The following is a 72089-nucleotide window of genomic DNA, read 5'->3' as shown; positions in this document are numbered from 1 at the left end:
GAGGTCTGATTAACATCAACATGGAAATAAATGTATGTTTTTGCATGTGTTTTACTTCATGTCCAGGAAACACACCAAACCAAAACAATTTGTAGTTCACTAAGCGCTTTTCCACCGTTAACGGCAGAGTTTTATTGTTCAAAATGACATTAATGCGCTGTTCATTGTAATAAACAAAAGCCAAATCTTCGAAACCAACTCCAAACCAACCAAAGCTATTATTGCAGTTGGTTTCGGTGGTGTAAAGTGTCCAAGTTAACTTCATGTCATTAAGTCAAGAGACAGCACAGCCTGATATTTACAGGGAAAAGGGGGTGGGAACAAAGTTTCACCATGTTTTTTTCTCAATCGAATGATGGGGGCTTGGCTGTAGATACTTTTTCATGTTTTCCATTCTCTTTTAAGGAAAACACGCCATAGCTAGTATTTGAACCCACGCCCCTCTGTTTCAAGGGCGAGAGTACAACCACTAGACCACGACGCACCGACGATCATACCCTTGCAGTATTTTTAAAAATACGGCTGTAATATAATGGCAATGATATAATAATGTTTTGCCAGGATTTTTGTAAATGTTAACATGTTGGCACGACACGCGAGTGAGTCAAGGAAATGTGTTGCAAATACCCCTCATGACAAAGAACAACCCATAAATTTTTGACAAAAAGTGACGAATAAATAAACACTTTGGACACAAAACTGCTAATCCAGCTCATCAATTTTTGTCAAATGCCTTTAGCTGTTCTTTGTCATTTGATGGGCATTTTCGATACATTTACTGTGTTTGTGAAACCAAGGTACACCGTGGAATGAAAACTCATACTGCTGCTGATATGGAAGGAAGAATATTCCCTTCCCTTCAGACAAACATTTCATATCTTACCAATTTCGGTAGTAGGAAAACAGGTAGACATGTTAGTAGGAGCTTCATTAGACATGTTCATTGTCAAGTTTGTTCGGTCCACACATTCGGCGTAAACATGTTCGGAAGAGTCTTTGAATTTACAGCATGACAATCCAGCAGTAACTTGTACTCTGTTGAGTATCTCGGTTGTGTTGTAATCTGGTTTAAAATATGAAACAAAATATATTCCAAATGATTAAAGACTTTGGGTTGATGCTAAGATCTGTGCAAAAAACTTAAAACAACAAAAGAAAAAAAGACACGGCGTAGGCGTGTACTTCCGTCCACCGACAGGAGGGATCAACTCTATGGAATGAGTTCATGACTAATGACATGAGGGGGAAAAATAAATGTTTCAAGTTCCTTTATGTGTCTACACGTATGGTGTCCACGCGGCAGATATTTTTAAGACCGAAAATACTTCATTTACATCCCAAATCTCGGTTGTAAAATTATCGTTTTACACCCTGTAGAATACATACCCTTGCAGTATTTTTAAAAGGATGGCTATAATATAATGTCTTGCCAGGATTTTTGTGAATTTTAACATGTTTGCATGACACACGACTGATTCAAGGAAATGTTTTGCAAATGCCCCTCATAACAAAGGACAACCAATAAATCTTTGACAAAAAGTGACGAATAAAAACACACTTTAGACACAAACGACATTGCAATATGTCGTCTACAACGACACTTAAAACAACACTGCTGATCCAATTCACGAATTTTCATCAAATGCCTCTAAGCTGTATTTTCTTTTCATTTGATGGGCATTTTCAATACATTTACTGATTTTGTGAATCGGAGGTACACCGTGGAACAAAATATCCACTGCTAGTGCTGGAATGAAGCATATTCCCTTCCCTTCAGACGAACATTTCACATCTTACCACTTCCGGTAGAAGGAAAACAGGTAGACATGGTAGTAGGAGCCTCATCAGACTCGTTTGTCCGGTTTGTTCTGTCCACACATTCGGCGTAAACATGTTCGGAAGAGTCTTTGAATTTACAACATGACAATCCAGCAGTAACTTTTACTCTGTTGAGTATCTCGGTTGTGTTGTAAACTGGTTTAAAAGATGAAACAAAATATATTCCAAATGATTTAAGACTTTGGGTTGATGCTAAGATCTGTTAAAACACACACCAAAAAACAAAGAAAAAAAAACACGGCATTGGCGTGTAGTTCAGTCCAACGACAAGAGGGATCTCAACCCTATGGAATGAGTTCATGACTAATGACATAAGGAAAAAAAAGTTTGTTTTATTTGGAAACACATAGGCACTGGTGGATCCAGGGGGGCGGGAGGGGGGGGAGAAGGGGCACAGTTGGCCCGTACCCCCCCTTGAGAAGCGAAATTAAAATGCCGTTAAAACAGAAGTCTGTGCCCTCCTTCCTTTCAAAGTGAAGGCTTTTTATGTTTTTGCTTGTACATTTTTCCTCGGAAAAATGTGTCCCCCTTTTCGAAAATCCTGGATCCCTGATTATAGAGTAACTTGCTTTTGAAATATCTTCCTATTTAAGTAATTGGGGTTTATGCGACTAAAATTGTTTTCCCTGTTAAACATGCAGGAAATATTCCAAAGTGATAAAAGGACAATTTTGAAAACAAATTGTTGCTTCCTCTTGTCAGCATGTGCATTACAATGCACCACATGGTTAACGGTTTTGAAAGGGTGGGGGGGGGGGGGCGGGGTAAACTTGACTGAACCGGAAAGCTGCCGTCCTTTATATGAGACAATGGTAACTTCATATAACAAAATACAAAAGAAATAGTGAGGGATGTTCCAGTTCCGTCATGTGCATACCCACCGGGATGTGCATGTAACTGTTTTGTGAAATAAAGCGACACGTTAAAATGTCAAAACTTTCTTATTTTACATTCGACTTTGATGAAACTTTCAGTGTTATGCTTGTTGGATTTTTCACTTTTTATTCAACTCACCTTTTTGTTGGGGTGGACTCGTCCTTTAATAGTGAAATCAGTGTAAAAGCTCTAGATTTAGTGTAAACCATTAATTGTACGGTGGAAAGTCGCGCAGCAAGATGTAAGGAATTTGCCGCATTACCATTTTGACAGTAAATTCCTGGGAACTTGCTGTAAGTCTTTTTAATACACCGTATTCTTCAAGTAGGTCAGGTGTCCAATGCTCACTTTTCGAGGTATTACAAAACCGCAATTAACAAAATAAAAGTTATCTTATCAGCATACATGTTCATGTAGTAATGGTCAATAGGTGAGAGGCCAAGAGGGGATGAGTGAGGTTATGGGGATATCCGTCGTTCGCTCGCCTTAAGGCCGTTTTTTTTTTAAATCAATATCCTGTGATCAGAATTCGGGGAATGAAACAATGTACTCAAACATTTGAACAATGAAACATATATATTTAAACTAATAACCTGAGAAGTGTCCACGTGCCCCACAAATTTGGCAAGGATTGCGGCTACAAGCGAAGCTGCATCGTTGTTCATCCACCATTAGGTCTTCTGGCAAATTGTTGCCGCAAAAGCAGGCTCGGATTTCAATGGCTGCGTACCTGTACATACTGCAGTGATAAGCACAGTCGTCTACAGTTTCCTCAATACTGTCGTCGTCATCAAGCAACCCTTGCCAGTGCGGTCCGACAGGGTAACACCCCACATAGCCAGTTCCTGATGCGGAATGATAGAAAGATACAAGAAAGCATAAAAATAACATGGCAAACATGGGAGCTAGTGAGCATTTAGATGGGGTTCCACGACATTTGCTCCGGCGACAATTGCTCCGCTGTAAATTCCGAACACTAATTGAATGTCCAATTTCAACCTAAAGGCATGGTCATCATACCGCCTGAGCGTTGTTGGAGCGGTCGTGGAGCGGAGAGAGAAAAAAAACATCACCGCTCGCTACCGTTCACCATTCTCGATTTCGATTTTTTTTTCGATTTATGTTTTCGATTTTCCCCCCCAATTTTGTGAGCGAAATTCGGCCCTCTCTCCCTACCGCTCCACGACTGCTCCAACAATGCTCGGACGGTGTGACCATGCAAGGCCGGGTCACTCCGCCCGAGCGTTGTTGGAGCGGTCGTAGAGCGGAGAGAAAAAATATCATCACTGCTCGCTACCGTTCACCATTTTCGATTTCGATTGCTTTTTTTTTGTTTTCGATTTTCGTTTTCGATTTTTCCCCCAATTTTTTGAGCGAAATTCGACCCTCTCCCTACCGCTCCACGACCGCTCCAACAACGCTCGGGCGGTGTGACCAGGCAACCCGCGTGCCAATTTTCGGCGCGATCGCGCGGTCGACGGCCGAGATCTTCAGGGGGCTTGGGAGCCCCCCCCCCCCCGGCAATATGAACTCCCCAAACACCCCGGCCTAGAAAGGGTTAAGACTTAAAACATTCTTCTTGGCCAAAGGAAATAATACAAGGAAAGTCCTTGTTATTATTCTCTATGAAAATTGTCAAAATCAGCCGTCAGATCTGTCAGAATTATTCCTGTCATTAAATCACTGTAATCTTTAACATAATGATTATTACTATCATTATTATCATCATTAGTCATGATTACAACACGTTACCAATAAATAATGCTATTTTTCATCATTGCTGTTTTCTTTGTCACATACATGAATATTATGATGATAATTCTTGATGATGGTAATAATCACAATTTATAGCACTGCTTGTACACTTACTACTGCTGAATGGAAGTAGTGCCATTGAATATACAGAACAATTACTAATCACATAGTAACATTTATAATTACTTATATAAAATCAAATGAAAGTACAAAAAACAAAATGCCTTGAAATTTCAAGGCTGAAAATTCTCAAGGCCAAGGCCCTCTCAAGGCCAGGGCTATGAAAAAGTAGGCCTTAAGGCGCCTTAAGGCCAAGGCCGAGCATCAAGGCACTACAACACTGCCCTAGGCTATAGCACTAACCCTACATCTTAGGCGAAATTAAACCCGGAGCGATTGTCGCAGCCCTAGATCTGAAATAAAGACCATACATGTCAGCTGATTTGGTGAATGCGAGTCACATGCCATTCAGAGGAATCAGTTGTAGCTTGACAACACATGACAGCCTTGCAATAGACGAATATTGCACGCCCGAGTGTTAGAGAGAGAAGTGCACACATGTAATTATGGTCGTATCTATATTCCCGCCCCAAACTCGAAATAGACGGACATCCCAAAAAGAGAGAAAAAACAAACAAAATCTATATGTACATAGTTTTGTTTATAACGTAAATTCATTTCGGTTACAATGTTTGTTTCGATATAATTTTGTTGATTTTTTATCGGTTTTAATCAGCTGGGTTCAATTCATTTATTTAATACTTTATTAAAACAACAAAGCATGAAGACACAATGCATTAATGCAAATTAAACTATGCTACAAAGTTATATGATAAAATACAAGCAAACGATCATGAAAAAAGAGTGAAGAAAGATGTGCTATTACTGTACAGAAATGGAAGTATAGGGAGTGACAGGAAGTCTGAGTGTTATGTAAAAGCCAGTTCCAAGGATATATTTATGTACATGAAATAAATTTTCACAGATTAAAAAAATAAAACGTTGGTACACACTTACATATAATCATCAACACCTATTTACAGAATACGTATTTACGACTCACTCACCAATACAGGCAAACCCGTCATTTCCTATTCACACACACCCTCATACCAAACATTTTATTGAGTATGAATAATTTTACCTCTGATTAGCTTTGAAGTAACCACAATTTATTTTTTCGTTTGAAACTGTATAATGATGGCTTAGTTTTGTTTGTAACTGTGTAGCATTCCTAATTTTGAGACCCCCTATAAATATATTAATTTTACACATTATCTGAATTTAATACCGGTTTTATATCCATAAAAAAAACGTATTCAATTGAAAATATTGCAATAGAGTACTTTGTTGATTTATATTCATATTAACACAAATTAATGGAAAGTACACCGTGATAATTAACAAATCAGGCATTCTCATTATTTTAATGTCACTAAAGAGAGGCATAGTATAGGCAAGACATTGGCTATGTGCCACACTTGGTATTATTTTATTTCGCAACAGTAAATTATATTTGAATTCTACATACTGGAACATGCCCATATGATGCTAAAATAATATAAATGTCGTAACATCTAAGTATTATATAAGATCATTAAGGTTCACTTAGGGACAATTTAATTCTATGAAATCCACCAGCGCGTTTATATATTTGGTTGGAGATTATTATTAACTGAGACACCTAGAAAAAACAATCATGTCATTATTTCTCTATAATCAAAGAAATTGATGATTTATGTATGAATTAGAAGAATGGCAGTAGATGTGGAGTGTCCAATTTGAAAACCAAATTGTTTGGGAGTAACAATATCCAGAGTTAGATTCATGTAATAGACGCATGCACTAAACATCCTATTCTAAATATTTTGAAGCAAAAAAACAGGAAAAAATATGGATTGGCCTTTAGTTTAATGAATTACTTTTGGATCTCCTCTTACAAAATGGAATGACTTTAGTAATTTATAGTTTATATGGAACTGTGCTAGTATTTTAAGGCAAATTAATAATATCACATAAGGGGTAAATAATATATGAATAACAGTCTTCATCAATGCACCGTCGAAACAGGTATCTTTTCATTTTCAAACTTCAAACAACACCAATAACTTCTTTTGGTTTTCATGGAGAAAAATACAAACTTGATATATTATCAATACATATTGCATAAGGTCACAATTTTTTTTGTAAAGCAGGAAGGTATTTTTTGCTTATATTTACAAAGAGCGTATTAAAAGTATTGCAAATGGCACATTTCCCGTTATCTGTTACATGTACATCATTGCAACGAACACCATTATCCAGCACTTATGTTAATGGTTTTTTTATGTGTTTTTCATTTCAGCAGCAGCATCTTGAATTACACTTTTAAAATGTGCTTTCATTTCTTTTCTGATTTCATTTGAAACATTATTTCTAACCTTCTTGTGCTTTTCATATTTCTCTCAGGTATTGTATTTTAAATATTTTCTTTACAAATTGAAAAGGGTATTTTAATCCTCTCATTCCCTAGGATTAGCCAAACCTTTGTACACAATATAGCCGTTTACAAATTACTGCTTCCCCTTTACAAGTAATATCAAATTCATAATCAATAATGGAAATATAAAAAGTAATTTTTCTTACTTTTGTCCTTGTACTGTTAATTTTAAGTAATTATATTTCATGTATGTCATATTACAATGGCAGATTAACAGAGTTAACTTCCTTGTAATTCAGTAGATTCATTTTAAGTAGTATACTAGTACAATTACTGTTAATATTATTACTACTATTACTACAACTACTACTTCTACTACTACTACTACTACTACTACTACTACTACTACTACTACTACTACTACTAATACTACTACTACTACTACTACTACTACTACTACTACTACTACTGCTGCTGCTGCTGCTGCTACTACTACTACTGATATTACCACTTATAATACTATACTACTAGTACTACTACTACTAACAGTAATAATAATGACTACCATGACTACTACTACTGGTATTATCACTTATGATACTACTACTACTTCTACTACTACCACCATTGCATATACTACTACTACTACTATTGTTACTACTACTACTACTTCTACTACTACCACCACTACATATACTACTACTACTACTACTATTGTTACTACTACTACTACTACTACTACTACTACTACTACTACTACTACTACTAATGATAATAATGCTACTTTTAATGGGAATGATTATGCAGATCAATCTCACACCTCTCACACTTGTGGAATGACCCCCCCCCCCCTCCCCAATCTAGCTGTCTACGGCTCTAATCATCCTGGTCATAATTTATTGTCCCCCCTTTTGAAGTTAATAGTAATAATGCTGATAATAATAACAATAATAATGGTATTTCTGAAACATTTTAGTATAGCGCTAATTTGCATCGTTTATTTGCAACCAACCTTAATGTCTATTCCATAAAACGCTGAAATCTGTTAAAAGTCAAATATGATTACATTTTTATTGCAGGGTACATTTTACATCTATCGAGATAATTTTTATAGAATATACTCACCATGTTCACTGTCGGCTCGAACTGAAGCCATTTGCAGAAATGCAGTCATCAAAACAAACCTTAAAACAATCACGGTCACAAAGCGAGGGATTATGTGGTTCGCCATGATGAATGTTAGGATGATTTCTGCTTGATAATTAGCACAGCTTGACGTTTCTCGTTACCGCATAAGAGCTCAGTGTATACAAATGAATTCGCATTGATTCAATACGAAGTATTGCTTTGATACAACACTTCAATGTATGCTGACCACTTCCTTGTTTTCATGTTTTTTTCTTAAAGTGCCTTGATTTCTTGGCAGATGAAAACCTGGAAGGATATGGGAAATATATTGCAAACTGAAAGTATTTCTATAGCAACCAGGGATGGCATCACATGGGAAAGATCAGGGGTGATTTTCTAGGCGATGTAAAAAGAAAGAAAAAAAATACAGGAAAATGGGACAATTGATTAAAGAGGTGGATCAAAGAAGAACCTGAACGAAATAATGTATACAGGTTTGATTTTTTTTGTTTTCTTCCGCATTCATACATAGCAAACAATTATGATCAACTACCAAATTAGGGAAGGAATCTAAAGGATTTTCATAAGCAGATTGCTTGAAAGAAAAAAGAAAAAGGAAAATGCCAGATTAAAATTAATTTAATTAATAATGCATTTATACATCAGAAGGGTATAATATCTGTATAATTTGAAAAATAAAGACAATGATGATAAGGATGGGATGATGGTGACAATGGTGAATGTGAAGGTCATGGAGGTGGTGATGGTGGAGATGATGATTTGCTTGGTCGAATAACCGAAATAGCCTTGTATTTATAGAGGTAATGTCACAGCCACATTAATGAAATCGATCAAAATGTTTACGTTATGTCCAACAGCATACCGTCGATCGGTTCGGAGTATCTCTAACTAGTGTGGCTGTTGCATTTAAGAGGACGATGCATTCGGGCTGTCATTCCCATGCAGCCCCCCAAACTTACCACATCGCTGCCACTGCCTTAACATTAAGGCCTGTTATTATTTATATTGGTAAGCCAACCCTTTCAAAACTAAAATAACCAGGTTTTAAACAATCATACAATGACGAAATTGAAACAAAAGGCCATATCAAATCTGAGCATGCAAACAGAGCTATTTTTAAAAACAACAAGTCGTTGATTTTCACTCACAACAGTTAAAGTAAAATCTTTGCATCTCATTAGATGAAAGTTTATTTGACATTGAAAGTCACCGACAAGACGCTTTGTGAAACGTGGCGGGGTGGGGAACTCTTGGTTGTACTTTATATACGAACTTACACCAATTAGCTTCAGCCAAAACATTTTTTTTTAAATTACAATATGCAATAATGTTTAAACATAATTCCTTTCTAAAGAGCAATATGTTTATTCAATAGAAGTTTGGAGGCAGGTTGCCAATATTTAATTTTCGACATATATATGTGTATATATATATATATATATATATATATATATATACACACACACACACACATATATATATATACACAACAAAAAAGTAAGTCCACCCTTAAACAAACATTAATGATTTCTCAACCAATGCGAGTTTTTAGTAAATTTTTACATGAGCGTGTTGGTAATTTTATAAGCTACCCTCTGAGTAAATGTTATGAACTTATTTTGCTTCATGCTTCAGTGAGCACCGTGAGAAGGCAAAAATGTCACTTTTCAAAAGTCACAAGCCAAAAATCATGACTTTGATTCCATTTTACTGGAAATAATTCCACATTCTTATGATGAAAAATAGTCAGAAGGCTTGTAAAAGGTACTTTCTAAAATACGATACAACATTTTCCGCTAAGTTTCACGGTTGAATAAACACAAGTCCAAATTTGCAATAATTGGCCTTTTTACACATTTATATCAGTAAGAATGAAAGAATATGATGACAGTTATTTTGGGAAGAGTATCTTCAACAATATTCATCGTTTCACGGTTCAATGAACATTTAATGAAAAAAAAAATACGATTTTCAAGTATAATAAGCAAGTATTGTTTCATTTTGTGAACTAAATTGATCTTTTTCTCAACTTTTTATGTTCACTACCATTTAACATTCTTCAATGATTCAAATGCGCTTAATTAAACATTCACGCTTGAATGAACATGTGGAATGTGATGCTCTATTTTTTACGTTATTGGAAAAAATTCAATCCGTATCTATAGATATCTGTTGAAAACCTCCTTGCATAGTTCATTTGATTTGATTTTTATGAAAATCCCGATGTTTAATGCATCAGTGAGCACACAATATTCGAAAATTATGCAAATGAGAAGAAAGTTCAAAGCCTAGGTCCCACTCTGTGCCGTGTTGAATGGCTATTTTGGTGTGCGCGCCTTTTGGATTGTGTTACTCTGAAGCCATGTGCGAAGTTTCATGAAATAACTGTTGGCAGAAGTAGCAAAAACCGTCCATGAAACAAACCCTCATTTCATATTTGTGAAAATTTTGACTTCTTCTCACATAGACTTGTGTACATTATGGGTGCATATGTTTAAGAATAAGTAACCCCTCATTCAATATGGTGGAACTTTTTTTCAAGGCTGTCTTTAGCAATGTCATTTGGCAGTAATGTTTATCAACCTAAGGGCAGAATTCTGCGCAAAAATGAAATCGATATGTTCATTCATGGATGAGTGAGCACGCATCAAAGTGTGAAAATTGGTATTTTCAATGTCACAGACTCATTTTAAAGGGTAATAAAGTGAATATTGAGGGCAAATTCGGTTTCAAATATTTTTGTTTTATCATCCATCATTTCTATCACCACACACTTTCCGAACTTGAAACATTTTCATGGTTGAGCGAGCACATTCGAAAACTTAGGAATGAATACTCTTTAAACGGCATAAATGTATTCTTTTCGTAACAATTTCTCATGATCAGTTTGATTTAGGGACAAATTAGTGGTGGACCCAGAATTTTAAAATGGGGGAGGGGCCTATAATCGGGGGATTTCAAATTTTAACATGATCTAGCAAGTTGTAAAGGATACTACAAAAAACCCCTATGATGATACGTCACAATACAGGGGCCACGGAACAGTTTTTAAAGTGGAGGAGGGGGGGGGGGATTGAGCCAAAAGTGGGAGGGTGGGGGCTGACCATGCAAAAAATCACAATCGTTTTGTACATGCTTTTTGAAAAAAGTGTGGGGGGGGGGCTTAATCCCCTCCCCCGCTTCCGCGGCCCCTGCAATACAATGTGTTCACTCAACCATGAACATACGATATCAAAATTGTGTGTGGAGTGGCTAAATGATGGATAGTAAACCAGTATAACACCATAAAATTCACCTAAGAAACCCCTTTTGTCCAACATTGTACTTGCACAATGTGAAACACGACTCTTGTGACTTTAAAAAATGGTCATTTTTAATTCATTCTTTGATTACTCATGCATGACTCAAACCGATCGATCTCATATTTTCCTAGGAGTTGCCTAATGAGTGTATAAAATTACCTACGAAATATCACATCTGAAAATAATTCTGTGATTCAAAAGTTACAGCAATTTTATTTAGGGGAGACTTACTTTTTTTGTTGTATATATATTATGTGACCTGTTCACCATAGAAATAGAAGGTAGCCTAAAATTAATTTTAGATCTTCAGTGAGCTTGGAAAGGCGCATCCTAAGCTTTACCATGATACATGTGTATAATTTCAACATTTGTCATCAATTAACCCACGCAAGTACTTGATGGAATGTAGAAGTAGTTCAGCGGGAGCTTCAACAAATAGGGAGAAAGACAAGATTTTAACAAGCATGATACATGTATAAGAACACTGCGCGATGTTAGTCAGACCTCCAACCAATCCAGAAAAAAACTGATGTAAAAAACAAAAACAACAACTCATCTTATCTCGTCTATTCTTAAACTTTGAGAATTCCACGTTTTGACAGCATGAGGAAGAAGAGTCCCTCTTTCAAAATAGTCAATTTTTGTATATCTTTATGTGTGGAGACTAACCGCCCTTTCACACGGTAAATAAATCGTGATTTGAATGATGACTCCAGTGAAAAATAAGGCTAACGATGAATATTTAGCACGTGTGAAACCAAAATAGAACATGAATCACGAACGCTAATCACATTCACGATTAAATAGTAATCATCATTGCAATGATGAGTCAAGATTCACGTTTGAAAAGCCCCAAATATTGTTAAGCTATTCTTGGTTTCAAGTTTGCTTTATTTCATTTCTTTACTCAACTCAATTGCACAAGATAGAACATGATAACACAGATATAAAATAACCCTACAAATCAATGCAAATGAATACACATTGAAAACAACATGACTGAAAAAAGAAATTAGGAAGTGTTTATGTTGAACACTAAACAATGTGATAATCATATCAACCAATAATGATACATAGCATGAAGAGAAAACAATTTGTAAGGCTATTTTTATGTATATATTTTCTGAATTTAAAGGAGAATGAAACTATTGGAACAAGATAGCTTGTGTGAAAACAGAAAAATCAAAGAAACAGATCAACGAAAGTTTGAGAAAAATCGGACAAATAATGTGAAAGTTATGAGCATTTGAATATTGCGATCACTAATGCTATGGAGATAGCAAATTGGCAATGCGACAAAGATGTGTGATGTCACTTGTGAACAACTCTCCCCATTAATTTAGTATATATTTAACTTGAATTGCCTCTTTTATCACATCTATCCATAAATCATGTGTTCTTTCTACATGAGGGCATGTAATACATATTTTTCAAGAATACATCATGGATAAAGAGTTTGTATCATCATAAGAAAAAGCAAAAAGAGACATTTTGAGGGTATTTTATAGTCCACCAAAGGGAAAGTTGTTCATCAGTGACATCACACATCCTTGTCGCATTGCCAATGGGAGGATCTCCATAGCATTAGTGATTGCAATATTCAAATGCTCATAACTTTCTCACTATTTGTCCGATTTTTCTCAAACTTTCTTTATTCTTATTCTTTTTTTTTCTGTTTCTACACAAGCCTGTTTGTTCCAAAGGTTTGATTCCCCCTTTAATATTGTGTTTGCTAGTCGCATAATCATTGAGTCATTAATTGTCAAAGAATAGTGGAAAACAATAGATCCTGTTGGTACATGTATGTGTCAGGCGTGACTAATTTCTTTCTTTGATATACATTCATCTGGGGCCCGTTTTATAAAAGACTTGCAACTCTCGTAACTTTGCCATTATGGCAACTACCATGGTACACTGTAACGTTAATTTTGATCGGCTGCTGTGCCCTGTTGCCATGGTAGTTGCCATTACGGTTTGATGAACTTATATAAGATGATGTACGCTCATTATTTGTTCATGTATACTCTGAAAGTTCTCATCAACATCTTGATGGACAAACCTTAGGTGCCTTGTCAAAAGTCTGTGAGCGTCTTTTCGTTGTATTCTACGGCGAACCCACTGAGCGTGTCATTGTCCAGTGTTCACTACTACGGTTGAGTGCTCTTGCCATTCAAGACGTCAGCGTGCCCTTTTGTGGCGAAAACGGACACGGTCGCTTTTACTCTTTCTTTTGACATCTCCCGGTTGGCTCTCCGATATTTTTTTTGCATGATCTCCCTCTATTTTCACAATATCTTTGTTCTAGGCAACATTTTGAGGTCAGTGTGTCTAGTCCAGTGGCGCATATTTTCCAAAGGTACGCTTTCTGAAAAAAATATTATTTCTCGTTTTAAGTTTCAGTAGTGACAAGTTAAATTAAATATAGATTTCTTTAATAGAATAATTTAGGTTTAGCACGAGCATGTTGTTCTATTTTGAAGAATATACCGTTTAGAAATTGACTTTCAGTAAATATTCAGGCGCGGGTAAGATTTTTTTTTCATCACACTGAGCCCGTTTTTTTGTCTTTTCCTTATTAAAGGACAAGTCCACCCCAGCAAAAGGTTGATTTGGATCGAAAAAGAAACAAACAATAAAAAATGATCAAAATCGGATGTAAAATAAGAGAGTTATGACAGTGTCGCTTAATTTTCACAAAAGAATCATATGCACATCCTGGTTAATATGCAAATGAGAAGACTGATGATGTCATCCAATCATTACTTATTTTGTATTTTATTTTATGAAAAATGAAGCATTCTAATTTTTTCCTCATTGCCAAGTGAAACAACGACTAATTCCTCCCTGTACATGTGCAATTCGCATTGTTTAATAATATACATGTATGGCTCAGTCAAGTGGGTCCTTATTGTCTAATCTGTAAATTATGAAATATTGCATATTTCAAGCAATAAAAACCCCAAAACAGTGAGTGAGGAGTATCATCGTCTGTTTCATTTGCATGTCACTGATTTGCACCTATCACTGTTTTGTGAAAAAATAGCGAATCTTTAAAATGTCATAACTTTCTTATCTTACATCCGATTTTGATAAAATTTGCAGTGTTATGCTAATTTTCTTTTTTCTCTATTTATTCAGATCAACATTTTTGTGAGGTTAACTTGACCTTTATAAAAACCTGATAAACAAATTTAATAAGGAGATGGTGACATCTGTTCATTTCCGAACTTACGGTTGGGATCTAAAATTCAACCGTATGTTCATGAAAGTGCATTCTTGAACCTTGAAACTTAATTTTACTGATTCTTATACACAGTTGATCTTATTTTCTAAAGTGGGGTATATTGGCCAATATGCATGTAGGAATAATGCTGTGATATTTGATTGATCTGGTATTTGTTATTCGAACAATTTGATACATTGATGAATTTGATATTTGTTGATTGAATAAAATATGATACTTCATTTGATGTTTGAATGATTTGATATTCAATTTCCAATCACTTTAATAACTTTTTTTGGTAGAGATTGGCCAAAATTTAGCCAGTAAGATACCAGACAGTAACAAAAGTTTTCATGAATATTTACCTAATCCTAACCCAAATTCTATGTTTTTTGCCCCGGTGGATGAGAGTGAAATTCTTGATATAGTTAATAATTACATAGCAAACAAAGTTGTGGACATGACGGTTTTGATAATGCCATAACGAAAAAGGCTTTTTTCTGTATTATTGAACCTTTTACTTATATATGCAATTTGTCTATGAGAACTGGTGTTTTTCCAAACAAAATGAAATTAGCCAAGATAGTACCGATTTTAAAAAGGTGATCCTCTTTTAATATCAAACTACAGACCCATATCATTATTATCAAATTTTTCAAAAATATTAGAAAAGATTGACTTTTTGAATAACGAAATTCTAACTTGCTGTCAGTTTGGTTTTAGAAAACATCATAATACATCTCATGCTATCTTGTCCCTAATCAACAAAGTAGCTAACTCTTTTGACAAAGGCTCCCATACGATAGGAATGTTTTTAGATTTTTCTAAAGCGTTCACCACAATAGATCACCAAATTCTTTTATATAAACTGTCACATTATGGTATTAGAGGCATTGTCTTAGACTGGTTCCGTAATTATTTACACGAACGCCAACAATATGTTAGCATTGAAAATCATGTCTCACAATTTAGAAATATTAATTGCGGTGTCCCTCAGGGTTCCATACTTGGCCCGCTGTTTTTCATACTTTATAACAACGACTTTAACAGATCCTCGGACTTATTTTCATTTATTATGTATGCAGATGATACCAATCTTTTTCTTTCACACACAAACATAGAAACTCTTTATCAGATAGTCAACTCCGAATTAAACTTAGTGTCAACATGGGTTAAGGCCAACAAATTATCCCTAAATCTAGAAAAACTGATTTCATGTTATTTAGCAACACATTTAATGAACTACCTTATCCAATTCTAATAGATAACATACAAATAAAACAAGTAACTACATCAAAATTTTTAGGTGCATTCATTGATGACAAACTTTAATGGAAATATCACATTAATAATATATGTAAGGTAATATCTAGAAGTGTTGGTGTAATAAACAAGCTCAAATGGGTATTCCCCCCTAACATTCTAAAATCTTTATATTCAACATTAGTTTTACCCCCACTTGAATTACGGAATACTCGCCTGGGGAAACAGAGCAACATATATGTTAAATAAAGTACTACTCTTACAAAAAAAAAGCTATGCAGATCATAAGTCGCGTTGATTTTAGACATCATACAGACGGTCTTTTCCACTCAAACAATATTCTAAAAATTTACGATGTTTATCGAATAAATCTTGCGATTCTCATGTATCAGTATCACAACCAAGGGTTACCCTCCATTTTTAACAACATATTTCGAGTCAATAATGAAATTCACCGTTACCCAACTAGACAAATCAATTTGTATCACCTGCCAAGGACTCGTACAGCATTTACACAGAACACTTTTATATTTACTGCCCCCAAATTTTGGAATTCCCTTCCCCTGAATACGAGAGAGAGCTTAAGTGTATAGGTACATTTAAATTCAAATTAAAAAAAATCACTACTTGCCCCCTACTCACAACAAACCTCAATTACTTGATAATAATCATACAGATCCCACCTCCCACCGACCCCCTTTCCCCACTCCCTTTTCCTTATCTTTTTTTTTTGTATCTTATTCTTTCTCCTTGTCCCCTGTCCATTTTTCTGTTTTTTTTGTTTGCTTTGTTTTGTTTGTTTGTTTTTTTTTAGCACCATTACCATGCATTTATTTTCCATATGTTCAGCGATTTTCCTACTACATGTATTTACGTTTCCTTGATTCGAAAGATCATTTTCCAAGTTCACATTATATTACGTTATTTACATTATTTACGTATTTGAGAGATCAGCGTCCAACAAGCCAAGCTTCTAAGCTGGTCTCTCTTTTTATTTTATCCCTTTCTTTTGTTTAACATACACACGAATGCCCATGGTTTTAAGAATGTTAAGTTTTATAAAATGATGATATAAGTATCGTATTTTGTTTGTATAATTGCCCAATCTTTGCAAATGTAAGGTCGTTACTTTTTTCATTTTTGTAATCGTATTTATGTATTTTTGACTTGTATGTGAAAAAAGAAAGAAAAGAAATGAAACTAGAACTGCAATCGTTTCAGAACGATGTGCATGCATTGACGCCTCAAATTTAATAGAGGGCAAGAAACAGGAGGAGATCAAGAGAAAACTCTAGATGATATACATTCTCAAAATATTAGAGGGCGCTATTTTTTAAAAGAATGGTCACTGATGCGTAATACACAGTTGGAGTACATGTACGTGAAACGATACAATTGGCAAACCCTGAAAACATGAGACCAAAATAAATTCAAACAAGGAAGTTATGGCAATTTAACTATTTCAAGACTTTGCAATAGAAGGCGCTATTTCTAAAGGTTATGGTCCCTAATTATGAACAGTATGTCTACCAAATCAGAATGAATTTGGATGAGAAACGGAGGCAGGAGAGGACTAACAAAAATTACATGTTAAATTGGATTTTGGCAGATTTTGCTTTTCATAGGAAATTACATTCTCGAGTCAAACAAATTTCGTCCATTTTTAGACCATGTGGCCGCTGAAGAAAAAGAGAGAGAGAGAAAGACGCAGAGAGAGTAATAGAAATAAGCATACAAATTCGCTGACAATTCATCAACGTAACCCAGTGTTAAGTACATATCAGAACGATGTGCATGCATAAACTGAGTTTATCGCCTTATTGGACAAATGGCGTGCCATAGTACGTTCAGTTCGTTTTTGCGCGAAACCGATGCAATAGACACTGTGTACAATTCTGTTGTTGATAATGTGTACATAGTGAGCAGTATACCATGTGTTCAGATTGACTTATCTTGAAATTTTCTGTTGTAACCTATGTCGTATTTGGTATCACTGGAAAGAGTATTCCAATGCGGTGACATTGATACCACTTTTATTTGTGCGCAGGCAATAAACCGGAAGTAAATGCCATATAAAGAAAGACATTAAAAATGAAGGTTTTGCACAATAATTTGAAGCTGACGTCAGATTTTTGTCAGTTTCTGTTACAAAAGGTTGACGAACGGTTGAAGTATATATCAATACTCATATCAGCCAAGTTAGAAAGAATAAGCTTCAATAATAAGGAAATAAGAGCAAGTTGAAGTTGTGCTGGCATTAAAGTGCATTTTGGGGTATTTTGCTGATTTTCGGGAGCATTTTTCAGATATTTCGTCAGTTGTAAGGTATATATTTTTTTAAATGGCATGAAAGGGCATATCTTGAAGACCCTAAATCCAAGAAAGGGTACGGGTTTGGCCATGCATGACGCAATGAGGAGCATTCAAAGGTAAGTGTTTTTGAAACTTTAGAGGGCGCTATTTCAATGACGAAAAATCAGTGATGCGTGAAAACTGAGTAGTATGTATGATACGGTACTGTAATCAACTCCTGAATATATGAGCTCGAAATGAATAAAAACAAGAAAATTATGGCCATTTTACGATTTTTTGACTTTACATTTTAATAAATATGAAGTTTTTGAAGGAAGGCTATTTCGGATTTGAATTTAAGGCATGAAGATGGCATTTTGAAGGTCAAGTTATACGTCGCAGATGACGGAGCAACTCTTGGACTATCTATAGCAATTTGTTAGAAGTCTTTAGCATGCAGGATAACTGAGATATGAAAGAATGAAGAATGGTATGCAAATGGACTTGAAATTGACAAAATGGCGCCTGGATGGTCATGCATGAGTGATTTTGGAAAATGGAAGACGAGAGGCACAACTAGGGATGCTGGACAACATGTCTACCAAATTTGGTTGAATTTGGATGAAGGACGGAGCCAGGGTAGAGCTAACAAAACCATGTGTTAAACAAATGGGATTTTGGTGGAAGAAGAAGAAGAAGATTACGGAATAGGAATATGGAACAAGAACAATGCATTGTCGCCATCGGGCGTCAATGCAATAAATCAATAAATCTATAAAAAAAGATATTATATTCGTTGTGCAACCGATTTCAATATATGATGTTTGGTATTGGATTTATTAGATGTTTAACGTCGTATATAATGTTCCACGAGTGATTGATTAAAAAGTGAAGTCAGACCGTTTAAAAGTGTAATTTATTTCATTGATTTGTAAGTTTCTTCTGTTGAATTTATTGGCTCAAACCTGAATATTGGCTTAATAAGACAACACATCGAACCATTACACACTGGGAAGGTGTCAAGTAACCATATGGGTAGTTTGGTCTTGAGTAGGAGCTGTTCAAAGTAGGTGAGATTAATTACTATCAAGCATTGTCTCTACTTTCGACTTGTTTCGTATGAAATTCGATTTATTTTTTTTTATAATTTCAAAGGCTTCAACATCAACAGATAAAAAGGAAAAGAATAAACATAGATACATTGCATTCCAATATTCGACAAGGTCGGTTCTCAAGATTAAAGGAAAACTTCAATGTAAAAATGTTTGATAATGATGAATATTTTTATGAATTACTTGAGGATAGTCATTTAAGATTATTACCTTCGAATTCATATTCCTTTTGATGGATGTATTCAGAAATTTATCAAACCTGTTCACTTTTCAAAACAAACATCTGTTGTAATGGAATATAAAAGAGGCCATTAGTAAAGTTCAACTTTCAGTTTTGGTTTGATGATTTGAAATGTGATCATTACAATTGTTCAAATGTTATATGCACTAACATTGTGTATTAATCCCTGTTAATTCCCCACATTTTATTAAACATCAGCGAGTATGGCACATATGCACTTATTTTGTATAGAGTATAATTTATTGTATCATAAATTTTCAAACCTTAAACGGGTAATAATCTGGTTTTGCTTTCATAATGATTCATAAAGAAGATAAATCAGATTGCTGCATGCCACTGGTTCTTACACGTTGAAATTACTATACCATGACATAATACGAAAAACAAAAACAAAACAACTTAGGACAACACTAATATAAGGAAGTGGTCGGTAAAGTTATATTTACCTTGGCTTTAAGCATAGATGACACCCATTAGCGTACGAATGAGGGTTTGGGTTATGCCCCATGCACCCCCTCTATTGAAAAATTAATGAAAAATAACCAACAAATAAAAAAATATATAGATGAAAAGAAAATAAATATCTATATAAATGACTGAATTTTCAACCATGTAAAGTGAAGGAGATAAATTTTCATATATATTTTTCCGGAATATTATGTCGAAATCTCTCGAAATATTTGGTAATAAAAACGGTAAAATTGTTGTTCAATCTTTTTTATTGGCCCGTAAAAACGTATGTCTCATAACGCCACTGACTCATTGTTGACGCTATATAATGTATTCTGAAAATAGGACGGGAAGATGGCGACGCCATTTGTGCATCCCTTTGTCCTTTCTTCTTTTTCTACTCTCGTTGGGTTCGCGTACTCTGCTTTATATAAGTTCCGAGCGAGCGAAGCGAGGGAGAAAAAAATCACCTTTTCATGAGAATCTAAATTTGAACTATTTTCTTACATTATATTCATTAAATAAAATCATCTCCTACATTTTCCTTTACTTTTCTTTTGTCCTTTTTTGTTCATGTTTGTCAAACTTTTTTGGGCCATGGCCTAACCCTTCCATACGCAGTGCTGTGCGGTTGGGGTCCGGGGAGGAGCCCCCAGAACTTCTTTATATCATGCCATTTCAACCTCACAGAATGCCGCTACTTTTAATCAAATATCACGGGAAAATACAGAACATAGCTTTTACACAACACATTTATTCAACCCAGTTGCGTAATGAACAAAATAATTTGAGGGTGCAAAATATAGCAATGTGGGAAAAAATTGTCGCCAGCGTGCAAACGAGCTGGAAAAAAAAATCCTATTGAAATTAAATTCTAATTATGTGAGGGATATTTCCATTATATTGAATAACACATTTCATTGTTAAAATTCATTTAATTATACTTGTATCCTATAATTTATTTTACTTCCTATTGGGTGTGGAACCAAGACCCCCCCCCCGCCTGTATGCCAGTTATTGAAGGTAATTGAACGGAGGGCGTTATAGAGCAATCTGAAGGTTATAAATGAAGAGACCTTACTGTTTGGGGTCTGGGGAAAAAGCCCCGTCAGCTTATTTGCAAAAAGTTAGCATAATGGAGTATGCACTTGATTTTTCTTCCCACTCTTTAATTTCAATCATCGGCTGCCCAGTCGTGGTGTTATTTTTTTCTTGTCCCTTTTTTGGTTTTCCAATCTAGCTTTTGACTAGTTACATTCTTCCTTTGTTTCCAGCTATTGTTTGCCATATTTTTATCTTTTTTTACCGTGCTATTACATTTCATAGGCCTACATGTATTTCGCAGTGATTTGTTCTTTCTCAAATGATCTACTTCCGTACATTTTTCCGCTGTTCTTCCTTTTCCATTTAACAAATAAGTTTTTTCTTCAATTTCTTTGCATTTTTCCCTTTCCTTGTCCTCCTTTCCTTTTTCCCTTTCCTCCCCCTTTCTTTGTCCCTATTTTTTTTCTTTTCCCCTCTTTCTTTTATTTTTCCGGTGAAATCCGCCAGGGGGGGGGGACAGCTAGCCCCCGCCAGTTACGCCACTTAGAAAATGGAGCATCCATGGACAATCTCTCGAGTCAGCTGACACAGCTTAGTATCTACATGTAGCTGTCCATATCAAGAGCAACCTGAACTGGACTCATCACGTTAAAGCCATTACCAATAAAGCCAGCTCTGTCAGTGCATTTCTTCTGCGGAACATCAGCCCTTGTCCAAAGAAGTCTAAGACCTAATCATATGTGGCTTTAGTACCCCCCCTCCATTCTAGAGTATGCATGTGTTTTGTGGGGCCCTTACCCCCAAGAGAATATCAATCGTCTGGACGTGGTCTAGCGCCGTTTGGCCATGTTTGCAATTGGTGACTTCAAACGCACACGTAGCTTCACATCGATGCTCGGCTAACCCGAGTGGCCAACACTCTTGGAGCGTAGGACACACAATAGTCACTAAAGCTTAGCTAACGAAAGCGGGAAATTTTAAAGACGATCAACATAATACAGCTTTCTATTTTCGACACCGAACAGTGCAGCGCTGATCGTGTTTGTGTTCGGTGATTTATAATGCTATTTAAATTTGAAAATCGACTTTGTAAACTCCTGCATGACTACACTCACTCCAAAAATATCCAACTTCCTTACATCCACTTTCTCGTCTCTTCATTACATTTCTACCTCTATCCACTTTTATCCCGGTCCCTCCGGGACTGTACACACCTTGTCTTAAATTGATCTTCTAAAATTTTCTTTTCCAATTGGATTGAATCTCACCTTGGGTGAAATAGTATTTAATGTAATGCTTTATTTCAGATGCTAGTGAAGCAAGAAAGCAATCCACACAAAAATGGTTTTGAAACTAAAAAACACAAAACAATATTTTACTTTTGCCATATATTAGAAAGGAAATTCGGCGAAAATCAGAACGTTTGTTCTTTTTAATGAAGATGTGGAAGAACCTAATGAAAACCCACAAATTATTGACTTAGAAATACATATTTTTTAGAATTCAAATTGCACGAAATATAATGCTAAGTTACACACCACGCTTTGTTTTAATAAACGAAGCTTACCATTTGATGATAACGTGAATGTTAATAACAATATTTAATGTTCAATCATTGCTTTTCATGCTAACGATTTCATTGAACGCTCTATTTTCACTCTTATTTTCTATTTGTAGGAGGAGAGGGCAGAGTGCGAGCAAAGAATGTTATTAAATTGATAACTAGTTTCGCAATTATATATATATACATATATATTGTGTGCGAAAGAAATGGATGAAGAGAACAATGGTAGGCGTAGCTTAAATCAAGGTTCCCCAGAGCTATCTACCCTTTGGAAAAATTGGTGATGCCGAAAAAATGTCTCTGCCGTGAATCGAACCCGGGCCCCCAGCTTTGAACGCCGGTGCCTTAACCACTAGACCACAGAGACGGGTTAGTGGCTAGGGCGAGCCCGATTGACCGTCAGATAGACAGATTTCCGACACCATACCAATTATAATTTCCTTTGTCGGGTGAAGGTGGGTTTTGAACAATGACAAGCCGCCATATAATATATATATATTTATACATGTATATGTATATATATATATATATATATATATATATATATATGTATATATATATATAATCAGTGAATAATCCTTGTACGTAATCAAGGATTACTATATACGGAAGCCCAATTTTAGTGTTGGTTTTAATTTAATTATTTTTTTTCAACAAATTACATAACAAAATGAAACGGTTGGATAGCCATTTTCAGCATATTGAAAACTTTGTACAGGGTGATTGTCAAGGTGTGTATGAATCTTACTAATTTAGAGCTTTTCTTAAAGACTGGACATCACGTCTAGACGAAGCGCATACGTATATGCAAATTACTCGTAAAACTTTTGTTAGGCAAATGAACTACGCCCTAAAACCCGATCTGAAGGCGTCGTGTACTGTAGGCCTATTAATTTTGGTCTTTACGTCTTATTGGTTTGGATGGAGCTGACATGATTTATCTCGATTTGTTTTTGCCTTAGGGGCAATATCAACTTCATCGTTTTTATTCATTTTGCTATAATTTTAGTAGACACATAATATGGATTTGTTTTATTGACGAGCTAATCGTATTTTATGCTGCTATGTCAGGAAGGAGTTTTTAGATGATTTCTATGATGTATTTCTTAACCCACATACGTGGTAAGTCAAAATTACTTCATACAAGGATATTTTGATAATCTTTAAACTAAGACGGAAATTTGCACGAAATATGGTGTTAACTTAATTGCAGATTATATGGAACTTATTTAATGTTGAATCTTGCAAATGAAAACAATTTAACAGATTTTCGACATTACGTTCGTTTAATGGGTTTGTTTACATACTATACCTGTACACGGTTGCATGTTTGACAATTATGAAGTTTATTATATAAGGGATTGGCATAACTAATTTGTAATGTATTTGTAAGATTGAACGTGTTTTGGAAGATTACTTTATGGATATTTTGAAATGAATTTCCATCAATCAAACGTGGACACTTATTGACAACTAATTATGAGTTAATTAATGAATCAATTGCGTGATTAGATCAATGTATTAGAAGTGTGGTTTCATGTTTACTATTTATCGTAGGGATTTTAGTACCGAGATTCTAAAGGTAGAGCCGTATCAACAGTGAGTACTGAGGGTACGTACGGGAACTCCGGACGGGAAAGAAGTCTCGGGAATCGCCCTCCAGTGTGACGTCATTGTGATGAGTCATCGACGTTCGGATTCTCCACTGATCGCGATACACTCGTCAGTTTTCTTCGATGGGCCCAACGAAATGATAACAGCTAAGGACTTTATGTTATTCGAATTAACTTTCATTATGAATTTATTCTTTGATGCTATGCCATATTACTCACAGTTGTGAACGTGCTGAATTTAATTATAATTAAAGATATTTCATTTGATTTGTAATTCCAATCAATTTTCTTTTTCGTGATTTGTTGTGTAAACAGTACATAGGCAATTATCTGTTCTCTAGAGTATTTTTGTCCTTTGCTTTTGCACTGGGCCTGTGACAGTGATTGACATTAAGGAGTGTTGCAGACGACGGCGCCGATCTGTCCCTTTCTCATCATGTGGAATACTCTATTACTACTGGGTAGGGGTAAACTATCCCATTGAGTAAGCTAAATAAATGAATCTTGGTAAGACGTCGGCTCTCTATATATAATAAAACTAACGTCTTATTTTACTCAGGGATGGCACTTCAGTTCTGAAAACTTTTCTACCAGCGGGCCTGCTTAACATGATAATAATATTATTACCCCGACTCTAGCAGCTTAATAAGGTCGATTCTTTCAGGTAACTAAGTAATAAAAAAGAAATGTTTTGTGATATGAAATAACTGGTATTCAAACATATTTACATACCTATGCAGCGTAATAGTTGTCCAAACGAGATATCCAATGAATACTTTGAATATTTTTCATCTTTATCAATATCAAGTAGCTATATTAGGGTTTTTCTACTTTACAAAAAAGTTTCCAAACAAGATTAGTAAAATGTTTTGTATTAATAATACTGTACACTACCACAATATACGTATGAGTAGTTTATTTCATTTATGGAAAGTAAGAAAAACCTTTGTACAAAAAGCTATAAGTTTTAATTTTCCCTTAATCTGGAACTCTGTACCTAATTTTGTTCGCTCATGCAAATCTCTCTCCCTCTTTAAAAGAAGATTAAAACAATACTTCACTTCAAAATATGCCTAATTTAGCAGTTTTGTTACAATCTTATATCCACAATACCGATGTTGTCAAACATGTACATATATCCTTCACCTCTTATGTCACCTATGTTTTTTTGTTTTTCATGCATATATATTTGTTTTTATTATAATATGCAAAGTAGCCTCCACATAATCATTTGATAGTTACGGAGACTTTATCTCACAAGGCCATTACTGGCTTTATTTTAAGTCTTCCTCTTTCATTTCGTCTATGACCATACAGGTCAAATTATATTATTGTATCTATCTTAAGTTATTTCTGTATGATTTATTAGCTTTATTATTAATCTGTATACTTGATGTGTATATTTGATGCAAATATGTACTCATTGTTTTTAGAGATTAAATAAATACGAACTGAACTGAGTTCACATAATGGAAGGATCGTATCTTTATTCTTGCAATTCTCCACATGTTTGTGCCAGCTCCCAAAATCAGCGGATTTTTCAGAATGTCATGTGAAATAACATAAACAGGAACGTTCCATTTAATATACATGCTTCTTCATATATAATTCTACACTCTTGTAGTTTGTGGGGTAATAGAAAACTATTCCGGCTAAGCAACAGTCTCCTTCAGTGCATGGGAGAGAGATAAACGCGCACAAGTTTACGTAAGCGCTCGAAGCTGCATATGCATTGAGTGAATCTCCCATTTCCACAGATTCCCCCATTTTTCATTGAAGTTATAAATAATAATTTGTTTACAAGATGTACCATATTTTGTTAAAATCTGTATATGTTAATTATCATTGATGTTATTCAATATAACCATGAAGATAATAAGAAGTAAACCACACAACATAAATGTTCAATAAAAGTTTATTTTGTGGTGAAGAGGTAAAGTGCTTTCATTTCCCAGACGCACAATTTACTTTCCACTTAAAAATCCATTCCAAAATTCCACAATACAAGTAATTTCAATGCCATGCTATTATTTATACGTGTACTATGAAAACTATACTCTACTCTTATCATATCATACTATTATTTATACGTATTATTTATTTTGTAATTATCTGTGTTATTGTTTGAACGAGATTTTAGTCATTGTAACCTGCAAATGCATCCTAATCCGGCCTTAATGTATGATGTTTTGATTTTTTATCGATAAACCATCTATTTATTTATCTATCTATCCTTCCATCTAACAATCAATGCTACAAAAACCTAATATATATGGTGTTTAAAAAAGACGAAAGCGTGTTTTAATATCAGGTCAATTTTCACTGAATGAAACATTAGATATTGTGGAATCAACATTATTTTTTGGTATATTTATCGAACAATATATTACATTACATTGAAAAAAAACTTTTGACATTGTAGGCGATGTGCTAAGCAAAGAAAAAAAAGAATACTTATGCGGAATTATGTAACAAAGAGAATCGTAATTATGTTATGCAACTCGTGTTTTTCTACCACATATATATGTCATGTAACAAATGGTATAAAAGTCTTGAGTGGGACGTGCAAAACACTCTTGAACCATATAATTATTATCACTTACTTACTTTTGTTAAACATGTTAATGTATTTTCCCCCTCCATCCCTCTGCGCCTCAGAATAATTTACTAGATAGATAGCGCATAATAAATGCTGTGTATTATTATCATTATTACTTCAAAGGAAAAATTTAGCTAGAATAGTGACGTTCAACCAATCACTCTGCTCCTTTTATCTTATAATCTAAATATTAAAAAATATCAATATTTGATTGGAGTGCACGATCTAATCAACAGACGATTGCCGCATAATTCTATTGTTTATGTTTCTAGATAATACAGGGCTTGGGAGTTTTACCACACCATCGTGAGCAACACCATAATTCCTTAATTATAAAGTCTCCCCCCCAAAAAAAACACACTATTAGACAGACTGTAAGTATGACCATCGTCATCTGCTATTCGGGCGACATCCGGTCTTTAATGTATGTTCTTCTATCGCGTTTTCTCCAGACATCACTGTTCTCATAGTTCAGTCGTGCCTGATTGGTGACCCTTCTTTCCACGCCATCGTTAGAGAACTTAGCATTATTTTGCACATTTACAGACACCCTGCTGATCCTATCCATTGGTACATAGCCTTCACCATCCACAGCTATCGGGCGATGATCAGCATCGTCAGATTCTTTTGGGCAAACTGACCTCGTAGAGGGCATTTGGGTTTCTGATTCTGTGTTGCCTTGGAGGCTGACAGACGTCATAGGCTCTCCAGCAGAGTCAGGCATGGTAGGTTGGTGAGACTCGGCATGGGTGTTCAGGCTTGGGATGACGTCAGTGGCAGATTGAACATTCTGAACACTACTGTTAACAATAAGGCTTTGATAAAACGCCCCTGGCCTTGGAGAAGTCGTAGCATTCGTATTGTCTTGGCGGACGATGCTTCGGAGACGATGATCGCTTCTTGCATTACCACGTTTTGTGAAACACCGTACAATACTTAAGAAAAAAACCAGAACAAATGCATGGTTTAGTGCATTCAATTAATCACATTTACCTGTTTAGGGGTAACAAAAAGGTGACACAACATATGCTCCTGCGACAATTATCCCTGTCTTAATATCCCTGAGGGTACAGGGTTAGAGTCAGGGTTGTTGTAGGGTTTTAAGTTTAGAATAAGGTAAACATAAGAATTAGGGTTTATTTTTTGGTTTGGGAAGTAAAGTTTTATATTTGGCTTAACGTGATTATTTTCAATCGGTGGAATTGTCACCGGAGAAAATGTCACGAAACCGTCAAAAAGATTAGCCATCATTATAGTTGAAATTTATGTATCTTAATCGAATAATCTGCATTTCACTTTTTCATATTATTTTCTTCAATCAGCAAAGGAGTTTCTTCTATTTTATCAGTAAATGTGTTCCACTAATTTTAATCGGATGCTGCCATTGCCATGCCTTCAGAAATGTTCCCAGGGAGGAAGACACTGAGTGATGTGATCTTTTAAAAACGGACATATTTAAAAATTCTGAACATTCTTGGCCTTCCTGATGGTCACAGTTGATCGGAGGTTAAGTTACAGTATGGATGTATTTTTAGAAACTGTGAGGGCCACCAGACGGTGTGAAGATAAGGAACACTGGAGCATAAATGGCGACAGGGGCAATGGACCACAGAATGTTTCAAGAGAAAGATAAAAAAGAGACAAACGATGGAAATGGAAAGGAAGTTGGGTGAAATATAATTTTGCTCTACGTCATTTTCTGAACAACATAGTGATAATGACAACAATATTGGTATATTTACCAAGGAAAGCCACTTCAGTTCTGAAAACTGTTCTCCCAGCGGGCCCTGATATTATTATTACCCCGGTTTTAGCTGGGCTGCCTAGGCGCTCAGAGCATTCAAGGAATTTCTTCTTACCGGGTTCCCATTCACCTTACCTGGGTTGAGTGCAGCACAGTATGGATACATTTCTTGCTGAAAGTCTATAAAAAAATTTGATTTTTCTTGGCCCATGCACCATATTTACCCCCTCAAATCTATTGGCTTATTGCGCTACTGGTAAAGAATTAACTGGAACGTATTTGACATTAACACCCCTCCCCCATTCCCCTGTGTGTTATGTTCAAGATGTTAACCTTGTGGTTATACTTACATAATACACAAGATGATGAGGAATAGAACGAGTATCACAACCACCTCGATGACGATCCGTAACCAAACTGCAACGAATAATCAATACATTATCTCTGAAAAAGTGCAATAAATTTAACCCGAAATATGAATAATGCTAATTTTCTCCATTTTTTTAAAAATACAGATAAGAGTATAAAAACCTCAGTAAATCTCTGTTTTTTTGTTTTATCTTTGTAAAGTCACTTATTAATACAATGTACTCCAACAACCTATTTCTTTTTAAAGCTGATTTTCAAAATATCTTCACGTGGATATTTTTACAAAGAGAGGGCGCACGTCATGGTTGATAGACCTTTTTTTCCGGGAGCTCTTACCAAACTCACAAATATCGGCCTAAATCTCACTAATCGTAAATGATATTTTGTCAAATTCTGTATATTATGATTGTCATCAATTATGCTCATGTGCAAATTTTGTTAATCATCCCTTTCTTAAAATTGGGGTTATGGGCCTGACCACCTTGAACCTATGTGAAAGGGGAATCATGTCACAGTGTATGACCGAATACAGCTTTCTAGGATGTGACTGCCATCTATCCAAATAAGACAGCCTGCTGGTTGCATCTTCTTTTCTGCATTGTATTTCCACTCAGATTCGTCGATTGATAAACCAAATGAACACTCTCGGTCCTAGCAGCTGTGTGTTTTAATACTGATATTTCTAGAGCCAAACAGTCTACGTCGTGGTAATTGTGACCGAAGGTACGTCAAACAAGTCTGTTTATGATCACTGATTCTGCTACTCTCTGGGGATGTACAGGTGAACCCAGGACCCAAGACTGCTGCCATCTATCCTCGTGGATAATGCGAGAAGCCAGTCAACTTGTCTTACCTTGCTGTTAGATGTGATATCTGTAATTGCTCTGTGTGGTACCACAAAGCGTGTGAGGATCTGGATGACATAGAACTCCTTGGACATGACAACGTTGTTTGGCATTGTTATAAATGTGATAACGCGAATGTTGAGACTTTCACCTTCAACTCCTTTGGACTTCGTACAGGGAATGACTTTTATCTCTTGTATCAGGAGCATTTCCCATTAGGCATCGATTCCTTTACATCTAATTACCCACCTAGCCCGATAGGTGAGTGTAGCCCCAAGTCGAGAGTGAACTTTGATGGCAGCCCCGCTCTGAGAAGTCGGCTTAAAGGCACTGGATCAAGTTATCCAGCAGGGGTTCCACGAGTATATCCTGCAGCAAAATCCAATATGCGGCTTCTCACTGTTAACTGTTGTAGCATCAAGAAGAATCGCTCTAAATTTGCTGCTGCAGTAGGCTACATCAAGCCAGATATCATTTGTGTGACTGAATCGTGACTTTGCGGTCAAGCCAAGGAAGGATCCTACGTTCAATGCAATAGTATCAGAGGTGTTGCCTCCCTCACACCAGTTCTCCAGGAATGACAGAGAATCCACCGGGGTGGCGTCTTTATTGAAGTCTCAAGAAACACCACGACAGAGAATAAACCAGAGTTTTCAACGGACTGTTAATGGGTTTGGAATAAGATCATGTTGAAAGGTGAAAGGGAACTCTATTTGTGGCTCCTTCTATATGCCTCATCGTGACATGAAATCCAACTTGTTGGAGCGCACCAATGAAAACTCGGAGTCCATCATGTTATTTTAACTGGGGACTTTGATTGTCCCGACACAGACTGGGAGCACCTTAGCACTAGACCAGGCGCCGCTGAGAGAGAAGTACTGCAAGCACTTACTTACATCAGTTTGGGATTTTGGTCTCCATAAAATACATGAGCAACCTACAAGGCAAGACAATTTGCTAGACCTCGTCTTCACTAACAACCCATCATCGGTGAAGAGTTCTAACAGCAAGCCCGGGATTAGCGACCATGCCATGGTAATAACGGACTTTTAGAATCTACCCGACATTGTGAAACACAACATCAGGAAGTGCTACATGTTTCAGAGAGCTACTGGACTGAAATCCACCAGCGAGCTACAGTGTTATTTACCGAACTTGTCACTAAAACTGAAGGTGAAGTAGGAATCGAAGAAGTCTGAACTCACTTCAAAACACTACTGTATCAGATCCAGGATGAACATATTCCATCCAAGACAATGGAGGTAGGAAGTCTCTCCTGTTGTTCTCACACAGCCTCAAGCGAATGATGAAGATGAAAATTAGACTTTACAAGAAAGCCAAGAAAACACACCATGGTGCAGCTAAGAAGCGCGCATGGAAGAAGTATACAGACTTCCAGGACAGCTTAAGGACGGAAACGTGCTTTCAAAGAAGCTAAAGAAAATTTAATCCTATTTTCAGTCATGCGTGGTTTGGAGAAAAACAATCCTACGCCCTTCTGGAGATATGCGTCCTCGAAGAAAAAAAAACTGGTGCTCCAGCACGAAAGGAGGATGGTAATTTAATCCATGATAGCAGACTGAAGGCACAGATGCTGTTCCACAGTTTAAATCAGTCTTCAACTTGGATATCTTCACCCCACCAATTGAAACAAGAACTATTAAGTCTGTACACAAGATTGATGATCTGCACATTTCTGTATCTGGTGTGGAAAAGCTACTTAGCAAAACCAACATCTAAAAAACAGCTGGTCCAGACCTTACTTCTAACCTCATTATAAAGGAATGTGCATCTGAACTTGCTCCTGGTGTGACAGCGATGTTTAAGCTGTCAGTGGACTACTGTGCTCTTTTTCTAGACTGGAGAGATGCGCAAGTATCACCAGTGTTCTAGAAGGGTGATGTCCACCAAACCAGCAACTATCGCCCAGTCTCCCTAACTTCGGTTATTTGTAAACAACTGGGGCATATCGTCTGTCACCATATTATAATGCATCTGGAACGCAATAAGATCTTGTGGCCACTGAATCATGGTTTCAGAGCAGGCCATTTTACTGAGATTCAGCTCTTGACTGCCTTATACGACTTTCTCACAGCCCATGATAAGAAGATCCAAATTGACATAATCATTCTGGACTTTTAGAAATCTTTTGGCACTGTCCCTCATTCAATTCTACTACACAAGCTGGAAAGATATGGCATCGAAAGCCCTTTACTTTTGTGACTTTCATCTTTCCTAGCAAAGAGACAGATGTAAGTTGTCGCGAATGGGGAATACTCATCTCCAACAAAGGTAATGTCAGAAGTGCCGCAAGGGACCGTGCTCGGCCCCCTCATCTTCCTTTGTAGTATCAACGACTTTACCAGACAACGTCAAGTCTACTGTCCGATTTTTCGCTGACTGCCTCTTGTATAGAACAATCAAGTCGCAGGAGGATCATGTCAGTCTTAAAAACGATTTGTCCAGGCTGCAGCAATGGGCGAATACATGGGGAATGAGATTCAATGCTACGAAATATCAAGTACTGAGTACTGATCAGAAGTCATCCTAATTCTACAACTTACATCAATCGTCATATTCTCAAACACATTTCCCAAGAGAAGTATCTCGGAGCCATGCTGTCTTAAGAACTTAAATGGACCCCTCAAATCAGCATGACAACGAGGAAGTAAACTCTATCCTGGGACTTCTTCGCCGAAATCTCCTGTTTTTCCACTGAGCAGTGTAAACCTACAGCCTACATCTCTCTTGTACAGTTCATCCTCGAGTGCGTAACCTGTGTGTGGAGTCCATACCTGCAGAAAGATATCCAAAGCCGTAAAAAGGGCTCAACGTAGAGCCACGAGGTTCATCACAAGAGACTATACATTTAGCAAACCAGGCAGCATTGCCAGCCAGCATGAGAGGAAAGCTAAACCTGCCAACACTATCCTCAAGACGACAAGTCCTGAAGCTTTATTCTTTCTTCATTGTGATCGAGGGGTTGGTCCAAGCCCTTCCTATTGAAAATTGCTTAATTAAAGCATGACAAAAAAAAGCAAGTCAAAGCTAAACTATTTAAAGATTTGTTAAGCAGAATATCTTAGAAAGACAAGTAGTGGACCACAATAAAGGTTTCACTATCCACCCACCAACACTAAGCAATTAAAACAATAATTTTTCATGAGAACCCCTTTGACCTGGAACCATTTCCCACCTGAGGTAGTAAACAGCTCACCTCTAGAGGTGTTCAAGTCAAAGATCGAAAGACAGAAATATTCGAGCCACCTTTGATAGGACTACTTATCATCGTATTTATGCATTTATACCAAGTGGCCCAGCAGTGTATACATCCAAATCCACAAAACCATAAAACCATGGATCCCAAGCACCCCCCCTTATAATGAAATGATAAGATAGAACAAGTATACAACAACCGTATCTAATAATAAAACACAAATTCAGAATGAGTTAAAACGTGGGATTTATTGTTGCTTTTTTAACAATTCGTACTGGTAATTATACTTGAACTATCAAGGGTTTGTTGACAGGTAACACCTTAATTTCTTTTAATTCATTATTATTGTTTATGAGGTCTGATTGACATGAAAATCGAAACAAAAGCGTGTTTTTCTATGTGTTGTTATTTCTTGTGCAGAAAAAAAAATGTCACGGTTAGTGCGTTTTCCACTCATCTGTAGAATTGTATTTTCAAAATAGCATTATGTTGTACATGGTATTATGCCAAAGCCACACCTTTGAAACTGACTCCAAACCAACCAAATCGATTACATTAATGTTAATGGCATACCACCGGTTCATTTGGAGTTAGTTTCTTTGGTGTGACTGTACAAGAAAAAAATCATATCACAAAGTCCAGAGCCAGCACCGAGTTATATTTCCAGAGATGGAAGGGAGGGGAGGGGTTATGCGGAGCAATTTTCGCCATTTTTTATCACTTGAATGAAAGGAGTTGGGCTATATACAATGCTTCCCACAAAGAGAATGAAACCGAGATTTAGCAATTAATTCTAACTTAATCATAAATGTAATAGACAAATGACCTATTATTGTGAAGCTAAGAGTCTCTTCTTTCTTAGCTGAAAACATAGAAGATTTCTCATTTATCTGTGAGTAAAACAATTTAAAGAAAAAAAATTAAGTCATTTGACAGGGATATTTAATTTCAAGGAGAAAACATTATGCCTCATAACAAAGTATTTGTGATGATGAATTATCGATAAATCTCGGTTTTGTTTTTATTTTGTGGGACGCACTCTACTCTTTCATGTCTTTCTGTTTTAACCCACTATAATACATCTATTTCTTTCACTTATTGAAAAGGGGGAAAATCATGAGTAGTCTGTGGACCGTCATCCGTTGCCCCCATACCAGTGTAGAGAAAATTATTACGTGAGTATGATGGGTGACAGCATTGCTTTACCAGCTCTTCACTGCAGGTACTCTTTTGATCTGAAAATTAGAAAGAGAGACATGATAAAAGAAGGAAAAACATGTCTGATAATTATAGTGGTATTTTATTTTTAAATGAATGTCTTCAATTCATTCCTTTACCAAGAAAATAAAATCCAAAATGAATAAAATATCAGATATATATATCGTACTTGTCTATTAAACAGGCTCCCCGTTACACCAGGAAGTACTAAACAAGATCATCAAACTATCGAGTAGTTTCGAATGGCAGACGATGAATCAGTTTTCATTTGCTTCGTTGATCTGACTGTGGCATTAACGTGGTCTTTAAATGTTAAAGTAGACCTAGATCGCAAATCTCGGTTGTGCAGTACTCCTTATCAGTACTTTCTGGAGTACAAACTATTGCAGTATCTTCTATGACTTATAATGGGTTTTGTTTTCAGAATGGGGCTAAAATGTCCCATCAGGTCGAACATGTTGAAGTTGACTTGTCTGAAATGCACAGTGAATCATTCATTTACTAATTTTCAAATGGATTCTTTGCATGCATGATTTTATACTTGAAGAACAAAGGTTATCTCGTAGTCAGTGAGGCATGCAAAGATCAGTATGAAAATGATACTAAAATATACGGGGTGAGGAACTCTAACAGGGCATACCAATACATCGATGGTATGGTTTAATGTTCGTACTTTAGACAAGGCAACTTCAATCTGACGAGCCACTTAATTTTCTGACTCACTCTGGTTTGCTAAAAATAATTTCTGTAAAAGTCGCCTGGGAAAATGAAATACCAGAATTCAAACTGTATGCTGGTGAGTAGAAAAACTTCACCACAGGTGAAAGTATTACGCAATAGCATTGAACGAAAGCGCCGACAAGGGATCTGTTTGAGTCACCCAGGACAAGTGCCGTTATTGTTTGAGAAAAAAATGTTGCTTTTTAAGGCACTATCCACAGATAACTACCATTTGTGGCGTACTCTTTTCTTACTCGTTAGGCCAATCACGGCAGAATTAATGTCGATTACATGAACTAACGAACTACTCTTTAGATGATCAAATTGTTTCTGCGAAGTTTTCTGCGAGCATCGTTTGGGCTCTGCACTGTCCAACTTCATGACCGTGATAGATTAGATTTTTCCTTTTTATGCCATGTGGGGGTATTAGAGTGGATTGGTATCCATTTCGGGTGGCTTGTCTCATATACTACCGCCCCCTGGGAATTTAGTTCTGGGGTTAATTTTGGTGCATTTCCTAGGTTGTTGGGCGCGGAAAGACCTAAGGGTGTTGTTGTCAATAATACGTTCGTTAGCAAAATATTCCAGTTAGCTTGGTTACTGCTTCTGATAAAAAAAGATATAGCATATCTCTGTCTGTCCCTTTAAACTAACATCTCATATCTTACCGACTTGGGTAGTTGGAAAGCGTGCAGGCATTGTAGTTGTGATCTCATAAGATTCCATTGTAGTGGTCACCAACCTCGAGGCCATACATTCAGCGTAGCCATAGTTGGAAGAGTCGTTAACTTTACAGCATGACAATCCGCCATTCAAAGTCATTCTTTTCAGAATCGCGGTTGTGTTGTAAACTGGAAATATGACAATGAAATTTACATTGATCTGAAACTTTAGTGGATGTCTGTTTTGTGTAATATAAGTATATTATAAATTGAAACCACCTTGTTTTTAACATAATTTTGAATATTTTCGAAAAAGGGAAGGGTGAATCATGTTAGTATTCCAGCCCAGGGGGGGGGGGTGTTACACCCACAAATGTAATACTCGCCCACAAATGTAATAACGCCCACAAATGTAATAACACTTTACCCACAAATGTAATAACGCCCACAAATGTAATAACACTTTACCCACAAATGTAATAATTTTTGATCGCCCACAAATTCAATAACACTTTATCCACAAATGTAATAACGCCCACAAATGTAATAACACTTTACCCACAAATGTAATAATTTTTGATCGCCTACAAATGTAATAATGACTTTACCCACAAATGTAATAAATTTGAAGTGATTTTTGACGAAATCGTTCTAAACTAATATCCTATAGTAATGCGTTCAAAGAGCACAAAACTTCAAAGCCTTTTTTCCAGACCCGGTTAATGAAATATTACAGTACAAGTCCAAGTCTTTTTCCAGACCCGGTTTTTCAAAATTATAATATACGTCAAAAGTATTTTTACCAGACCCGGTTGTTTCAAAATTATAATATACGTCCAAAGTCTTTTTTCCAGACCCTGTTAATTCAAAAATTATAATGCAAGTCCAAAGTCTTTTTTTCAGACCCGGTCGTTTCAAATGTTATAATATACGTCGGTGAGGGGTAAAGACAACACTCTAAGCCCAAGCATTTTAATTGGGTTAAATTTGAAGATTGGTCTCAGCTGTCATTTTTTTGCAATACTTCTTTATCTTTTAAATAACCGGGTCCAGACGAAAGACTAAGCATAATACTCGTGTTATTCCACAAGAATAAGAATATGAGTCTTTTGTTTTTAGGATTGTTTAAATCATTTTTAAATCACCGGGTCTTTAATAAAGACAGCGCTCTAAACATGTGCCTTTCTACATGCATGGTCTTAATTTGGAGGATTGTTGGTTCTTAGATTCGTTGTTGGGGGTTGAGTTTTATTAATTTTTTATTCCTGAAATAATTGTGTCTGGAGGAAAGTCGATCTTCGACAATCGGTCTTCATGTTGTTCCACAGTAATTAGATTATTGGGTATTCGTTTTAGAATATTTGTAAAAATTATTTTATTTTTCAAATAGTAACCAAGTCTGGAGAAATGATGTCTGCTTTACCCACGCGTTAGTATGGGTAGTAGTATTATCTAAAAAAGACATATTTTTACTGGGTGAAACTTTGGAAATTTGGTCTTAGATTTAAAGTTTTTCACCTACTTTTTTTAATGGCCGGGTCTGGAGGAAAGAGTACGTTTTAAAACTCGTGTTATTCCACGAGAATAAGAATATAAGGTCTTATGTTAGAAGATTTTTTTTCGTAACTGTTTTAGGTCTGGAATAAAGACAACACTCTAAACCTCTTTTAAAACAGGTTCTTAGGTTGAAGGTTTGTTTGGTCTTAGACTTTGACTTTTTTAATTCTTACTATTAGCGTTTTTTTAAAGAAAAAAATGGTTGGGCTGAAAGACTACGCTATATCCAGCATTAATAAGATTATGGGGTCTTTATACTGTTTTTAAACTGTTATTCATAATGTTTAAATAACAGGCAACCGGGTCTGGAGAAAAGACTACGCTTGATTCTCAATTTACTCTTAGTGCATATATTCACAATATACACCGTATAAGTTGAAACAACAACAAAGACATTAATTTCACCAGTTTTAATTTTGAACTGGGTGTGGAGAAAAGACTAAGCTCGATTCCCATCTTTTCCACAGGAATATCATTATCGTATCTTAGTTTGGACTTATTTTATAAATTTTTAAATAACTGGGTCTGGAAAAAGACTTTGGACTTATCAAAGTTCTTGAAACAACCGGGTCTGGAAAAAAGACTTTGGATTTATATTATAATTTTTGAAACAATCGGGTCTGGAAAAAAGACTTTGAACAAGTACTTTGATGTTTTATTATCCCGGTCAGAAAAAAAGACTTTGCACTTTTGTGCTATATGAACGTATAACTATTGGATTTTAGTTTAGTACGGATTCGCCAAAAATCCCTTTAAATTTATTACATTTGTGGGTAAAGTCATTATTACATTTGTGGGCGATCAAAAATTATCACATTTGTGGGTAAAGTGTTATTACATTTGTGGGCGTTATTACATTTGTGGGTAAAGTGTTATTACATTTGTGGGCGTTATTACATTTGTGGGTGCAACACCCCCTCCCCGGGTATTCCAGGAGAGGTTGACACCATCAATGCCATGTGTTCCAATATGCTTTATCATGGTTTTAACAAATGTAAACCCTAGTCCAGATTAGACTTTCATGTACATTTTATAGAAGCCCTCTTCCCCAAAGCTAACACACATGTAGATGGAATCTGACTCCCAGTCTGGAACCAACTCGCAAATTTATTTAAGTCTGATCAGGACTATGAGGGCCTACATGTTAAAAACAGAATGGGTGTTTACCTGTCCGTTTTCTTTCACCCCATGCTTACATGTATCTCCTCCCTTTGAAAATGAATAGGGGAGGGAGATACATGCAATATCATAACGTTAAAAAATGCCTTGAATATGATTAAAAGTAATTACCTGAGTAGTATGTGCGTGCTCCACATATTTGGCAAGGATTGCCGTCACATCTGACGTTGCAGCTTTCATCAGTCGCTCTTTTGATATCTTCGAAACCGTCACTGCAGTAGCAGCTTTTCCCAGCAGTGATGGTAGCATATTCAAATTCCCTACAGTGAAGTACACAACCTTCCACATTTTCAACAACCACGTCATCTTTGTCAAGAAACTCTTGCCATTCATTTCCAACAGGGTAACATCCTACAAATCCAGGTCCTTATATGGATCAATAGAAATATATAAATATGAAATGAGAATGAATGCCGGTGAACAAGTAAGCTTGTACACTCTCATAACACAATTGGCTACGCATGCTACAAGAATTGAAAATGGTAGAAAAGGGTAGGAGACTGACAACATTAGAATCACGAACGCTAGTCACAGTCACGTATTCAAACTCTACTTCCTAGTTTCAGTTATATTACAGTACGAATTACGGCTTGACCTCTAGAACATCTTTTTTTTGGGTAGGGGGGGGGGGGGCATACGTAGCACTTCCGTAGATCATACAATTGTCATTCCCTCGTCGTAGTTTGTATTTGCGATGCAGCGCTTTGATTGACAAGTCACCAATGACATATACCGCGTTCGCTCGGGAATTCAAATTCAAATCACAGTTTTGAGTGAGCGTGTGAAAGGCCCTATGATTCTACAGACGATCTGCGATCATCATTACAATGATGATTCAAGATTCACGTGTGAAAAGACCTAATGGAAAACCTAATTATTTGACATTGCGAAAATAAAATGAAATGTTATATTCAGTAATAATACCTAGACTGTCTCGTTTTCATCGTTGTACAGTAGGATAAGTTCTAAATATTCAGATATTCCAATGCATTCCCTTTCCTCTTGTGTCGGGTACACTATTACTGACGGGGAAAAGATCAACCCTTGTCTGTCTACGCCCTGGGTCATCATGGTACTTTAATATGCTTTTTAATTCTATCATAAAAATATACTGTAAATATAAAGACATTGCGCCACCCCTATGTATGTTATCATACAAATAGCGAATAGGCATGAGTGCGATGGTGCGAGATTTCGCATGAGGTGAAAGAAAGATGCTCTATTCAACGAGGCGTTAGCCGACTTAAATAGAGTGTCTCTTTCTTTCACCTAATTCGAAATCACGCACCATTGCAAGAATAAGTATATTCGCTATTTGTGTTGTACAACGCCTCGGAATTTAGCGAAAACATAAAAAACCCTAAGAGTTTATCCCTGTAGTAACCTATGAAAAGGGAGCAAAAATCTGAAAGCGAAAAACAAAACTCCCACAAGCGCACAAGACCTTGGGCAGCATTGCGCATTTAGTCAACAGACTTATAAGCGTATTGCACCTACATTTCTACTGAGCGCAATGAATTAAATGTGACGTCACCTCCTAAAGCCGTGCAACGGTACATTTTGGATGGTACGTCTTTTATCAAACTGTACGAATGTTTGACATTTACCCTCCCATTTGCTCACGTACAACAAGCTAAGAAGGCGTTGTACAACAGGGTATATTCCATAAGACGATTTACCGACGAGGGAAATATTGCAATACGGCATGATGATGCACTTTTTTGTCAGAAGAATGCCCAGGTGCGGATTCTGACAATTTTCTATGTTTTATGGAATATAACCTGTTATAAAATAGGTGTATTATTTCAAGCATCGCGATTGGCCAATACGAGTCACATGACATCCAACTTTTTTGTGCACTGCACGGCAATGCAAAAGGTGCGCAACGAAAATTGACATTGCACGCTCAAGCAAACCAGTGCGGTAGAATGACCGGGAGAAGTCCAACAAAACTGTACTGTAACTTTTTAAAAATTTGTTTTTTGGCTGCATGCATTATAATAATGCACATAGGGGTGGCGCAATGTCCTTATATTTACAGTATATTTTATCAAGGACATTGCACCATCCCTATGTGCATTATCAGGGTATATTCCATAAAACATAGAAAACTGTCACAATCCACATCTCGGCATTCTTCTGAAAAGTGATGTGCAACATCATGCCGTATTGCAATATTGCAACCGTCGGTAAATCGTTTTGTTCGTAGAATATTCGTTAAAACTTGTTAAATAGCTTCTGTTATGAACCTCTCTTTAAGAATGTCGAATAATCCGTTCCTCTGATTGGTCAAGACTGAGGTCATGTAAACGATCATTCGTTCAAAACAACAAACTAAGGTGGTAACTAAGGGCAACGGGCATATTGTTACCAATATTTCTGCCCGTTGCCCCCTGACACGCCCCTTAACGACGGGCATGGCAAAATTCGGCTAAGATCCCCATTTGATTGCATGCAAAATGTTGCTTTCTGCGGTGATTGCGGATACAATAAATATCCGCGCGATTTAATCGAAAGTTTTAGACAATTCGCGCATTTACGCGCTTATTGCGCAAGTGTGCGCAACAGATATGTCATACCGATGGAACGATGCCGATCTTTGATTTTTGCTTGTTAATGCATGTTAAAATATATGGCATTATTAAAAAGAAGACTAACTTATTAAGGACATAACGGATGTATCAATCATCAAGTTGTTCGTTCAAATGCATGCTCGCAAAAGGTGAGTCGGGTGAAAAGATAAGACGGGTCACTGCACTTTAAAGTTAACGTTATATGTAACGTTAGAGACGAGACTACTCGTTAGGTATGACAAACGACAACGTTAGGTAATGTTGTCGTGAGATCTAACATTAGTTCAGGAGTTCAAAGTGGACTCAAGATCTAAGTTAGATCTAACTTATTCTAACTAGGCCTAATGACAATGTTCCGTTAATCTTAGATCTGACATCTAACGTTAGATCTAGACTCTAAAGGAGATTTAAGGCTTAACGTAACTTGGGGTAGCCTAGTTAGTAGTAGTAGTAGTAGTAGTATTTATTTCCGTATTAAAAGCACAATTATATACAATAAAATACGGTGGATAGCCCACATTCAGCGTGACTGGCACAGTGACGCTGGTCTTCCGTGGGGTCCAAAACATTTAACATTAACATATAAGTTGTAGACACAGTATAACAAGATTAAAATAAGAGATGTACAGAAGATAAAAGAAAATAGTGACGAACATAAATGGTTAAAAATACAAATATTAATAGTAAACATATTTAGATAAAACACCGAAAGAAAAAAAAAGGTATAGGGTGCAGACCTAATAGGGGATGGGGGGGGGGGGTATATCGGAGTCCATGTGGCTACAGATCAACAATCTTAGATTTGAAGATATTAATACTAGGGGATGATTTAATGTGAGGAGGAAGGGAATTATAAGCCATGGCGCTTTTATACTTGAAGGATCTTTTGAGGTAATTTGTTCTTGGTTTGGGTAATTTAAATTTGGTTCCGAAACGGGAGGGATACGTATGTGATACTAACTCAAATTCATTTCTTAAATATTTTGGAGATAGATTATTCATGATCTTATACATGAGAATAAGGGAATGATCGCTTCTTCTTTTGTCCAACAATTGCCAATTTAGTGTATTGTGCATTTCCAAAGTAGATGAGATTCGGGTTTAATCTGAAGTATTATACGACCTGCTCTGCTTTGTAGTGTTTGGAGGCGGTCTGTGTATTTCTTAAAGGATGCATCGTAAACAACATCGCCATAATCAAAGTAGGGGTAGGATCAATGAACTATATATTAATTTCAGAATCGATTCACTTAGGGATCGCCGCAATCTTCTCAGAAAGCCGACTAATTGACCTATTTTTTGCAACATGTTGTCTATATGCAGATTAAAATTCAAATAATCATCAACTATGATGCCTAGGTATTTGACATGATGAACTTGTTCTAATGGGGTATTATTTAAGGAAACATGAAGGGCGTTTTGTTTGGAAATCGTATTCTTGCTTCCAATGAGCATACAGACCGTTTTTTGACAGTTAACACCTAACTTGTTCTGGCACATCCATTGGTACATATTTTCTTAATCTGAGTTTAGAGCCTCATTGATTCTATCAATGGAGGGGTGTGAAAAATACAAAACGGTGTCATCCGCATACAATTGGATATGACATGTATTAATACATTTCACTAAATCGTTGACATATAAAATAAAGAGCAGTGGCCCCAGGAGTGATCCCTGGGGCACACCGCAGTTAATAACTGATTCTGAGAGAGTTCCAAATTAATAAGAGTCCTACAAACCCGGTTTGACATGTAACTTCGAAACCATAATAATGGTGTACCAGAAATACCTAGGTTATTCATTTTTTTCATAAGAATATCACAATTCACGGTGTTGAATGCTTTTTTTAAATCGACAAAGACGGCCCCAATGTAATGTTTCAGATCGACCGAGTGAAACCAGTCATCGGTTACCTTAAGAAGAGTGGTAATAGTTGAGTGCCGTGGCCGAAAACCGGATTGGGCAGGTTTCAAAATATCATTCTTTCGCCAAAAATCTAAAACTTGCCGTTGAACAACCCTTTCCATTATTTTAGATGCGCAGGGCAGAATTGAAATGGGTCAATAGTTCGAAGGAGAATTTTTATCGCCACCTTTGTGAATTGGGATAATCTTGGCTTTTTTCCATTGTTGCGGAAATATACCGCTTGACAAAGACAAATTAATCAACGTAGCAATGCTCATTGATATCTCCATAGAGCATGCCTTCAAAACAAAGACAGATATATTGTTAACACCGACAGACTTAGTGTTTTTAAGATTTCTTATGATTTTCAAAACATCATGTTCGTTCACCTGAGTAAATGCAAAATTCTCATTTGTATGATTATCATTTTCTGTATGGGGGTTCATAACAGGTATTTCACTGGCTAATTGCCTCCCTACGTTTGCAAAGTAAGTGTTGAATAGGTTAGCAGTTTCAGTATTACAATCCGAATTAGACGAAACGGTAGGTATTTCACGTTTTTTATTCGGAATAATGGACTTTAAGGTTTTCCAAGTCTTCTTTGGGTTTACCTTAAATGTGTAAATTTATCAGAGTAATACCGTTTGTTTGATTTCCTTACTTCATTTGTTACCTTATTTCGTAATATTCTGTACTCGCACATAAGTTTTTCATCTTTCAGTTTGCAAGCTTTTCTTTTAATTTTGTCACGTTTTTTCATGAGTTTACAAATATTTGCATTCATCCAAGGAGAACCCTTTGTACTTATTCTTTTTGAACGATTTGGCATGTCTTTGTCAACAACATGTAAAAACATATTTTGCCATAATTCGACAGCATCATCAACTGAATTACATTGATCTATATTTTCCCAATTCTGGTTACGAATATCATTTCTAAAGTCATCACTATTGAGCTTGCTGCAACTTCTGAAAGAGATAAAATTGGCCTGAGCACAGATCTTAGAGTTCCAGGTCAGGAAGCTAATCGAATGGTCACTCATCCCGTTATGAATTACACCATGATTGACTACGTTTTTAGTGTTGTTTGTTAATAAATGATCTATCAGTGTAGCAGAAACATTTGTGATTCTTGTTGCTTCTTTGGTATTAATTTGAACCAGAGAATAAACATTATTTATATCAACATATTTCTTGGTCATACTTGATAAGGGTTTAGCTAGGATATCACAGTTTACATCACCTGCTATAACTATGTCACAATTCATTGTGTCAATAACGCTAAGAAATCTTTCATACAAATTAAAGATTCCAATATCTGAAGATGGTGGTCTATACCAAGTTGATACGATAAGAGGTTTTGAAAACTTGAGATAAACTTTAATAACAAGTGCTTCTAAATCATCAAGAAATTCATGACTTATTTTTTCAAAATGTAATGATTTGTGGAGATAAATGGCTACTCCACCACCCTGTCGAACTCTGTCTTTACGAATCAAATTATAATCGTCAATCATGATTTCCATATCATAGATAGATTCATCTATTTTGGTTTCATTAACTGCGAATATCTGAACCTTGTTAGTCTTAACAAATGTTCTCACTTCTTCAATGTGTCTCAGTAGGCTGTTAACATTTAAATGGGCGATCTTAAGGCCATTACCACGTAATTCTTGGTAGTATAAACCGTGCATACAAGTAATGTTTCGGTTGGTAGTGTTTCTACTGACATTATCTGATTCCGGGATGGTGATATTATCTGATTCCGGGATGGTAATATTTACCGATTCATTATAGAAGGGCATATCTTTAAAAATACAAATATTGCATTGCCAACCGAAAAAGTTCTCTGACTTGTCATTGTAGATCTCTTCAGGAATACCAGCACAAATGATATGTAGCCATTGGTTGCATTTAGTACACTTAAGTCCCTTCTGATTGTTCTGGTTTCATACAACAGGCACATTGGTATTTGTAGATACTGAACTCCATTTAGGGGAGCCTATGATACAGTCTCATATAAGACGAGTAGATGAATATGGGGGTTGAAAAAAAAAGTTCGAAAATTCAAAAAAAAAAAAAAAAATAAGTCAAGTAAAGTCAGTGAGGTAACGGGGGAAAAGTACAGCCGACGGACGACCGTGTCTCTAATTATATTATTTTGCAATGCACGCTGGATAAATAAACCGTTTGAACAAAATAGGAGTCCTGTCTTTCAGTCCAAGTGCTAATTCTGCTTAAAAATGAATAGAGAGCCGTGACAAAGGTTGGAAGACTCTAATTGTTGTTAACGTAGTGCTTGCTTCATCGGCGAAAGGTCGAGCTTTCCCCTTCATTGTTGCATGCATCAGTGGTTGAGCTGTCAATAAAAGGATTACGTCTTGACAGGGAGTGGCTCCAATATTCATTGGCGTACTTCGGGCCAATTGAAATGCTTTCCTCGAACACAAGAGGAGGGGCGTGATTCCACAATAGAGCAGGACTGTAAGTCTCAGCTCAGGGTTAATACATGAACCTTGGCCTTTCTTATAAGATTAATTGAGAATGAGGAATTCTATGGGCAAGATTGGGTGTTTCTTATAAGAAATATCGAATCAATGGTGAAGAATTCAAGGTTTTCTCAATTTCTGCAGGTCGCTCTCCTTTGTAATGGTGACTCGCTTTTTCGTGTACTTGGATATGGCAAGTATGCGGCCATCTTGGGTCCATATCGCCTCCGTACAATCCTTGTAATGGGTTTTCACCTTCCAGAACAGATCAGTCCGTTTCCTTGTGAGACTCTCATGAATATAAATCGCCTCATCCTGTAGATTACGCAATTTTCTCCTATTTTTGTAGATTTTGTCTCGTACATGATAGTTCGTGAACTTCACAATTATTCCCCTCTCTCTGTTTTCTTTATTCTGACCCAATCTGTGGCTTCTATCTATTTCTCTTGCTTCTAACTCAACATTAAGCTTATCTGCACAGAGTTTAACGATGGTTTCATCCGTGCTTTCGTTCTCTTTCTCCTTTACTCCGTTGAAAATTAGACAATTCCTGCGTGAGTACTGTTCAGACTCATCATGTTGGTCTAACAACGATTGTATCTTTGATTCCAAGGCATTGATGCGAGTGTCTCTTGCCTCCATTTCAAATTCAATGTACTCACGTAAACTATCTGTAACTCTCTCGGTAATCAACGGTGTAATCTCGTTAATCAAAGTTGTTTTAAGTTCACTCACCAATTTTCTCATGAAAGTATCACTCCCCAGGGCTTTGTTCAGTTCCTCTTTAATACTATTCGAGAGTTCTTCGGCTTGTAGTTTCGAACTACGAGTCGTCATCGCGGGGTAGTGGTATTATGTCCTTCCGTTATAGTATATCACATAAATAATAAAAAAAAAGGAAGTCAACGAGCAACAGATTGTTGGTGGTGATAGTTCAATATGTAAAGACGTAGATTTGAAGCAGTTTATACACCAAACATGCACGATATTTCGAACAAAATTCACGATCTTGTCGGCCAGTAAGAGCGCTTCAGTGAACACGTCCGCTCATGACGAAGTTTGTATTAAAAAATGAGTTGACCTATAGGTTCCTAAATAGGCCTAACGTTAGACCTAGTGGCAGTACTCAGTAGATCTAATTCAGGTATGGAATGCTTTGATATTCGACTTCGTGACCTATTGTCAGGGGCAGGGAATAGATTTTAAAAAGACTAGGCCTATATAGTTAGGTCCAAACGGAGTAACGTTAGCCTGGGGCTTACGCTTAGGGTTTAGTTTGATATCAGACCACGCGATAGTGGGAAAAAGGCAGTAGACGAAATGGCAATAAACCGATAAATATCTATACAAATAGTAATCCTGATTTCCAATAATTTCATTCTCTTTCTCGTGTCTCAAATTACTAAGTGAAAGCATATTCTATTTCTTATCTGTAGCTCGAGTCCTGAAGAAAATACCGCTGTGACATTATGCGTTGCGACATGTGACATTATGCGTTAGAAAACCACGACATTGGGCGTTGACTGCAACATTATGCGTCGGACGCTCTTGGCATAATGTCGCAATCTGCGACATTATGCGTTGGTGCGACATTCCCGACCTTTCGTTTGAGGACGCGTAAGCTTACATTGTATTAAGAACGGTACTTCATTTTGGAAGAGACTTTTGGGCCCGTTGTCATGGTCGTAAAACTACGTCCTGTAATGCAAATTGTGTGACATGAGATTTTTTTTTAGTTTCGCATCTGGAACGGAAACATTCAATCTGCGTTTCGTGTGCAAAATTCTGGTTGCTACTATGGTAACAGCGATATATCTGATTTAGGACGACTTTCCAAATCCAAATTTGGTTCATCCCAGAGCTCGAGAGGCCGTCCGGGGCACCCACTTCCATTGAATGGTGAATACCAGGCGCGACCACACGTAAAAGGGAAAGAGTGGGCCTATGTAGCATTATGAGAGTGTGAGAAACAATGATTAAAATACTGAAAAGGGATATATTTCCACTACTTGTAGGGTGTCACAACCCAAATACTTGTTGAGAGATGCATTTTCATAATCTGGAAAAGACCTTCCCTTGTTTAGGATACTTTTCGAAACCCCATGGTCGCGCCTGGTACCCACTCATCCATGACGAAAAACTTCCATTTGAGCTCACTATACCCTGGTTTCCCTTCTCATCAATTCTCTTCTCCAAATACGACAAACCCTAACATGCCCCAAGCAAGCAATTCAAGTTTCAAAACACCCGTTTCTTGACGTCGGTCCGAAGATAACGCAAGAGCTCGGCATATACAGTCACAGTAGGGGGCCACACACGAAGGGATGCATGCGCAGCGCTGGGCTCGGTTTCCGCAAAACATGCCGTCATTTTTTTTCGCTTACTTTCCTTATTTCGACGTCGATATTCTTCGTTCGAAATTGAAAATGTACTAGTATTGGATGTCTGAATGTAATATGCCTTTGAAAACGTGATTAATATCGAATACAATAATTTCATTCCGAAGATCCTTCTACAGGCAGACAAGTCTAATTAATAGAACAGCTGTTGTTTATCATTTCGTCCTTGGCTCAACGCTCGTTTGGCTGGCCCGTGGTGGTTAAATTAAGACAAGGGCCAAGATGGGTTTATCGGGGTTGGAAATGTTGTTTGAGAGTTTCCAAACGCAAAACGGGGTATCCAACCGCAGTTTGCAGTCCGAAGTGAGGTCGACAATCAAACTGGAAATTTTCGTAATGAATGGAAGTGTACCCCCCGGCAAACCCCCCATTTCTGCGGAAAAGTAAAACAAACTGCCCATTACATTGTGTGATAAAGGCATATCGTTTATGTAGAAGGTGCAGGCAAAATAAAATAACTCCGCAAATTTAGACGGTTTATGGCCTGTTGCATGCTGTGTACATGTCAACGCATGGGAAATGATTCGGCTTGAGAGGTGATCTCACTCATGGAATCAACTGCCAGTGATCCACAAATAATGCACATTAAATACAATATAAAACGATGATCCTCAAATAATGCACATTGAATACAATATCGATTCGATGGACTGTAATGATCTATAACTAAGCCTTAATTCGGTAAGTTTTTCCTTACCAAATATGTACTCGATTTGTTTGAAAAACCACTTTCTTATCCATGTCATAATCTACATTTCGCATGTCTCCAGCCAGCTGGAGTCATAGCCATGATACAGGTACAGTCCCGCCGCGAGCTTAGAGAGGCAATTGGCATGGAATTGCATGCTGGTATCATATGAAAGAGCTTTGCACACGAAAAGCAAGATCTATAGGGCCTGTAACACAAAGCTTGGCAATGATTGTAAAACAGTTTTCTACGTTTGACTGTATTGACTGTAATGTATAATCAGTCTAGAAATTCGAGTCCATGATTGATCGTTAACTTTTGAGTTATCCGACTCTAATCTCGCGTTGTAGAGATTTGCGAAAGGTGCCTAATATCGGTTGTAACAGGCCCTAGATCTAACGTTTCATTCGGTTCATAAAAAAATATATGGACTGCTTTACTTTTTGAGACACGGTTGTTTCTTTCGGCTCGCGGGTACCGCATTGGCTAGACCATGCCCTCGTGCATAGTCGCGTTGCGGCCCCCTTGAAACTCTAGAAACAACCATGCCTCTGCAGTCCATATATCTATACTATACCATTCTGAGAAGTCTCACGTAACACGTATCCAAAATAAGTACATGTATATAGTGATAGTTTTATATCATCGACTGAATTTATTGCATTCACTGGCCATGTAGATATGAGCTATTCTGGAAAAGAAGAAAAATATATCGGATTTGATGACATTCAAGCGCTAAACCATGCTTGTTCGAGTTCTCTCCTATTTGTTCAGATAAACTTTTGTAAGTGTGGACACATTGGCCTATATTAGAAATGCCTTGATCCAGTGATGCCATGTCGGGAGTCTATTACAGATTTTGACATTGACTAGGATCAGTGGCGTACCAAGGATTTTCCACGGGGGGGGGGGGCAAAACCGTCCGCCAAAAAAATTGACAAGCAAAAAAAAAGTCCTACGTCCTTTGCATGGGTTGTGGCTCGTAAGGGGGGGGGGCAGACTGCCCCCCCCGTAGGTACGCTAGTGACTAGAATCCAGCTGCTACCTGGCTATTCAGGGAAACTAATTACATTTTTATTACAGGGTAGATTTTACATTTATCATGATAATTTTATAAAATATACTCACCATGTTCACTGTCAGCTCGAACTGAAGCCATTTGCAGAAATGCAGTCATCAAAACAAACCTTAAAACAATCACGGTCACAAAACGAGGAACTATGTGGGTCGCCATGATGAATGTTAGGATGATTTCTGCTTGATAATAAGCACAGCTTGACTTTTCTCGTTACCACATTAAGAGCTCAGTGTGTACAAATGAATTCGCATTGAATCAATAAGTAGTATTGATTTGATATAACACTTCAACATATGCTAACCCCTTCCTTGATTTGGCATTTTCACTCGTCATGTACATGTGCGATTCTTGTCAGCGCATGAGGGCGCTTTTGTGTAATAAAAGAAGTCTCAAGGTAATTTTATTAATTTTGTCTCCATTTACGTTTTATCTGTTTTGTATTGTGGTGATGGTCACACCAGGAAGTGTATTTTCTTAAGTTCTCCTTCGTGATATGACACACTTATTGTTATCAGATGAAAACCTGGAAGAAGATGAAAAATACAGAACACACTGAAAGCATTTTTATAGCAACCAGGGGTGGCAGTACGCGGGAAAGATCAGGGTGAATTTCCGGGCGATGAAAAAAATAGGGGAAAGTGGGAAAATTAAAGATGCGGATCATAAAAGAACTTAAAGAACGAAAGAATGTATACAGGTTTTATTTATTGCTTCCGCGTTCATACATAACAAACTAATATGATCTTTTACCAAATTATAATAACATTCAGAATTTGCAGGGGATGGACTCCGAAGGACTTCCATCATAAGCAGATTGCTTGAAAGAAAAAAAAAATAAAATGTCAGATTAAAATTAGTTTAATTAATAATACATTTATACAGCAGAAGGGTGTAATATTGGCGGGGATAAGTTTGTTTACTTTAGAGAGGAACCTGCACCAAGTAGCTTCATACGATCATACGATTTCTTTGCAAAAAGTGTTAATGTGCAATAATATTTAAACATGATACCTTTCCATAGAGCAAATAGATAAGTGGATAATATTTTGCGTTAAAAATATGTTTATTCAATAAGAATTTTGGAGGCAGCTTGTCAATATTCAATTTTCGGTATACATATATTATGTGACCTGTCACGACAGAAATAACAGTACATGTAGGTAGCCTAAAATCAATTTTGATATCTTCATAAAGAACATCCAAAGCTTTATCATGATATATAACTTCAACATTTGTCAACAATACCCCACGCATGTACTTGATGGAAAGTAAGAGAAGTTAAGCAAGCGCTTCAAAAAATAAGGAAAAACATTTTTTTAACCAAGCATTACTCATGTATAATCCAGGGGGGGGGGCACTTTACAAAACATTATAGCCTTTTTATACCCTCGCAAATTTGACCCTAAACACGTATCTTCCCTAGTGAAATAAATACCCTTGTGTCTTTGACACCCTTATTACGTTACGTACGTAACGTGCACTATCTTGAACAAGACATTACTTTGTGTTTTGGTCGCGCATGGTATTCACTCGTCAATGCAAGTGGCTCCTCCGAGATGTATAAGCACACTGCACAATGTAAATGAGACTCCCAGCCAGTCCAGCAAAAAACCCGATGTAGAACAAAAAAGAACTCAAGTTATCTCATCTATTCTTAAACTTGAAAATTCCATATGGTGACAGCATATGGACACCAGTTTCGTTTTTGTCTAACACCAGATTGGTGTTTATACAACACCAATTAGTATCAAAACACCTTCAGTTTGATTCCAAACTGGTACTTTTTAATACCTCTCTGGTGTGAACATATTTACATTCCGGGCTGGTGTTAAATCAACATCAGAGTTTTTGCAGTGTAGAAATTGTGAATCAATCACCTGCTGCCTCAGTGAATCATCATGGGACATAAGCTACTTTTTGTGGAGTACTAGTAGGCTCACTCCTGGGCAAGCGCTCCACACCTGAAAGTCAACCTTTCGTTTTTCAAGACCACGTTTTCTTAAACACCATGGCCGAACTCTAAATGAGTAAGAGTGCTCTTCTATAAAATTAACCTTGATTTGTATTACTCTATATTAATTTGTATTATTTTTTGAATGGAAATTGAATAAAGAATTGAATTGGATTGAATCAGTCGTCATCGCCTGCCCGAGCTTTGATGAACTCTTATTGTGACGTATGCTTGTTAATGTTATAATATGATAGTTCCCATTATGAACAAACTTTATGGAGATGGTGACATCTGTTCATTTCTGAACATACGCTCCTAATCTAAAATTCAACTGTACGCTCACGAACCTGCGTTCTTTGATCTTTGACCTTTGACCTGAAATTATTACATATATTACATGCATACAATACATATAATACAGTGCGTCCCAGAAAAAAACGAAACCGAGATTCAGCGATGATTTATCATAACTTAATCATAAATACAATAGAAAAATGAACTACCATTGTAAAGCTGAGAATCTCCTCTTTCATCTGATATTACTTAGATTATTTCTCGCAATCACGCATAAGTGAGCAAAAGCAATTCGAAGAAAGGATGCCAAAAACTCATTTGGCGGGGGTGTCTGAATTTCAAAAAGAAAATCACATGACTAAAAAGTTCAATATCTTGTTTGTTACCTTAATCAGAGAAAATGGTCAAGAAGTAACGAAGTTATGATTCTTCGAAACAATGCTTTTAGGTCCATAATTTCATCAAAATAAACGTGTTTTCATCGGCTTTCCAGAAAAGCTATCGCAAGGTAACAACAGACCTAATGCATGGCTGATCGTCAACAAAACGGAGTGTCGAGTGAGTTTGGACGCTAGCCTGTAAAACCTCTTCATTTTATGAAATTATTGAATTTCAAGCCTTATTTCAAATAACCAGAACTTTGTTATTTCTTGACCATTTTCTGTGATTGAGGCATTAAATTAAAGACCAGATATTGAACTTTTTAAAAATGTGGTTTTCTTTTTAAAACCCACATACGGCCCGCCAAGTGACTTTTTGGGATCCCTTTTTCAAATTGTTTTGCTCACTCATGCGTGAATGAGAAATAATGTAATTTCAAATAAAAGAGGAGTTTCTAAGCTTTAAAATGGTAGGTAATTTGTCCATTGTTTTTGTGATTAAGTTATAAAAAATCGACGATAAATCTCGGTTTCGTCTTTTGTGGATATACCAATGGGAATCTGAAGAGTATTGTTCAGGTCTAAGACATGCATCTATAAAGTATACACGTGATATTTTCAATACTCCCCATGTTCATGAAAGCTGTTATGTTATGAATTTGCACCTCAACCATTTGATTTATCAATGATAATGCAAGGTGACAGCAACTGTTAAAGATAACTGAGTTCTTACCGAATCAAATAAAAATAATGAGCAGCCAAGTGTCCTAATGTAGCTAAGGGTTTATATTGCAGAATGAATTGTGTAATTGATGAGAAATTAGGAAAATAAGCATGACATCCAAACCAGATATCGGGTCTGTTTCCAAGCATCAATTAATATACATCGCTCCTAGTCCGGGCTATCTCATGGGTGGTATTTTTTTGCCTGAGATTTCATCGAGTTCAGTACATGTATATGGAACTCTACCAAATCTAGATCAAGTGACAATAAACCTGGGCTTTATATACTTCCAAACATGAATTTTATGTTTACTGCAGCTAAATTGAATAATCGTTTAAAAATGTTATAACCATACACCTCCTCACACTGCGCTGTAAAGCCCCTGTCACAATTGACGTACGACCATTTGCGACCTTTGTGCTCGTGCGATCACGTGCGAGTGTTGCACGAGGGAGTGCGAGTGTTGCACGAGGGATTGCGAGTGGAACGGTCGCATACATGCGAATGAAACGGTAGTGCAATGTTGTAAGCCGTTGCGACCGGTCTTGCAACAGTCGCACCCAGTCGCAAGACAGGTCTCTGTACATGTAGGTCGCTTACACATGTGCAAGTGTTGGACGACTTCCAGTCAAGTAAAAGCGACTATACTTAGTTGTGCCACCTCTCGTACCAAGTTGTGCAACGTTGAACAACACTCACACCATGATCGCCCGACCGATGGTACGACCTGATGCGACTGAATCAGTCGTATTTGATCGCGTTCGGATTTTGAACATGTTCAAAGTTCAGATGCGACTAGTCACGACCACCTCGAGTTCGTGCGATCGTCTACAACGACTGCGAGTGCTCGCAAGACACCAAGGGATCGATCGTGCAACAACAAGAAAAAACTGTTGCAGGCGGTCGTAAACAGGTCGTACGTCAATTGTGAAAGGGGCTTAACCACTGTTCGCTTTCCCATTGATCGCGCGATCCCAGGAGGGTAAATTTGGGGATCGCGCGATCAATGGGTTAGTGCAGTGTGTAGGAAAAGCGAACAGTGGTTTATAGCGCAGTGTATGGAGGAAAACAAAATCTTGAAGGCCCAGCATGTGGACTATACGTGAGAATTCGAACGCTCCTCACGCGCTTATCTAAAAACAAATTAATCGCATTATTAACAATATCAAATTGAACAATGTTTGCTTCTCAAATGTTGATCCACGTTGCCAGTCGATGTCGTGTCAAATGTATTAAAAATTCCGAATTTCCCAATGCCCAGTACTACAGTGCAGACGTGGTGATTGGCAGAGTTAAACTGATTTCCACTCAATTTTGATGGTGCAACATTTAATGGAGTCAACAACCTTCATATGCAAAGAAGGTATGCGTGCCATGATATTTTTATTTTCATATGATTTTGTGATTTTTTTTTTACAGTGCACATGGTATTGTTCATGATGTCCTCCATTTTATATCATATTCTTATCCTTCCCCCTTTTTTACATTATGATATCCCTTATTCCGTTTTGTTTCCATCTCTTCCTCTTCTTCTTATACTCTTCACAGTTATGTATCTGCCAGTCTTTGTCTGTCTCGTCTGCTTATCCCTCCTCCCCTTCTTCTCTCCTTCCTACTCTTGTTTTAATCTCCGACTCCTTCCCTTGCTCCCTTTGTTCTGTATCTTCGTATTATTTTTACTAAATGCTAGGCAGCCCATCACACATTATAGGGAAATTCCCAGCTATCGAAGTCAACACTATACACAATACACTTATTCGTGACATGACATCATATTCAATAGCGCCATCATGAATATTCTTCCTTTTTTTCTTTCATTCTATCTGACCATGTGCGACCATCTCGTAGTCTCCGTTTTGGCCGGCATTGGGTGTCCCTTCTCCAACCAACGCATACTCATCATCATCCACTGCTGCGTATAGGACCTCGCCGGTTTCAAACGCACTTCCTGGGTCATCTCCGACAATATTATACGTTGGGTCAGTGGAAGCGGGCCCGTCATTGTCATTCCCGTGTGCCAGCTTGTCATAGTCCGATGTCTTCAGTTCGGGCTTAAGAAGCGAATATTCCTCGGGTGATGACGAATCTTCATCTTGCCTTTGCTCGCTTTTACCGCTGGTTCCAAATTTGAAGAGCCTATTAAATCTTCCATACCCTTCATTAGATGCTTGGAGTTCGATATCAACAGAACATCCCCCTTGCATGGTACAGGACTTCTTCTTTGATGGGCCATATCTAGACTTATCGGGAAGTGCATAGATGTCATGTGGCATGGTGTTTGACTTGGGATCTTCAAGAAACTTTTCAGCGGTAGAAACTATACATCTATCGAGTAACTCGGTCACGTTGCTATTTGCTTTATCTTCTGTCCCACATAGGGCACCCGCTGGTCTGTCGATGGTTTGTATAGGACTTTTTACAGAAGTGCCATCACACTTAGAAGGCTTTCGCGAACTTGGAAGTTTTGGGAGGTGCTCGAACAAAGATTTCCGTTTTGTCTTGCCAGAGGAATTCTTTTCAACTTTAGAATCCTCGAAATGTCCCTTCTGTCTTGGCTTAACAACAGGGTTTGGCTTACTTTTCAGATCTGACCGCGCATGTCGATTACCCGTTTGGTCACAAGCCATGCGAAGATCAGGATCAGAGCTTTCCCCTTCACCAGAATTACATTTGCGAATGTTGAGTGGCGTATTTGATTGACATGTCTCTGAAGCCATTGCACCTTTAGCTGAATCTGGTATCGAACCATACTGATTTCCGATCTCGCCATCGAATGAGCAAACCGTTGTTGCCGGTCCTTGGGCTGTTATAGAAGCATATTCTTGATCGATAGATTCCAGCCCACGATCAAGGGTACTGGATCCCGAGAGATTGCGATAGCTGTGATTCCTGTTCATAAGATCACCACCTGACCTTGGGATTCTAGACTCGTTTCCTCTTCTTTGATGAATGCTGCGAGGTTGCCATTCATCAAACATGCCCCTTTGACGGTTCCTCCAAAAACGAACAACTCTGCAAATAGAGAAAGGTTTGGCCAAAACGTGTATTATTTTATTATAAGATGTGCTGCACTAATTTTGATGACATGGACCCTTGTCATGTCGTTAGATTTACCAAAGAGGAAGGACTGAGGGAATGTTATCTTTTAGAAACGGACATTAGAAAACTTGGACTAGATACCTTTTTTCTTGGGGGGGGGGGGTTCCCAAGCTTTCATGGCTCCTAGGAGGTTAAGTAGAAGCCCGAAGGTATTCTAAGAAAAAAAGGTGTGAACGAAAGGGGACAATGGGGCAATGGACCCCTAGAAAAATGTCTGATTTTGATTTTGTCTCATTGCACGACTGGTAAGCAATTTATGTATTTAACTTCAATCCCTTCCGACATGTACCGGTGTGTTACACTCAGGGCGTAAACATAGTGGTTATACTTACATGAAGCTCAGTATGATGAGGAATAGAACGAGGAGCATCACCGCCACATCAATGACGATTCGTAACCAAACTAAAATGAACAATAAATACGTTATCTGTCAAACTATGCAATATATAATCAACCCTTAATAAGAATGATGCAAATTTTCGCCAATCATTTTACACATGTGATACAGATATGTTTGTGAGAGCAATGTAGTATGCATACATCTACTATCAAAATCTCTTTCTTGTTTTGAATACGTTTAAATCTCCGTAAATCTCTGATTTTTCTCTTTGTTCACTTTACACTTTTCAAAGTTGTTTTTCAATATATCTTCACTTGGATATTTTCACCCCCACACAAATGGATCCCAAGTAAATATCCCCGCCTTGATCAAATTATAAGATCGAACGACTATACAGATGTTTTAGAAAAACAAAACACAAATTCATAATGAGCTTAGATAAGGGAGTGATGGTTAAAAAATACATTTGACTGGTGATTATAATTGAACTTCCACGAACGTGTGTTGAGACACAATCAAATACCTAATTCTTTTTATTTAATACTATTGGTTATGAGGTCTGATTAACGTGAAAATGGAAGAACCGTGTTTCTCTCTGTTTGTTATTTTTAACTTAAAGTACAGCAAAAAACCCCAATCCAACAAAGTTCATGTTAAGTACCATCTCCACACATCTGTAGAGTTGTACTTTTCAAAATGTTGTTCATGGTATTATGCCAAAGCCACACCTTTGAAACTGACTCCAAACGAACCAAATCGATTACATTATTGTTAATGTCATACCGCCGGTTCATTTGGATATAGTTTCGTTGGTGTGACTGATCAAGAAAACTTAATATTACAAAGTCCAGAGCCAAAATCGTGTTATGTTTACAGGGATCGGAGCAGGTGCGGAACATTTTCTAATTAGTACTCGTATGATATATGTTGGGCTCCTAAAAAAAAATATGTAAACCAAGACTTAGCAATAAATGATTATAGCTTAATCATGAATACAATAGACAAAATGAGCTATCATTGTAAAGCTAAGAGTCTCTTCTTTAAGCTGGAAAAATAGAAGATTTCTAATTCACGCATGCTGAGTAAAACAATGTAAAAAGAATTCCAAAAGTCATTTGACGGGGTATCTGATTAAAAAAAAAAGAAAATACACGCCTAAAACTTATATCTGCATTTTAATTTGATACCTCAATTACGGAAAATGGTAGGAAAATAAAGTTCTGTTTCTTTATACAGTATTTTTTATTTACATAATTTCATTACGTGATTTCACTGGCTTCCCAATAAAGCTATTGCACTGTTTACAAAATACTTTATGCATGGCAGATTGTCAACAAAACGTAGTGTCCAGCAAATCTTAAAGCTAGCCTTTAAAACTTTTCATTTTATGAAATTATTGGAATTCCAGCCTCATTTAAAATAAATAGAACTTTGTTATTTCTTTTCCGATTTCTGTAATTGAGGCTTAACAGATGATATGAAACTTTCTAGAAGCGTGATTTTAATTTTGTAATTCAGATACCGCCCCCGAAATGACTTTTTAACATCCTTTCTCCTTTTTTTGTGCTCACTTACACGTGTCTTACTGATTTAGGACACTCCAAGCTTTACAAATATAGGCAATTTTTTTATTGTATTTGGGATTTTGTACTGAAAAAAAATCTTTTCGTTTTTTGTGAGACGCATCGTGAATACTCTTCCATGTCTTTCTCTCTCTTTTAACCCACTTTATTTTATCTTTTTTGTTCACTTCTAAAAGGAAAAAATGGTAGTGGACCATTTCCTACGCCATTGTGGTATGTAAGAGAATATCATTACGTGAGTATGATGAGTGACAGCATTGCTTGACCAGCTCTTCACTGCAACTAGGCCTAATCTCATGATCTGTAAGTCCGAATGAGAGATATAATGAAAGGAAAAAAAAGTATGATAAAAGTGATATTTTAACTTTAAAAGAGTGTCTTTAAGTCATTTCTTAACTGAAAGGAAAAATCCAAATGAATAAAATATCAGATATATATCTCGTATTCGTCTATGTTAAACAGGCTCCAAGTTACACCATCAAGTCCTAAACAAGATGACAAAGCTGTCGCGTAGTTTCGAATGACAGAACAGTCAATCAGTTTTATTAGCTTGGTTGATCTGACTGTGGCATCAACGTGGCAGTTAATTATTATACATGTAGTATTTGTGCAATTCTCGTTGATAATACCTTCTGGAATAGAAATTATTGCAGTATCTTCTCACAAAGAGTTATAAATGGGTTTTGTTGTCAGAATGGGTAAGAAAAATTGTCCCATCAGGTTGAAGTTGACTTCTCTGAAGTATGATTCATTGATATGCAATGGTAGTGTTATTCTCCCTGGAAATTTGGATACAATTTTCAAATGGATTCTTTGTATGCATGATTTTACGACCTTTTGAAGAAAAAATATTTTCTCGTAGTCAGTCAGACTTGCAAAGATCTATATGCAAATGATACCAAAATATGAAGGAAGAAGAACATTAAAAGGGCACACCATTTTAATGTTCGTACTTCAGACAAGGCAACTTGCTGATGAGCCTTTTATTTTTCTGAGTCCCTCTGTTATGCTGAAAAATAATTTCTGCAAAAGTCGTCTGGGAAAATCAAATACCAAAGTTCAAACTGCATACTGCTACGAAGAAAAACTTCACCACAAGTGAAAGTAGGCTATTACGCACCAACATTGAACGAAAGCGCCGACGAGGGATCTGTTTGAGGAACCCAGGACTGGTGTTGTTGTTTGGGGGAAATACTGTTGATAATAACCATTTTTAGTTTACTCTTAATCGTTAGGCCAATAACGGTAGAATTCATGTCTATTACATGAACTAACTATTTTTTGATAATCAACTTATTTGTGGAAAGTTTTCTGGGAGCATCTTTTGGGTTGTGCACTATCTAACTTCATGACCGTGATAGCTGAGCATTTTTTCGAAGGGGTATCAAATTATGTTTTTTACTTTTTATGCCATGTAGGTATCAGGGTGGATGGGATAGCTTGTCTCATTAACTACTGCCCCCTGCAAATTTCGTTCTGGGGTTAATTTTGGTGCATTTGTTTGGCGCGGAAAGACCGACGGATTTTGCTGTCAACAATACGTTCGTTCGCAACTATTCCATTCAGCTTGGTAACTGCTTGTGGTAATTTTTTTATAGCATATCTCTGTCCCTTTAGACAAACATCCCATATCTTACCGATTTGGGTAGTAGGAAAACGCGTAGGCATGGTAGAAGGGATCTCGTAAGGTTCCATTGTAGTGGTCAGCAACGTAGGGACCATACATTCTGCGTAGACGTATTTGGAAGAGCCGTTAAATTGAGAGCATGACAATCCGCCATTGAAAGGCATTCTTTTCAGAATCTCAGTTGTGTTGTAAACTGGAAATACGAAAATGGAATTTATGTTGATTGGGACTTTGGTTAGATGCCAGTTTTGTGTGATATATAAGTATTATAAACTGAAGCTGCATATTTTTTAACATAATTTGGAATATTTTCGAAAAAGGGAAGGGTGAATCATGTTAGTATTCCAGGAGAGGATGACACCATCAATGTCATGTGTTCCAATATGCTTTATCATGGTTTTGATTAATGCAAACCCTAGTCCAGATTGGACTTTCATGTACATTTTATAGAAGCCCTCTTCCCCAAAGCTAACATACATGTAGAGGGAATCTGACTTTTAATCTCAAACCAACTCGCAATTTCATCTACGTGATCTAAGTCTTGTCTGGACTACGAAAGCCTACATCCTAAAAACAGATGGGGTGTTTACCTGTCCCGATTGTGAACACTGTCAAATTGTTTGCATCATTTGTTTTTATTTTTTTACTATAAAAACTGAATAATAGAAGAATGAACACCGCAAATACCTATACCTATTTAGTCCCTCCCCCAAAAAATCCGTCTTTTTTCATTCCATGCTTATCTCCTCCTTTGAAAATGAATAGGGGAGGGAGAAGCCTGCAAAATCGTAACGTAAAATAATGCCTTGAATATGGTTAAAACTAGGAACCTGAGTAGTGTGTGCGTTCTCCACATATTTGGCAAGGATTGCCGTCACATCTGACGTTGCAGCGTTCATCATCCGCTCTTGTGATACCTTTGAAACCGTCACTGCAGTAGCAGCTTCTCCCAGCAGTGATGGTAGCATACTCGAATTCCCTACAGTGAAGTACACAACCTTCCACACTTTCAACAACCGCGTCATCTTTGTCAAGAAACTCTTGCCATTTAGGTCCAACGGGGTAACATCCTACAAATCCAGGTCCTTAGGTGGATCAAAAGAAAGATATTAAAATGGGAACAGTAATATTAAATGAGAATGAAAGTCTGTGAGCAACTATACTCGTCAGCGTTCATCCGAACGTATCAGTCAATTTTGGTGAAAAATTTGATTCAGAGATTTTTGGAGAAAATGAATGTAACAGTCCCATTCTTTTCATAAATGAATTTCCAGGCAGCAATTTATTTCAGAGTCTGAGATATGATGGAATTTTTACGGTGATACCATACATTTTTTTAATAAAATGCGCAAAGCCCATTGGAAACGTGTACTGTAGCAGAGCGATACGACGTTTTGACTGACCGCGAGTTCAGTGCACGCGGTCAACCAAACTGTCGTATCTGCCATCCGCACTGCATTGACTTTGCACGTGAAAAGCGATACGACGTTTAGACTGACCGCGCATTGAAATCGCGGTCAGGGTTATTCCCTTTTGCGTTTTTAAACACGGGAATTCTAAACCGCTCAAACCGAAATTACAAGCACGGAGCTCGTTTGCGATATTTTCTATAATCATTGGTTTATTGCAAAAATAAGGATACCATTGTCAAGCAATTTTCTTGGTCTTTCCAACCGTGCATTTTTCTAGCAATGAATATGTTATAAGGCTGGAGAACTAAATGTGAAAATTGTTGTAAACTTTGAAGTCGATTTTCTCTGAAATGGGTTTTCAACCATCATAATGGATACGATGGTTTGGATGACCGTCATTTGTCATTGACTCATCGTAGTTTATATTTGCGATGCAGTGTCTTGATTGACAAGTCACAAAGATTCAAATCAGTTTTCGAGTGAGCGTGTAAAAGGTAAGATGATTCTAAAGACGTATCACAATCATCATTAAAATGATGATTTAAGATTCGTGCGTGAGAAGACCCAATGAACAACCTACTTATGTAACATTATGAAATGAAATGCTATATTCAGTAAAAATACAAAGACTTCTTCGCTTTTATGGTTGTAGGACAAGTTCTAAGTATTCAGACATTTCAACACATTCCCTTCCCTCTTGTGTCGGGTGCACAAGTACTGACGGAAAAAAATCGCCCCCTGTCTATCTACTCCCTGGGTCATCCTCTTACTTTATTTTGCTTTATAATTCAGAAAGTCAAAATGGGCCAAAGCTTTTTATTTCATCTCTGAAATAAAATGTACAGTAAATAAAAAGTGATTGCGCCACCCCAATGTGCATTATCAGGGTATATTCCTTAAAACCAAGGAGATAAATAGAGGTGATATTTCTATGATAATACATAGAAAATTGTCAAAATCCCAATCCGGGCTTTCTTCTGAAAATTGATGTACAACATCATCCCGTATCGCAATATTGCGCTCGTTCGTAAATCGTCATGTTCGTAGAATATTCGTTCAAACTTGTTAAATTGCTTTTTCTATACCATTCTGAGAAGTCTCACAAAACACGAATCCAAAATGAATGCATGTAGTGACAATCATCGACTGAATTTATTATTTTTTTCATTAAGTTTTTATTGATCTATAAAATGATTACACACTTACAAAAATAAAATCGAAATCAAACACAATAAAAAAATAACAATCATAATGAATCAGAACAAAGCAGTATTACATGAAATAAAGGAGCTATCGACTGAATTTATTTGCATTTACTGGCTAGGTTGTTACGAGCTAATTTGGAAAAAAAAGAATATATATCGAATTTGATGACATTCAAGCGCTAAACCACGCTTGTCCGAGTTCTCTCCTACTTGTTCGGATAATTTATTGCTAGTGTGGACACATTGACCTATAATTGAAGTGCATTGATCCGCTGATGCCATGTCGGGAATCTATTACAGATTTTGGCACTGACTATAATATAGCTGCTAGCTGGCTATTCAGGGACATTTTTATTGCAGGGTACATTTTACATTTAACGTGATAATTTTAGAAAATATACTCACCAAGTTCACTTTCAGCTCGAACTGAAGCCATTTGCAGAAATGCAGGCATCAAAATAAACATTAGCACTATCACGGTCACAGAACGAGGAATTATGTGGTTCGCCATGATGAATGTTAGGATGATTTCTGCTTGATAATTAGCACAGCTTGACGTTTCTCGTTACCGCATAAGAGCTCGGTGTATACAAATGAATTCGCATTGATTCAATATACGAAGTATTGCTTTGATACAACACTTCAACGAATGCTGACCACTTCCTTGTTCTCATGTTTTTTTTTCTTAAAGTGCTTTGATTTCTTGGCAGATGAAAACCTGGCAGGATATGGGAAATATATTGCAAACTGAAAGTATCTCTATAGCAAGCAGGGATTGCATCACATGGGAAAGATTAAGGGTGATTTTCTGGGGATGTAAAAAGAAGAAAAAATACGAGAAAATGGGACAATTTAAGAGATGGATCAAAGAAGAACTTAAAGAACGAAATAATGGATACATGTTTATTTATTTTTTTTTCTTCCGCATTCATACAAAACAAACAAATATCATGATAAACTACCAAATTAGGAAAGGAATCCGAAGGATTGTCATAAGCAGATTGCTTGAAAGAATAAAAGGAAAATGCCAGGTTAAAATTAATCAAATTAATTGTGCATTAATATAGCAGAAGGGTATTGTATCTGTATGATTTGAATAATGAAGATGGAGATGATTCGTGTGGGGATGGGCAATGGTGAAGGTGAAGGCAATGGAGGTGGTGATGGTGGAGATGATGATTTGCTTGGTCGAATAACCGAAATAACCTTGTATTTGTACCTAATGCACAGCCACACTAATTAATTCGTCTCCAGTTCTATCAAAATGTCTTTAACGTTAAGTCCAATAACATACCGTCGATCGGTTTCGAGTCTTGCATATAACATGTATAAGAGGATATTGTATTCGAGTTGTCATATGCAGCCCCCATCATTTACCCCATCGCTGCCTCGCCATTAACATTAAGTCCTGTTGTTATACTGGTAAGCCAAACCTTTCAAAACTTGTACTAAAATAACCAGATTATAAACAATCATACAACGACGAATGAAAGTGAAACAAAATGCCATATCAGATGTGAGTGTGCAAACAGCGGGATGTTATAAACCACAAGTCGTTGATTTTCACTTACAACAACTCACCTTATCTCGTCTTTTCTTAGACTTTGAAAAATCCATATTTTGACAGCATGAGGAAGAAGAGTCCCTCTTTCAGAAAAGTTGATTTTGTATACCTTTATGTGTGGAGACCAACCGCCCTTTCACATGATGAATAAATCGTAATTTGAATGATGATTCCAGTGAAAAAAAGGCTAACCTGCTAACGAAGATTATTTAGCACGTGTGAAGCCAAAATAGAACATGATCAAAATCACGAACGCTAATCACATTTACGATTACATAGTAATCGTCAAGATTCACGTGTGAAAAGCCCCAAATATTGTTAAGCTATATATTGTTAACTCAACTCAATTGTACAAGAGAGGACATGATAACACAAATATAAAATAACCCTACAAATCAATGCAAATGAATATACATTGAAAACAACATGACTGAAAAAAGAAATTAGGAAGTGTTTGTGGTGAACTCTAAACAACGTGATAATCATATCAACCAATAGTGATACATAGCATTAAGATAAAATAATTTTTAAAGCTATTTTTACGTATATATTTTCTGAATTAAATATTGTGTTGGCTAGTCACATAATTATTGAATCATCAATTTTCAAAGAATAGTGGAAACCAATAGATCCTGTTGGTAGGTGTCCGGTATGACTAATTTATTTCTTTGATAGACATCCCTCTGGGGCTCATCTTATAAAAGACTTGCAACTCTCGTAACTTTGCCATTGTGGCAACTACCGTGGTAACCTTAATTTTGATCTGCTGCTGAGCCCTGTTGCCATGGTAGTTGTCATTATGGCAAAGTTACAACAGTTGCAAGTCCTTTATGAAACGGGTCAATGTTCTTTTGCTATCTAACCTGTTAGTTTTCTTTGATTCCTCTATTTAGGCCCAACTATTTAAATCAAGTTGTAGTACTTATTATTAAGGACATCGTCTCGACTTCGGCCGCGCTCTGTGAGTTTTGGCTTGACATCGGAGACGCCTTTGTGAACCCTCTTTCTTTGTGGGAGCAACATTAGAAATCATGAATTGATCACCTGCTGCCTCAGTGAAACAGCAGTGGACTCAACTTCCTTTGTAGATCAAATTTGTGAGTCTTGGTGACAGTTGCCCACTCCTGGTCCAGCGCTCCAAACCTGAAAGTCAACCTTTCGTTCTTCTAGACCACTTTTTCTTGAACAGCATGGTCGAACTCTACTGACTCATCAGTACTCATCGCCTACCCTACGTTTGATGAATTAAATTGATGTATGCTCATTATTGCACTCTGAAAGTTCTCATCAACATCTCGATGGACAAACCTTAGGTGTCTTGTCAAAAGTCGATGAACGGCTTTTCGTTGTATTCTACGGCGAACCCACTGAGCGTGCCATTTTCCAGTTTTCACTACTACGGTGGAGTGCCATTCAAGAAGCCAGAGTGCCCTTTTGCGGCAAAAACGGACACGGTCGCTCTGTCTTTTCTTTTGACATCCCCGGTTGGCTCTCCGATAATTTTTTTTTGCATGAGCGCCCTCTATGTTCACAATATCGGCGTTTAAGGCAAACTTTTCATATCAGTGTGTCTCGTCCATTGGCGAACGCCAGAGGTACGCTTTCACAATAAAAAATAATAATGTCTCGTTTCAAGTTTCAGAAGTGACAAGTTTAATTATATTAAGATGTCTTCTATAGAATAATTACGCTTTAGCACGAGCATGTTCTATTTTGAAGAATATACCCTTGAGAAATTGACTTTCTAAAGGTAAATATTCAGGCCGATTTTTTGAGACTTTTCCTTAAAGGACAAGTCCACCCCAACAAAAAGTTGATTTGGATAGAAAGAGAAAATCAAACAAGCACAACACTAAAAAAAATTCTCAAAATCGGATGTAAAATAAGAAAGCTATGACAGTGTCGCTTAATTTTCACAAGACGGTTACATGTATATGCACATCCTGGTCAATATGCAAGTGAGAAGACTGATGATATCATCTACATGTATGGCTCAGTCAAGTTGGTCATTTTTTCTAATCTGTAAAATATGAAATATTGTATAATTCAAGCAATAAAAAACAACATGAATTAGTCCACGATAGAAGAGGCATAACCTTACTTACCCTCGGAAATCCTGTTTACATGTACATGTACTTCCACTATCTTGTGATAGACCATTATGTTTTTAAACTAGCGTGATCGGGATCTATTGTAGGTTGAATTTTTGTTTTAAGATGTTATTTTTTCTTTTTTTTATTCTTTAATTTCTGTTTCCCTTTTAATTCTTTTCCCTTATTATTTCTTTCCCTTCTTTCCTTCCATGTTTCCTTTCCGTTTTTCTTCTGTCTTTGTTTCTTTCAAATAATGAATGAATTATTTTTCTTTCGTTCTTCCCTTCGTTCTTTCTCTTTTTCTTACTTTTCTCTTTTCTCTCAATATATTTTTTCTTTCACACATTCATTCATCTTCCCTTCCTTTATTTTAATTATTTATTTCTTTATTCATTTCAAGTAATGACAAAAACCGTTATCTTTCCTTTATTCTTTCTTTCAACGTTTTAATCATACTTTTTCCTTTGAATTTTCCTTAATTTTTTCTTTCTTTCCTCTCAATTCATTTCTTGCTTCCTTCTTTCTTCCACTAGCCCTCCCTTCCCTCTCTTGATATATTTTGTTAACAAGTCTAACATTGTGTGGCCTTTTTTTTGTTGATTTTTTTGGCCTGGCTCGGTCGATCCTATGTAGTGCTTTGCCGATTGTCCCGTATTTAATTTTGTGAGATCTGGTCACCCCGGCTGGAACGTCGAAGCTATTATCGCAATGAATCTAAACTTTTCGACATATAGATACATGCATATACTCTCGGACGAAGGCCTTCCCCGAGTCTTGACAATTTTTCAGTGCTCATTTATCATTTCCTTTCGCTGGAATAGTCACAATGATCATTGATCACGATACAATGTTACGACGTGTTTATGACATCGGTCATGTGCGAGGTCGACTCATGATATTTCACCGCCTCCTTTTTGTGCCACGATCTTTCTTTGATTTCTTTAAAGGGGGTTGTCGATTACGATCCGACGTTGGTTTGTTCTTTCGACATCACATCATGCACGGAAGGCAAGAGCCCCACTTATTGTCATTTTATCTCATTTCGGTATTGATATTTTTTAAACCTTTATCATAATAAGCGGGGTATAGGGGGCCCCCTCTCATATCGGGGAAAATTGTTCTTTCTCACATCATAAAAAGTAGACGCACAAAAAGCGAACCCCAGCAAAACTGGTTGTGCTCATCGATTTTTTTTTAATAGGTTCTTTTGTTATTGTGCAGTCTGGGAGAGTCTTGCTCCCCGTCCACGCCGACCCCTCTCCTTTGATCACATCCGCTTCCCAATTTATGACAGGATGTTCTTAGAAATGGGGGGGGGGTATTAATTATCTGATGCGTCAACAACAATGAATAAGGATATTCTTTTCAATTCGGTTCAAATCGGGTCTTTAAAACCCCCACCCTGTAAAAAGTACAAATTTATCCCAATGTTGCAGATTTAACAAGTTTGTCTTTTTGCTAAATCATCTGATTACATTATCTGCTCTCGATAGCGGTGTTAGTTACATCGGTAGATATTCGGATTGGGAAGATAATAATAATTAACATAATGAAAGTAAAGATTACTTGTCCAAAAAAAGTTATAGATGGGTTTAAAACGAATATTAATATCCTTGATACACTTATATGATGATCGTCGAAGTAAAGATTAACCTATCATTTTTACGAACTGCGGTTTTATATTGATAGATTAGTTGGATATCATTTAGGGTCTAGACATTGTTTCAATTATTTCATTTCAGTAAAACAATATTTTCCTTCGAATATATTTTGTTATATGAATTGGAAATGATAAAACGAAATCACAAAACCAAACCACAGCTTGGTACAATACATAATTCAGTGTTATATGGAAGATAAAAATAATAATACATGAGATTTGTAAATCGCACTTTCCATCTTGATTAGATGCTTAATGTGCTCCAGAGCAGAACAACAAAACAATTTGCATATATGTAACTATTTAAAACTTTCCTAACGCAGTTAGCTTAAATGCTTAAACCCAAGCAAAAGTATGTTTTTGAAAGCTACTATGACGTGTTGTATGGAATGGGTACTTAACGAGTTACTTATTACTTGCCAACAAAGCAAGAATGGAGCTATACAGCCTTCTTTTCTTTTATTAAGAATTTTAGCGGGTGCTCACGCAAACGCTAACTATCAAACCTAACTTCTTTTCGGGGAACAAAGGAGTTAGTCGAGCTTTTATTGAAGAATAAAAGCCCGTCCGGGTTCACCTTTATAAAATATAGTCGAAAATCCCTTTAATCATCACGCTCGATATCCCCCGCTATATTTTCTCTTTCTCTCCCTTTCCCCTCCTTTTTACCCCCCCCCATTTATTCACTCTTTTCCTTCAGAGTAGATTGCTCCCCTTCATATTTTTCTCTTTTTCCCTCCTGCTGTGCCTCTATATATTTTTTCCCTTTCCTTTCTCCCTTCTGTTCCCTTTCCCCCCTTCCTTTTCTGTGCCCCTTTCACTCCTTGATTTGTTTCTCCCCTTTATTTTCTATTGCTTTCCCTTCCCCTTCTTTTGTAATACCCCCTCCGTTAAATTGCGAAACAACAGTTTCTTGTATTCTATAGAAATGTATACCGTAAGTAGCTTAATTTAACATAGCATTATATGTTGGGAAGAGAGAAAGAGTAGTTTTAGAGAGGGATTGAGAGAGAACTGAACGATAAATGAAAATAAAATTGATGATGAGAGGTGCACATGAAAATGATGTCCACAGATAAACATCGGGAAAAGATGAGAGCTAGTGGTTGAGATAGATAAAGGTAAATCAGTAAGGGGATAAAAAATGATGAAAATTAGAGAGGGGTTCCAGTATTTTGATAAGAATAGTCGTATCCTTTTCTTTCCTTTTCCTTGTTTCTTTTCTTAGTCCCTTTCCCTCTCTCTTTCTCGCCTTCAGTAACTTTTATCCCCGCTATTTCATCTTTCTCAATTTTCCCTTCCTTTTTAATTTCTCACCCCTTATTCCTTCTCTTTATCCTTCTTTCTTTTATTTGCCTTCCACCTTCCTTTTTTTATTTCTATCTCACCTTCGCCTTTTTTCGTCACCTCTGTTTCCTTTCTCTCTAGGTTCTTCTTCTTTTTTAAATTTTCCCCTTATCCCTTCTCCATTTTACCTTTTCCCTCTTTCTCTTCTTCACCCCCCCCCGCCCCCTCTATTCTCTTTCTCCCCTTTCCCCTTCTCTCAGTCCGGGCTCCCAGTTTTCTATTTATTTTATCAGAGTCTTATTACCTTTTGCTTCCGATTTGAAATATAGTTTTCGAAAAGTTTTAGTGTTACAGTGCCGGCCGCGGGAAACGTCACAGTGCCCCGGGGATAGACGCGGGCGGTTCCCTAGGGCACTCATTTTCTAGGGGAGCGGACGCGGTCGTCTTCCCGCGTCCGCTCCCCTCAAATGCCCGCTACGCGCTACCGCGTCCGCCCTAGGGGGCACTGTGACGTTTCCCGCGGCCGGCACTGTATATATGCATATATACATGTATGAACGAAGTATATGCAAATCATCATTACTAACGAGATATATCATTCATTATGTCATATTATGGAACATTTCTGTATTTTGATATCTCAAATAGCCGCCACTGGCCCAAATAGTGTTGCGTACAATGGCAATGGGGGCCAATAATTGACAAGAGTGATCACTGAAATGCATATTATTAAATTAAACGAGTGGAATACTGACTAAAAACATAATTGTTAACCAAATATATTATTAGTATGAAATGTATGTTATGAATGTTGTATTTTGATATTCAAAATGGCTGCAAAAGGCCCTAAAAGTATTATGCACAATGAGAAATAGGAGCAAAGAAAATCACAAGTGTGAGCACTAAAATGCCTATTTATGTGATGAATTAATGGAATACTGTCTAAAACATATTTTCTAACGAAATATATAATTCAGGTTTGAAGTTTGTGTTAAAAACTGTATTTTGACTTTCAAAATGGCCGCCATAGACAGTAACAGTATCATGTACAATGCAAAATCTGAAACCAAAATTCACAGGAGTGAGCACCATAGATGCACCTAATAGTAATCTATTAGTAAAATATTGTCTGAAACCACAATTTCTATTATAATTTATTCTCCCAATTAGGTGATAAATAATGTTAGTGGAAAGTCAAAATTGCCGCTACAGGCCCCACGGTATTATGCACAATATGAACGGGAACAAATTATTTCAACAGAATTTGGCTTTGCTTGGCCAAATGGCGATGCATGAGTAAAATATTGTCTGAAAGCATAATTTATAACAAACTTTATACATCTTATGCAATTTAGGTGATAAATACTGCATTTCAACATTCAAAATGGCTGCCATAAGCCCTTTTTGTGAACATTATTTGTCTCCACTCAAATTGCATATTATACGATAAGGCCTTTGGTGGCCATTTTCAATTTAAAAATGCAGCATATATCACCTTGATTACACAACATTATGATATGTCTCGTTAGAAACCATTGTTTTAGACAACATTTTACCCTTACATCACAATTCACAATTATATGCAATATTTAGAGTCAAGAAAATCCGAATTAATAATAATAATAATAATAGCTGTATTTATAAAACGCTTTTTGCCAGAGGATACAAAGCGCTGCTATTATAACCCCGGCTTTAGCTCAAACTACCATCACCGGCGCTCAGTGCCGGCATGCAAGAAATTACTCCTGCCGGGTACCCATTCACCTCACCTGGGTCGAGGCAGCACAGTGTGTATAAATTTCTTGCTGAAGGAAAATACGCCATGGCTACGATTCGAACACACGACCCTCTGTTTCAAAGGCCAGAGTCTGAACCACTAGACAACAATGCCCCCACATTCTGTCAAAATAATACTTTTAGGACCTATGGCAGCCCTTTTGGATCTCAAAGTGCAGCATTTATTACCTCCACGACCAATATGTGATGTATTTAGTTAGAAATCATGTTAAATATAATATTTTTACTCGTATATCACAGTTATGATTTTATGATTCTCACTCTTGTGAAAATTAGTTTCTCCATTTGCATTTGCATGACAAATATATGGCCTATGGCGACCATTTTTAATGTCAAAATACAGCATTTATCACATAAATGGCATATTAACAATGTTTTCAGTCAGTATTCTACTCGTTTATCTTAATAATATGCATTTTAGTGCTCACTCTTGTCATTTTTGGGGCCCCGACCATTACCATTATAATACTCTTTGGGCCAGTGGCGGCTAATTTAGATATAAAAATGCAGCAATGTCCCCATATATGACATAATAAATGATATATCCTGTTAGTAATGGTGATTTGCATATACAGTGTATTACTTCGTATATACATCGCGATTTTTTGCAGTTTGGTGGCATCATCCAGATTAGTAATCAGCACCCTCGAATTGACAAAAAAAACATCAAAAAATATTGTATATATACACAAACAATGTTTGGTCAAGTTTGTATGGGGCCTATCCTGGACTATATCGTGAGTGTGAAGCATCATCATCTGTTTCATTTGCATGTCATTGAGTTGTGCATATCACTGTTTGGTGAAAAATAGCGAATCTTTAAAATGTCATAACTTTCTTATCTTACATCCGATTTTGATGAAATTTGCAGTATTGTTCTCTATTTATTCAGGTCAACTTTATTCTGAGGTGAACTTGTCATTTAAAAAAGTGATAAATGATTTAATATGTAGATGGTGACATCTGTCCATTTCCGAACTTACGGTTCATATCTAAAATTCAAAGGTATGTTCTTGGACCTTGAAACTTTTTTTTTACTGATTTTTATACACAGCTGACCTCATCTTCTAAATGGGGGTAATAGATGTATTGAGTTTAAAGATTTCAGACCTGTATCCCTAACATGTAATGCTATGAAGTGTTTGGAAAACTGGTTTTGAAAAAAACTTATGAATCAGGTTGGCAACCATCTTGACCCACTGCAGTTTGCTTACCGTAAAAACAGAGGTGTAGATGACGCAGTACTGTGTTTTCTTCATGGGACTTACAAACACTTAGATGTCACTGGTAATTTCGTAAGGGCACTGTTTGTAGATTTCTCCAGCGCTTTTAATACGCTGAAGCCACATTTACTTGCTACCAAGCTTATAGAAATGAATGCTACTCCTCAACTTGTTAGATGGGTTCATAACTTCTTGCTAGATAGACCTCAGATATTTAAAATAGGGCAAATCAAATCTGGTACCAGGGTAATCAGTACATGTGCCCCACAAGGATGTGTTCTATCCCCAGCCCTTTTCTCCATTTTAACTAGTAAATGTGTCAGCACTAATCAAAATTGTACCATAATAAAATACGCAGATGATATGGTTATCTCAGGATATCTCACTGATAGAAATGTAAATGACTATGTCGCAAGTGTGAAAAATTTCACAGAGTGGTGTGATTCTAACCACCTTTACTTAAATGT

The 72089-nt window shown here is 36.8% G+C and overlaps 3 protein-coding genes across 3 annotated transcripts in view; all 3 read right to left on the bottom strand.

Annotated features, from left to right (window-relative positions):
- The window catches only part of LOC121431001, a 4860-nt gene extending 2893 nt beyond the window's left edge, over window positions 1–1967 (bottom strand). Inside the window, exons 1-2 of the mRNA XM_041628452.1 lie at window positions 1798–1967; window positions 884–1063 (exon numbers count right to left, since the gene is read on the bottom strand). Of these exons, the coding sequence (XP_041484386.1) occupies window positions 884–1063; window positions 1798–1828 (211 nt within the window). The 5' untranslated portion in view covers window positions 1829–1967. The remainder of the gene's footprint in view (window positions 1–883; window positions 1064–1797) is intronic.
- Window positions 1968–26669: 24702 nt separating this feature from the next.
- LOC121431357 (cell wall integrity and stress response component 3-like) lies at window positions 26670–49732 on the bottom strand. Its single transcript, XM_041628897.1, has 6 exons — window positions 49434–49732; window positions 38364–38618; window positions 35523–35705; window positions 34092–34151; window positions 28836–28902; window positions 26670–27676 (listed from the first exon to the last, which is right to left on the bottom strand). The coding sequence occupies exons 1-6, from the start codon at window positions 49537–49539 to the stop codon at window positions 27139–27141; spliced, it is 1209 nt and encodes a 402-aa protein (XP_041484831.1). The 5' UTR covers window positions 49540–49732; the 3' UTR covers window positions 26670–27138.
- A 3898-nt stretch (window positions 49733–53630) lies between these two features.
- Window positions 53631–62650, bottom strand: LOC121430917. The gene is made up of 6 exons (XM_041628348.1): window positions 62404–62650; window positions 60212–60466; window positions 59392–59574; window positions 57990–58055; window positions 56164–56233; window positions 53631–55744 (listed from the first exon to the last, which is right to left on the bottom strand). The coding sequence occupies exons 1-6, from the start codon at window positions 62507–62509 to the stop codon at window positions 54547–54549; spliced, it is 1878 nt and encodes a 625-aa protein (XP_041484282.1). The 5' UTR covers window positions 62510–62650; the 3' UTR covers window positions 53631–54546.
- Window positions 62651–72089: the final 9439 nt, after the last annotated feature.

This window comes from Lytechinus variegatus, chromosome 17 (genome assembly GCF_018143015.1).
Source record: "Lytechinus variegatus isolate NC3 chromosome 17, Lvar_3.0, whole genome shotgun sequence".
Lineage (NCBI taxonomy): Eukaryota > Metazoa > Echinodermata > Echinoidea > Temnopleuroida > Toxopneustidae > Lytechinus > Lytechinus variegatus.
The sequence above is the reverse complement of the archived record's forward strand: the minus strand, read 5'-3'. Positions and strand labels throughout refer to the sequence as shown.

Excerpts from the sequence above, each read along its gene's own strand:
- LOC121431357 (XM_041628897.1), bottom strand. The coding sequence starts at position 49,539 with ATGGCGACCCACATAGTTCCTCGTTTTGTGACCGTGATTGTTTTAAGG. Across the intron at positions 35,706-38,363 it reads AGCACGCACATACTACTCAG|TTTACAACACAACCGCGATT; the intron begins GTAATTACTTTT and ends TCATATTTCCAG. Across the intron at positions 34,152-35,522 it reads CTTTCCAACTACCCAAGTCG|ATCAAAAGAGTACCTGCAGT; the intron begins GTAAGATATGAG and ends TCTAATTTTCAG.
- LOC121430917 (XM_041628348.1), bottom strand. The coding sequence starts at position 62,509 with ATGGCGAACCACATAATTCCTCGTTCTGTGACCGTGATAGTGCTAATG. Across the intron at positions 60,467-62,403 it reads TCGAGCTGAAAGTGAACTTG|GACCTGGATTTGTAGGATGT; the intron begins GTGAGTATATTT and ends GATCCACCTAAG. Across the intron at positions 58,056-59,391 it reads TTTTCCTACTACCCAAATCG|ATCATGAGATTAGGCCTAGT; the intron begins GTAAGATATGGG and ends TCGGACTTACAG.